Source organism: Bufo gargarizans, chromosome 8 (assembly GCF_014858855.1).
Source record: "Bufo gargarizans isolate SCDJY-AF-19 chromosome 8, ASM1485885v1, whole genome shotgun sequence".
Lineage (NCBI taxonomy): Eukaryota > Metazoa > Chordata > Amphibia > Anura > Bufonidae > Bufo > Bufo gargarizans.
In genome coordinates, this window is record NC_058087.1 from 39,725,516 (window position 1) to 39,797,604 (window position 72,089).

The following is a 72,089-nucleotide window of genomic DNA, read 5'->3' on the forward strand; positions in this document are numbered from 1 at the left end:
TTTTTACGGATCCATGGATACATGGATCGGATCCGCAAAACACATGCGGACGTCTGAATGGAGCCTTACCAGGGGGGTAGATCAATGACATTGTCATTGTCATTGATCACCCCCCCTGTAAGGCTCCGTTCAGACATTTTTTTGGCCCAAGTTAGCGGAAATATATATATTTTTTTGTTTGTTTTTTCTTACAAAGTCTCATATTCCACTAACTTGTGTCAAAAAATAAAATCTCACATGAACTCACCATACCCCTCACGGAATCCAAATGCGTAACATTTTTAGACATTTATATTCCAGACTTCTTCTCACGCTTTAGGGCCCCTAAAAAGCCAGGGCAGTATAAATACCCCACATGTGACCCCATTTCGGAAAGAAGACACCCCAAGGTATTCGCTGAGGGGCATATTGAGTCCATGAAAGATTGAAATTTTTGTCCTAAGTTAGCGGAAAGTGAGACTTTGTGAGAAAAAAACTAAAAAAAAAAATCAATTTCCGCTAACTTATGCAAAAAAAAAAAAAAAATTCTATGAACTTGCCAGGCCCCTCATTGAATACCTTGGGGTGTCTTCTTTCCAAAGTGGGGTCACATGTGGGGTATTTATACTGCCCTGGCTTTTTAGGGGCCCGAAAGTGTGAGAAGAAGTCTGGGATCCAAATGTCTAAAAATGCCCTCCTAAAAGGAATTTGGGCACCTTTGCGCATCTAGGCTGCAAAAAAGTGTCACACATCTGGTATCGCCGTACTCAGGAGAAGTTGGGGAATGTGTTTTGGGGTGTCATTTTACATATACCCATGCTGGGTGAGAAAAATATCTTGGTCAAATGCCAACTTTGTATAAAAAAATGGGAAAAGTTGTCTTTTGCCAAGATATTTCTCTCACCCAGCATGGGTATATGTAAAATGACCCCCCAAAACACATTGCCCAACTTCTCCTGAGTACGGCGATACCAGATGTGTCACACTTTTTTGCTGCCAAGGTGGGCAAAGGGGCACACATTCCAAAGTGCACCTTTCGGATTTCGCAGGCCATTTTTTACACATTTTGATTGCAAGGTACTTCTCACACATTTGGGCCCCTAAATTGCCAGGGCAGTATAACTACGCCACAAGTGACCCCATTTTGGAAAGAAGACACCCCAAGGTATGCCTTGAGGGGCATGGCGAGTTCCTAGAATTTTTTATTTTTTGTCGCAAGTTAGTGGAATATGAGACTTTGTAAGAAAAAAAAAAAATTTAAATAAAAATCATCATTTTCCGCTAACTTGTGACAAAAAATAAAAAGTTCTATGAACTCACTATGCCCATCAGCAAATACCTTAGGATGTCTACTTTCCGAAATGGGGTCATTTGTGGGGTTTTTCTACTGTTTGGGCATTGTAGAACCTCAGGAAACATGACAGGTGCTCAGAAAGTCAGAGCTGCTTTAAAAAGCGGAAATTCACATTTTTGTACCTTAGTTTGTAAACGCTATAACTTTTACCCAAACCATTTTTTTTTTTTTGCCCAAACATTTTTTTTTAACAAAGACATGTAGAACAATAAATTTAGCGAAAAATGTATATATGGATGTCGTTTTTTTTGCTAAATTTTACAGCTGAAAGTGAAAAATGTCATTTTTTTGCAAAAAAATCGTTACATTTTGATTAATAACAAAAAAAGTAAAAATGTCAGCAGCAATAAAATACCACCAAATGAAAGCTCTATTAGTGAGAAGAAAAGGAGGTAAAATTCATTTGGGTGGTAAGTTGTATGACCGAGCAATAAACGGTGAAAGTAGTGTAGTGCCGAAGTGTAAAAAGTGGCCTGGTCATGAAGGGGGTTTTAGCTAGCGGGGTTGAAGTGGTTAAAGACCCGCCCATTTTTTGCAAATCTGACCAGTGTCACTTTAAGTGGTGATAACTTTAAAACGCTTTGACTTATCCAGGCCATTCTGAGATCGTTTTTTTGTCACATATTGTACTTCATGACACTGGTAAAATGAAGTAAAAAATTAATAAATATTAATATTATAAATATTTATAAAAAAAAATGCCAAATTTCCAAGTTTGAATTTCTCTACTTCTATAATACATAGTAATGCCTCCAAAAATAGTTATTGCTTTACATTCCCCATATGTCTACTTCATGTTTGGATCATTTTGGGAATATTTAATTTTTTGGGGATGTTACAAGGCTTAGAAGTTTAGAAGCAAATCTTTCAGAAATATTCAAAAACCCAATTTTTAGGGACCAGTTCAGGTCTGAAGTCACTTTGCGAGGCTTACATAATAGAAACCACCCAAAAATGACCCCATTCTATAAACTACACCCCTCAAGGTATTCAAAACTGATTTTACAAACTTTGTTAACCCTTTAGGTGTTCCACAAGAATTCATGGAAAATAGAGATACAATTTCAAAATTTCACTTTTTTGGCAGATTTTCCATTTTAATATTTTTTTTCCAGTTATAAAGCAAGGGTTAACAGCAAAACCAAACTCAATATTTATGGCCCTGATTCTGTAGTTTACAGAAACACACCATATGTGGTCGTAAACCGCTGTACGGGCACACGGCAGGGCGCAGAAGGAAAGGAATGCCATATGGTTTTTGGAAGGCAGATTTTGCTGGACATTTTTTTTTTTACACCATGTCCCATTTGAAGCCCCCCTGATGCACCCCTAGAGTAAAAACTCCAAAAAGTGACCCCATTTTTGAAACTACGGGATAGGCTGGCAGTATTGTTGGTACTAGTTCATGGTACATATGATTTTTGGTTGCTCTATTTCAGTGTTTCCCAACCAGTGTGCCTCCAGCTGTTGCAAAACTACAATCCCAGCATGCCTGGACAGCCTTTGGCTGTGCGGGCATGCTGGGAGTTGTAGTTTTGCAACAGCTGGAGGCACACTGGTTGGGAAACACTGCTCTATATTACACTTTTTGTGAGGCAAGGTAACAAGAAATAGCTGTTTTGGCACCGTTTTTATTTTTTGTTATTTACAACATTCATCTGACAGGTTAGATCAGGTGATATTTTTATAGACCAAGTTGTCACGGATGCGGCGATACCTAATATGCTTTTTATTTATTCAAGTACATGACGTACCGGTACGTCATGGGTCCTTAAGGACTCGGGAAACATGCTGTAACGGTACGTCCTAAGTTCTTAAGGGGTTAAAGGAAAAATACCAACTCTATGGTAAATATGAAATGCAGGACACAAGCTTTTTTTTTTTTTTTTTTTTTTACACTGATGTTTTTGTTAATTAGGTGCTGGTTTGGGGGTCTCTAGGATATGCTTATAGTTTATGCCAGGGATGCTCAACGTGTAGCTCTCCAGCTGTTGTAAAACTACAACTCCCACCATGCCCTGCTGATGGCTGTAGACTGTCTGGGAATCTTGGGAGTTGTAGTTTTGCAACAGCTGGAGGGCCGCTGGTTGAGCATGCCTGGTTTATGCAGTTTATATGGCATTCTGTTGAGTTAATGCAGGAGTGAAGCATTCACTACAAGGCCTCCATACTCAACCACGACTGTTGTGAGATCTCAAACAGAGCCTGGGTTCATCACTAAAGATGATACGGTTCCAGTCTGTAGCAGTCCAGGTTTTCTTGTTTACGACACCAGTGCACCAGGAGACAGTTGGCCGGCTGTCAATGGCAGGACATCAAATTTCTATCTGCAAAGTACCTACATATGGTCCTGCAGAGACAGGTGTGTAATTAAAGTTTCTGGATGGTGGACAGTGAAATTGTTAGAGCGCCTCTGTCTGGAGCCTGTTCATTGTGTGTTCGTGCCCTCATATAGAGGTGAAACTCGAAAAATTTTAATATTTTGCAAAAGTTCATTTATTTCAGTAATGCAACTTAAAAGGTGAAACTAACATACGAGACTCATTACATGCAAAGCGAGATATTTCAAGCCTTTATTTGTTATAAATTGGATGATTATGGCTTATAGCTTATGAAACCCCAAAGTCACAATCTCAGAAAATTTTTATATTGTGAAAAGGTTCAATATTCTAGGCTCAAAGTGTCACACTCTAGTCAGCTAATTAATCCATATCCCCTGAGCAAAGGGGACCTGAGCCTTTAAATTGTCTCTGTCTGTGATTCCTACTGAACCAATCATGGGAAAGACTGCTGACCTGACAGTTGTGCAGAAAACCATCACTGACACCCTCCATAAGGAGGGAAAGCCTCAAAAGTAGTGGGATGTTCCCAAAGTGCTGAATCAAAGCACATTAATAGAAAGTTATGTGGAAGGGACAAGTGTGGAAGAAAAAGGTGCACAAGCAGCAGGGATGACCGCAGCCTGGAGAGGATTGTCAGGAAAAGGCCATTCCATTGTGGTGCACCTTTCGCAGTGAATTATGTATTTTTATATTTTCATCCACACGCTACTCCATCTTGTGTAGGATGCCATTGTGGTGCATGTGCTCCGCTGCCGACATCCTCCATTGTATGCATTTTTGCTGGGGATTGCCGTTAGCAACTGATCAAATGCGGAGGAATTGCTGCCCCGGTTATAAACACGCTACAGTGTTTGTTTGTTTTTTAGCATTTCCTCCCATGGCCACTTTATTTCAGTTAAAATTAGAATATTACATGAAATCAATAAAAAAGGATGTTAAATAGAAATAGAGGTTTGGGCCCCTTTTGCATCAATTACTGCCTCACTGCGGTGTGGCATGGATGCTATCAGCCTATGGCACTGCTGAGGTGTTATGGAAGATCAGGATGCTTCAGCCTTCAGCTCTTCTGCATTGTTCGGTCTCATATCTTTCTCTTGGCAATGCCCCGTAGCGTCTCTTTGGGTCAGGTCAGGTGAGTTTGCTGACCAATCAAGCCCAGTAATCCCATGGTCATTGAACCAGGTACTTTTGGCAGTGTGGGCAGGTGCCAAGTCCTGCTGGAAAATGAAGTCACCATCTCCATAAAGCTAGTCTGCGGAAGGAAGCATGAAGTGCTCCAAAATCTCCTGGTAAACGGCTGCATTGACTCTGGACTTAATGAAGCACAGTAGACCAACACCAGCAGATGACATGGCTCCACAACTCAACACAGACTGGAAACTTCCTACTGGACTTCAAGCATCTTGCATTGTGTGCCTCTCTGGGTCCTTGGTTTCCAAATGAGATGCAAAAGTTGCTCTCCTTAGAAAATAGGACTTTGGACCACTGAGCAACAAACCAGTTCTTTTTTTCTTTAGCCCAGGTAAGACGCTTCTGACGTTTGTTATTCAGCAGAGGCTATATGACATTTGAAGCCCATGTCCAGATCCGTCTGTGTGTGGTGGCTCTTGATGCGCTAACTCCAGCCTCAGTCCACTCCTTGTGAAAGTCCCAAACACTTTTGAATGGCCTTTTCCTGACCATCCTCTCCAGGCTGCGGTCATCCCTGCTGCTTGTCCACCTTTTTCTTCCACACTTGTCCCTTCCACATAAATTTCTATTAATGTGCTATAAACAGCAAACTAAGCTGCAAAAACCAGTGTCAGGCAGCTGCTGCCAAGGCCAATAAGATAATGGGTTGCATCAGAAGGGGCATAGATGCCCGTGATAAGAACATAGTCCTACCACTTTACAAATCGCTAGTCAGACCACACATGGTGTACGGTGTACAGTTCTGGGCTCCTGTGAACAAGGCAGACATAGCAGAGCTGGAGAGGGTCCAGAGGAGGGCAACTAAAGTAATAACTGGAATGGGGCAACTACAGTAACCTGAAAGATGATCAAAATTAGGGCTATTGACTTTAGAAAAAAGACGACTGAGGGGAGATCTAATTAATATGTATAAATATATCAGGGGTCAGTACAGAGATCACTCCCATCATCTATTTATCCCCAGGACTGTGACGAGGGGACATCCTCTGCGTCTGGAGGAAAGAAGGTTTGTACACAAACATAGAAGAGGATTCTTTACAGTAAGAGCAGTGAGACTATGGAACTCTCTGCCTGAGGAGGTGGTGATGGTGAGTACACTAAAAGAGGGGCCTGGATGTATTTCTGGGGTGTAATAATATTACAGGCTATAGCTACTAGAGAGGGGTCGTTGATCCAGGGAGTTATTCTGATTGCCTGATTGGAGTCGGGAAGGAATTTTTAATTCCCCTAAAGTGGGGAAAATTGGCTTCTACCTCACAGGCTTTTTTTTTTGCCTTCCTCTGGATCAACTTGCAGGATGACAGGCCGAACTGGATGGACAAATGTCTTTTTTTGGCCTTATGTACTATGTTACTATGTTACAGCACTTTGAGATTGGGAACATCCAACTTCTTTTGCAATTACCTTTTGAGGCTATCCCTCCTTATTGAGGGTGTCGGTGTTGGTTTTCTGCACAACTGTCAGGTCAGCAGTCTTTCCCATGATTGTGATTCCTACTGGACCAGACAGAGACAATGTAAAGGCTCAGGTCCCCTTTGCTCAGGGGGTATGGATTAATTAGCTGACTAGAGTGTGACACTTTGAGCCTAGAATATTGAACCTTTTCACAATATTCTAATTTTCTGAGATTGTGAATTTGGGATTTTCATAAGCTGTAAGCCATAATCATCCAATTTATAACAAATAAAGGCTTGAAATATCTTGCTTTACATGTACTGAGTCTATCTCATATATTAGTTTCGCCTTTTGCATTACTGAAATAAATGAACTTTTGCATGATATTCAAATTTTTCGAGTTTCGTCTGTAACCACTGCTTCCAGCACCTTCAAACTGCTGGGTCAGAATGGCCTAGATGGCGGGCAATTCATCAAAGCGACCATCCTTCTTTCAGTCCAATGATGCACCCCCTCTCAGCTGGGCAAAAATGTCTTCAAGTGTGCTGTAGAGGCATGTCTAGCAGTCACTGATCTCTAAGAGGTAAACTACTCAGAAGTAGCCTCTGAGAGCCTTTTTATAGGGTAGTGGGGGGGGGGGGGGGCACTTTTACTCCCTTTTGAGTCTAATCAGACCACACCAGTAATCATTTACATATGTATGCCTTGATGGAATTGGTTTTGTAAGCCTACCTGTGCAGACCTGTATTAAGTTCCCAGAAGAACAGGGCAGAAATATTTCTTGGGCTTATTCTCGTTAGTGAATCATGACAGATGTGTGCAGTCCTTGTTCTCTATGGGCAGCACACATATGCATTATTCGATACTGTCCCCCGAGTTTAGACTGCTGATATGAAGCCTTATCTCTGATCTCCTGACCTCATAAACACTTGTTTAAAGGGGTTGTCTCGCTTCAGCAAATTACATTTATCAAGTAGACAAATTGACTGTGTACAGACTCCGCTCATGAACTTCCAGTAATGAAGAAATCTGAAAAAGGTTGTATGTGGTGTCACTATATTCACAGTATTTATCGTGTTTAATGTGCAAGATATTTACATAAAATTAAGAGTTACGCACAATGTGATTCTTCTGCATTTTGTGTATATTGGATGCAGCCTGAGAGGATCTTGTTGCACAGGTATGAAGTGGAGCCATCACCTTTTGGAAATTGATTGTGTTTTGTATCAAAAGTCAAATCTAAAGTCCCTTTAGAGACCCTCGGGATATAATATACAATATGCTAAGCGGTCTGTTAGACCAAAAAATCCCTTTAGGGGTCTCTAACTAGTGATAAAAATATATCTTTATTTAATCCATTTAAAATCTACACTCAATATGGAAACTCTTAATATAAAAATTATCAGGGTCTAGTAAGATGTCAAGTTTTATAGACTCTTGTCTGCTGATAGTTGCTAGTAGCAACTCATGGAACTTGTCCAAAAACAGCCCTTATTTTGTATAAATGTACCTCACCTATGCATTAGCTATGAGCGTACTAGGATTAGGAGACTAATAGGTGTATGGTTTGCACCACTTTGCAAGACAATTTTGATCAACCAACATTGGATGTTTATAAAATATCGATTTTATTTTTCGTTTATTATTTTTTATATTTTTATTTATTTATTTTTGGTGTTTATATGTTGATCTCACCAGCTGATTTTACATAGCAGCTTTCACAAAATCCAAATGTATCAGCTTTTCAGGGCATTCAATAACTCTTGACATGCCTGTGTCTTGAGGATGTTTCAACTTGGGCAACAAAATATCAATCCTTTATCTCCTCGTGTACACACTCTGCAAGCTGCTTACAGGTCACTAGTAAGTGTGCTAGTTTCCTGCAGCCTTCTGATGACTATTCTCTGTAAAGAGTTACTATTTAACTCAATGTTGGATGAACTGACTGCTTGTCCACCACCATTCACACTGCCTTTAACCTGCTAGTAATCACTCCTAATGCTCGTGGGTATCTATCACTGGCCGCTGTCTAAAATAGTAAGCCCTGAACGAATGCACCCCTCTCGACATGTTTTGCCACTTACGTGGCTTCATCAGGGGAAGTGGGGTATTAGGCGTGCGCGCGCTCCTGGTGACCTCTCTTTCTATGAAAGTAAAACCGGAGCAGAACAGAGGGGATGGCGCTGGAGAAAGTATATCATGTTATTGCATTAATAAAGCATTCTGAAGTGTGTGGCAAATGCAGATTCTTGGGTAGTGGGAAATAAGATGCAAGTTGTTGCTTTAGGATCAGTGGGTGACGAAGCATCCAGAAGTGCTGGTGTAAAACAGATTTATGTAAGCGTTTTATTCCAACGCGCGCACAGCCATTTCACGCTTGTCTTCAGATTAGGAAACAAGAGGCCCTTCATAGGTGAGGAGTAGTCACAGCTCATGCCTTGAGGGGCCCCTTAGCCACACATGGTAGGCCCAAGATCTTTAAGTTGCCTCTTTGTAGATGTCATTATAAAAAATAGTACTGGCTGCCCCATGGTCGTGTCACATGGAAACTTAGATCATTATCAAGGAGGCAATGTATTGCGTTTAATATGTATGAAAGGAGGTGCCCATTGACCGATACTGGTATGTTTTTATAAAATAAAAAAAAATTGGAGGTGAGTTGTCCTTGATACCCTGACAGATTTCTGTGCGTTTCTCCCCCATATCCGCACAACCAGCTTTTTTTTTTTTTATGCAGTTTTGCCGCAGACCTCACCCTGTTTTAGGAGATGCTTCTTCTACAATTCTGGAACTTCCTTTCTTAGAACTCTGCATTGTGCCTCTACTTTTTTGAGCGTAGGGCGTTTTTCAGCGCGTTCAAACGCTCTGTAAAACGCTCAAGTGTGAACCAGGGCCATAGGGAAGCATTGGTTTTCATGTGTTGAGCGTTTTACAGCGCGTTTGAACGCGCTGTAAAACGCTCAGGTGTGAACCCAGCCTTAGTGTATGGACACAAATTGTGCCCACCATGAGACAGAGTACCACACAGTTGTGCAAGCTGCATGGGGATCGTATGAACTGATTTGAACCATATTTCTCACTAAGGCTGGGTTCACACCTGAGCGTTTTACAGCGTGTTCCTACGCGCTGTAAAACGCTCAACAAGGAGAAACCAATGCTTCCCTATGGGAATGGTTCTCACCTGGGCGTTTTACAGCGCGTACGATCGCGCTGTAAAACGCCCGACGCTCAAAAAAGTACATGAGCGACTTTGGGGGCGTTTGAGGCCATAGGACACTGTAGTCAATCACACAAACGCACGTCAAACGCGCGTTTACTATTACAAAAAACGCGCATAAAAATGCGCGACAAAAACGTGCGTTAAACGCGCGTTTGCGCAACGCTCAGGTGTGAACCCAGCCTTAGGTTTCACTGTTAAACAGTTCAGCTTTAGGGCTCATTCAGACAGCCATATGCTGTCCGCAAAAATGCGGATGTTTTTTTTTTTTTGCGGACAGTTTAGCATGTCCGCAAAAGAACTGATTGCATTCAGTTTTTTTTTGCGGATCCATAGACTTCAACAGGGCCATTTCCTGATTTTCACTGACAAGTATAGGACACGTTTCATTTTTTTTCTGAGCCGTGCAATGGAAGAAAAGGGCCCCATAGAAGTGAATGGGACAGCATCTAATCCGCAAAAAAACGGATCTGCATTTTTGCGGACAGCATACAGCCGTCTGAATGAGCCCTTAATTAGTGAAAATTATTTCATGGCAGGAGCATCCTGACCGTGGCACAGCCGCACTGTGCGGTCATACCCTTACTCCTGTTAGTTACTTTTGAAAAAAGGTATAGGAAGTATAAATGAAGGACTAGTACTTCTCCTTCCTGATGGATCGACTTTAGATCAAAGTGCATAAAAAAACTGCTGTGGCATTTTTCAGAAATTAGGGTACGGCTAAATGGCGACACTGGTCGTGGCCTGTTTCGCTGAGTAGCAGTGATCCCATAGAAATGAATGGGATCCACGTGGCAGTCTCAAGAAATCCCGCCGTGTTGGATTTCTTGCAACAGGCACAGCGATTCCATTAATTTTTATGGGCTCACCGCTACTACTGCAATCCTGGCCGCGACAGCACCCCCGCGTAGCCCTAGCCTGTGTGTGGAACTGTCAAGGTGAATGGTGGTTTGTTAATTTATTCATACAGCACAACACAGAGTATTAAGAAAAGATGCTTCAGGATTGTTTGATAGCAAATACAAATATTTCCTAAAGCAGATGTGTTATTAAAGGTGATCTGCCAGTCCTAATTGTATAAAAGGTAGAAATAGACTAATTAAATAAGTAAAGGGAACTCCAAACAAAAGTGATTCTATTGAGATGTCAGGCTCTTTTTTTTATTTTTTATTCTTGCTGAGTGAATAGGAGATTGACTGTGTTACTCCTATATGATGACACTGCCTGGACTATTGAACAATTGTTGGGCTAGAGCAGTGTTTCCCAGCCAAAGGCTGTCCAGGCATGCTGGGAGTTGTAGTTTTTCAACAGCTGGAGGCACACTGGTTGGGAAACACTGGGCTAGAGGGAGGAAATGATTGTAAATCTATCCAGCCAAAAAGACTGTAGAAGCTACCGAGCCTCCCAATAACAGGGGCTTATTAGTAGGAGGTTGGGTATTTTTGGGGCTCCATAGCCCTTTTGTTGGGTATATTGTAGAAATTCATGCACTTGATGCAGAAACAACCCCATTCAGATGACTGAAACTGGGTCGTCTACTATTCTGAAATCCACCTAAATTAGTTATTCCAAGCACCGTTGCGCCACGATCTGTGACTTCTCCCTTCTCGCGCCAGGTCTAAAATGATGGGAGTGGGCCAGAAGACCAGTCTCATTCATCATTTTCTACCCCCAGTTTTAGGCATAGAAAATAGTTTAAATGTAAAGAAAGCTGTCTTACATTCAGAACTGGCGCTGCCTGCCCCTCGTCATAACTTTGGCAAAACCACCGCCGGCTATGGGCCTTTATTAAGACCGACATCTAAAACGCCGATCTTAATAAATGTGCCCCATAGACTAGTAATATAGACCAGGGACACACATATGCTAAATATCTTATTAAATCACAGACAACAGTCATAAGTTGATACGCTTTATTCATGTTTGTTGGACTTGCGTAAAGGAAACATTATAAAAAAAAACCTTGCAAATAAAAATGGTTTAAAAAAAAGTTAAGGAAATTAAGCCTTTTTTTTTATAAAATAACACCCTGCGGCTACAAATGTGGCTGGAAACGAGTGATGCTGTGTGCAGTACGTTTATTTTTGGTATATCTGTTAACAAATAAAATATGACTTTTTTTTATATTTATATAAATAGAATGTATTGTAATATTTACAGTTATCTAGAAGACAAGAAAGAAAGACAAGGGTGCATTTGCTCCCGTGTGAACGAAACCTTAGAACAAAATGGTTTGTTGACACTAAGGCCTCATGCACACGACAGTTTTTTTTCACGGCCCGCAAAAACGGGGTCCGTGGGTCCGTGATCCGTGACCGTTTTTTCGTCCGTGGGTCTTCCTTGATTTTTGGAGGATCCACGGACATGAAAAAAAAGTCGTTTTGGTGTCCACCTGGCCGTGCGGAGCCAAACGGATCCGTCCTGAATTACAATGCAAGTCAATGGGGACGGATCCGTTTGATGTTGACACAATATGGTGCCATTTCAAACGGATCCGTCCCCATTGACTTTCAATGTAAAGTCTGGAGTTCTTTTATACCATCGGATTGGAGTTTTCTCCAATCCGATGGTATATTTTAACTTGAAGCGTCCCCATCACCATGGGAACGCCTCTATGTTAGAATATACTGTCGGATATGAGCTACTTCGTGAACCTCAAATCCGACAGTATATTCTAACACAGAGGCGTTCCCATGGTGATGGGGACGCTTCAGGTTAGAATACACTACAAACTTTGTACAAGACTGCCCCCTGCTGCCTGGCAGCACCCGATCTCTTACTGGGGGATATGATAGCACAATTAACCCCTTTAAGTGCGGCACCTAAAGGGGTTAATTGTACTATCATATTCCCCTGTAAGAGATAAGGGCTGCCAGGCAGCAGGGGGCAGCCCCCCCCCTCCCCAGTTTGAATATCGTTGGTGGCACAGTGTGCCCCCCCCCTCCCTCCCTCTATTGTATTAAATCGTTGGTGGCACAGTGTGCCAACCACCATCGGCCCCCCTCCCTCCCTCTATTGTATTAAATCGTTGGTGGCACAGTGTGCCAACCACCATCGCCCCCCCCCCCCTCCCTCCCTCTATAGCAGTAACATTGGTGGCAGTGCGCGGTCTCAACAGTAGAAGATTCATACTTACCTGCTTCTTGCTGCTGCGACGTCTGTGTCCGGCCGGGAGCTCCTCCTACTGGTAAGTGAAAGGTCTGTGCGGCGCATTGCTAAAGAACTGTCACTTACCAGTAGGAGGAGCTCCCGGCCGGACACAGACATCGCAGCAGCAAGAAGCAGGTAAGTATGAATCTTCTACTGTTGAGACCGCACACTGCCACCAACGATTTAATACAATAGAGGGAGGGAGGGGGGCCGATGGTGGTTGGCACACTATGCCACCAACGATATTCAAACTGGGGAGGGGGGGGGGGGGTCTGCCCCCTGCTGCCTGGCAGCCCTGATCTCTTACAGGGGGATATGATGCCGCACCTGAAGGGGTTAATTGTGCTATCATATCCCCCTGTAAGAGATCGGGTGCTGCCAGGCAGCAGGGGGCAGTCTTGTACCAAGTTTGCAGTGTATTCTAACTAGAAGCGTCCCCATCACCATGGGAACGCTTCTGTGTTAGAATATACTGTCGGAAATGAGTTTTCACGGAGTGAAAACTTAGATCAGAAAAAGCTTTTATGCAGACGGATCTTCGGATCCGTCTGTATGAAAGCAACCTACGGCCACGGATCACGGACACGGATGCCAATCTTGTGTGCATCCGTGTTCTTTCACGGACCCATTGACTTGAATGGGTCCGTGAACCGTTGTCCGTCAAAAAAATAGGACAGGTCATATTTTTTGGACGGACAGGATACACGGATCACGGCCTCGGCTGCAAAACGGTGCATTTTCCGATTTTTCCACGGACCCATTGAAAGTCAATGGGTCCGCGAAAAAAAACGGAAAACGGCACAACGGCCACGGATGCACACAACGGTCGTGTGCATGAGGCCTTAGGGTGACGCTCCATGGTGTCCACGATTTGCAGTACAAATCGCTGTAAAACTGCAATATGGGGGAAATCCCAGTTGCCTTGATGAGTGATGAAAGGCCCGCCTTTCTATAATAAAGCCCAGCCAAACTGTTTACCTTTAATCTAGAAGTAGAGACATCTCCACCTATCACTGACTTTTTATAAATGCTACCCATTATACAGTATACAATAGTAAAGCAAGCCTGCAGACCTAGAAATCTTCTAAAATCAGGTATTTCAGATTAAAAGGAACATAGCCACACATACAGTGGAGAGCGCACACACAATCAAATAGATAGAAAAGTTAAAACAAGGTTAGGGTAGGTTCACACCTCCTGTTTAACTGATTCGGCAGACGGCAGCCTGCCGAAGCTCACCCGCTCTGGCCTGATGGACACTGCCGTTCACAGCCGGACCCCATTGACTATAAAAGGGATCCAGACGCTTTACGGAAAAATGCCAGCTTTTGGCCAGACAAGTACCGTTGCAAGCAGCGGTTTTTGTCCAGCCGAAAACTGGCATGATCCCCGCCGGATCCCATTACAACGCGCAACAATGATTTTGCTACCGAGAGAAAAACGTGATTTATACTAAAATGAGCGCCATGCTGATTCCAAATATGAACTCGGAATTTTCCTGACACGTCTAGATTTTAACCCCTTAAGGACCCTGGGATTTTCCAATTTAGCGTTTTTTGTTTTTCACTCCCCGCCTTCCCATAGTCCTAACTTTTTTATTTTTCCATTCACATAGCCTTATGAGGGCTTATTTTTTGCGGTACAGGTTGTACTTTCCAATGGCACCATTTACGGTTGCATACCATGTAGTAGGAAGTGTGGGAGGGGGGGAATTCCAAATGGGGTACAATTGGGAAAAAACGCAATTCTGATAAAGGTTTTTATTTTTTTACACTGTACACTATATGGTAAAATTGACCTGTTATCTTCATTCTCCAGGTCAGTACGGTTACAACTATACCACACTTGTATAATTTTTCTTGCGTTTTAATACTGAAAAAAAATAATTGTAATTTATTTTTTTTATAACCACATTCTGACCCCTATAACTTTTTGGTAGTTGTGTACGAGGCTGTATGAGAGCTCATTTTTTTGAGGGATGATCTGTTCTTTTCAGTGATACCAATTTGAGGTGTGTGCAACTTTTCGATCACTTTTTATAAAAAAAATTATTGGGTAGTTGAAGTGACAAAAAATGGCAAATTGGCTGTTTTTATTCTTTTTTCCCCATTACGCCATTTGCCAAATGCCCTTGTTATATTTTAATAGTATGGGCATTTTCGCACGTGGCAATGCCCATGATGTTTATTTATTTTTATTGTTTAAGTATTTTTATTTTAAGGAAAGGGGGGTGATTTGAAATTTGAGGTTTTTTTTTAAAATATTTTCTAAAACTTTTTTTTTTTTACTTTGGGGACAATAACTGGCAATCAGTATTGCCTATTGTGTTCATTGATGTCTATATAGACACCATTGAACACTTCATTTTCACTATACCAATACAATGCTGCCACCTAGTGGCCTGTATTGGTATAGTCATCTAATAGGCGCCGAAGCCTGCTTGAGGTTCCCCAATCTCAGCCAAGGAACGCTGTTACCGGAGCTCAAGTGTACGACTTCTGCTTCCGGACTGCGCAAATGCCGTTTGACCACGGCATCTGAAAGGGAAAATGTATGCGATCAGCCTTATGGGGGGAGGGGGGGGGGACTACTGCTGGTTTTTGCAACAGGAAAATATGACCGTTCACAAAAGCACTTTTAACAGTACTGGGCCTTGTTCAAGTAATACTTTTAAATAGAAAAACTAGACTTTTTCAAATTTTGTTATTCAATCAAATTTTCATACACTGTTTACTACGCAAACTTTGATGTAGATCAGGTAATTGTTGGAGTAAAACTCTTTCTGTTCAAAATTATTCAATGCTTTCCAAGTGCTTAATTCATTTAGGCATACTTATGCATAGCAAAATTTTGTGACGTGTTACAACAATTCTGACTTCAGATTTGTAATCCGCACACTCTATTTAGTATAGGACAAATGGTTTTTGCCCAGTAGCAGACAAAAAAGTTTTTTGTTGTTGCGTGGTGATAGTCACTGGGGTCTGGCGGTGAACGGCAGTATCTGGCCAGGCCAGATCCTATGCGCTCCGGTAGGCCGTTCTCTGCCAAATCAGTTAAACGGAGGTGTTATCCTACCCTTACTGGTACTTAAAATGCCCATCTTCGTTTTACACGTAAGCAAGCAATTTGCTCGCTTGGTAAAACTTTACATTTTCACTCCTAATCCTTCTACCTAAAGCACAACTTGTCCACGTGCCAGCTGCCACATTTTATTCTATCCTGAAGCAGTTCATTTTAGAGCAGGTATTTTTTTTACAACAATATTTCATTGTTACTACATGTAAGTGCTACAGGCCAAAAATGTTTAGTTCTATAGTGCTGCCTATATTACAACCCGTTTCCCCGCTCTATAGAAGCATAGGATTAAAAAAAAATTAAAAAAAAATCTAGATTCTAGATCTCTTCCTTCTTAATCTCAATCTTATTGGCTTTTGGGACAAGGAAGACATTGCCATCTTTTGTTTGCTGAAGGGAGTACTCATGAAGAGAGTACGGATTGCCATCCTCGTCACGTAGTTTGCTGAAGACGTCCATGTACAAGGTTCCGAGTTGCTTTTTCAGTAGGCGAAGGCTGTCGTTATATTCACCATTCTCGGCAAGCAATTTCTCTTTCTCATACTTCAGCTTGTCTAGATCACTTTCCAACTCCACAATGTTCTCCATTTTCCTCTTCCGGCAGTTTTGAGCTGCTACTTTATTTTTGCCTCTTCTGCGTATGTCTCGAATGAGAGCGAGCTGAGCCTCGTTGAATTGATGCTTGGACATTAAGACATTGAAGTCATCCACAGGAAGATTCACAATTGTATCCACAGAGAATGGTACGTTCAGAGCTTTCGCTCTTTGCTCGTCTCTACTGAAACGAGCTTCCTGCTGGCTTACTAACTTATCTTTTGTAAAAGGAGTCTTACTTTGGCCAGGTTTTACGGGGAGATCTTTTTCTGGTGGATTCTGAGCTTCTATGTCAAAGCATGTGTCCAGTGGTACAAAGGGCGAGAGTGCATAGAATGCATCTTCTGTAAAGGGCATCGAGAATTTCTCCGACGGATTCTGTTGTACGTCTTCAGTTTTGCTATCCATATCTTCCATTTCAGAGTCACTGTAACCATAATGTGCATCTCCGTAAATGGAGGAACCCATGGACTGGCCAGGTGACGCCGAACAAGGGCTTGTGTTAATGGAGATCCCTGAATCGGAATCATTAAATTCTGCTGGACTGTTCCCTTTAAAGGCTTTACACAATGATAAGTCTGTGATATCAACAGGTTCGGTTTACAATTTGAGTGAATGGTTGGCCTGAATTGTCTGTCAAAGGCACGTTGGTCACTTTGGGATCAATAAGGGTAAATATATCATCACAAAATGATTCTACATTGAATGTTGAATTTGTGTTTACTGTCGGTACATTAGAGGCAAAAGGACCTACAAAGTCATTAGCGAAAACAGGAGCGGCGTCCTCTACTGGTTTTTCAATGTTCACCAATGGATTGTGGAACATGTAGTTTGAGGTTTCCAACATGGCATCCGAATTCGAATACAAGCTCAGGTCAACAAGGTTGTCAATCTGATTGCCGAGGCACTGCAAAAAGAAAGGCAAAAATATGTTAAATGGTAATATTTTCAGATCTTTTCAGCTATAACAACAAGCCACATGTGGACATGTGTTAAGTGTTGCATTCAGCTATAGTATACATTCCTTTAAACCAGGCATCCTCAAACCGCGGCCCTCCAGCTGTTGCAAAACTACAACTCCCAGCATGCCTAAACAGCCTACAGGTATCAGCCTACAGCAGGGCATTGTGGGAGTTGTAGTGTTACAACAGCTGGAGGGCCACAGTTTGAGGATGCCTGCTTTAAACCCCCCTTAAAAATAAAATGATGACGCCTACAAAAAATATGCAGCAAAGTCTGCATAATAAGGTAACCTTTTCTGGATGCTACATGATAAACAACCTCCATAGTGTGGCTTAATGTATTCTTACGTAAACCAATTGGCTACTTGAACACAAATGTCTGTCTAAGCACAGTGATGGCCACCTGGAGGACCTGAAGTTTGGTCCTAAGAGAATGCAAACACAGAGTGCTGCTGCCAGGATAAGGACTAGGTGTAAAAGACTTTGTCCTGGCCCTGGGTGAATGTAATGTGTGACCTTTTGTTGGAGTCAAAGGAAGCATTTAAGACCCCCCCCCCCCCCCCCCCCAGTGTATTGGGTTGACCACTACTTGTCTAGCCCATGAGATTAGATCCAATAATAGATGTGCTGCTTTTCACCACAATGGACCTGGACACAGGATATGTAACATACATCCTTAAGGACATATGTGGCATCCATTAAAGAACAGCACGTATACTAATACTGCGATTACCGTGATAAGTTTCCCAAAGTCAAATGGTGCTTCCCTTCATAGACACAAAATAACAGAAAAAGTTACCTGTAGCTCTGGGATGGACAGCAGTTCTTCCCATGCTTGCTCCATTTCTTGCACGTTTTCTGGATTGGCTGTAGAGTTTTGCAAACTGTCTGGAACAGGGTGTTCTGTGGTGAGAAAGCTCTGGCTGGTATCGATCTGAGCATCTGGTGCCATTGCTATTTGGAAGGTGGTTTCAGGGTTCTGGAAATGAATAAGAAATCATATGTTTAGTCTAGGAGCATGATTGCATACATTCTCAGAGAGAGCCCTAACGTTGTGGGCACTGGCCTAGGATACCCTAAACCCTGTCATGTTTTATCTGAGCACCCCAGTTCCGTGTCCTCTGCTGATCAAGGAAACAGTCTGAAAAGAGCAACCAGAGCATTCATTGCAATCAAGAAGGCAGCAGTCACATGATTAAACTATGTGACCACTGACCGCCGCCCTGGAAGCATCCTCTTATGCGCTTGTGCTAAAAGCATTAAAGCGCAGATATATTTAGCGGCTTGCTTTCTGCCCTGGGCAGCGGTCACGTGGGTAGGATATATGACTGCTGCCATCTTGATTGCCATTGATGCAGCAACAGCCATCATACACTGTTTACAGACCAGATCCACTTATTTTCCCTTTAAAGAGATTCTGCCAGCTGTTTTGACTCCTCAGAACTGCTGACTGCACTATATGGGCAACGTGCATACCTGGTGTTATGGTCATAGAGGTTGCATAACTGAGAAATTTCTTGGTCAATTTCATTAAATTTCTGTTTCCATCACCCCAAGGTATTTTTACACTGCTGTCTATGTCACCTGTATAGTGCTGTCAGCAGCTTTGACGGGTCAAAACTGCTGACAGACTCCCTTTAAAGGGAAAGTCTGTCCAGAGGCTAAAAATATGATAGGTCTAAAGCCAAGGGTGGCTTGTCATGCTTGTTCTTAAAGAAGATTTCAGAAAATTGAGATAAGTGATCAATTTAAAACTTAACTTTTAATAATCTATTCATAGAAAATTTGCCCCAAGATAAATTGATAACAAACATGGAAGATACAACAAAAAAAGAGGCACGGAAGGTCACCCCACAAATGATTGTGGCACTCGGTGACAAGAACACACTTAGATTACAATAGGTGCTCGGCGGCACCAAAAAAGGTAGCCAGGTGGTCCTACCGCTCTGATGAGATGATCCCTGGTACAGCGATTGCCTCACCAGTGTTAGATGATGAACGTACACCGTAGCTGGAGGCAGTTGCCAAAAACAGGGTTCGGGACGCTAGGCTATCTAGCCCTAGTGATACCCTAGGGCAGTGTTTCCCAACCAGTGGGCCTCCAGCTGTTGCAAAAATACAACTCCCAGCATGCCCACACAGCCAAAGGCTGTCCGGGCATGCTGGGAGTTGTAGTTTTGCAACAGCTGGAGGCACACTGGTTGGGAAACACTGCCCTAGGGGACCTACACTGGCCTAGGTGACCTGATCACGGACCCCCGTGACCGGGCACAGTCAGGAACCTAACCCTGGAATTAATGCGCCCTATAAAGCTCTCTCCTGCCTAGTCCCTACATGCATGTTTCGCTAAAAAGATGAGTCTAAAGCTCATCAGGGGAAACTAGGGAGTTTGGGCTATTTAGATGAGCGGGGTACACAGGCAACGATGCCAGCTGTGTCCCCTAAACAGCAAAGTAGTTTGTCCACGAACCTAATATGGACTCAAGTGGACAAGCTGGCAGTAAAAAAAGGAAGAGGACCCCCTGATACTCTACCCCCCTCCGCCTACCAAAATACTGGCGCATGGACTGATGTAGTCTGAGGCAGCGGTAAATACCGCCACCTTTTGAAACGCCGGCCTCAGAGTGAGGTATGGCTAAGACACTCCTACTTCACATGATGGTACGGGTCACGCCCACGCATGCGCAGGAAAGTATATCGCATTGCTAGAAGGAGAAGTCGCTGGACGGACGCTCGCGAGTATGGTGACGTCACTGCGTCCGATCTCGTCCATTCTCGCGAGATGAAGACTTAACCACAAAATGTAAAACATTGTTATAGTTTATACTGTGATAGCGCTTTATTGGAAAATAGAACATTCTGGACATTGAACACTTAACTATGTAAGAAATATTTGAGGGAAAACATTATTTAGATCTATAATATCTGTCTAACCTATATTAAAAATAAATGTAATATGACTGAATATCTACTATCCAAAAACGTAATATTTACCACAAGGAATGTATCGGCTAAAATCTTCATGCATTCATCAAAGGAGAGTTGTTGCCCGAGATCAGATTTACTCTAGAAAGACAAACCATTTCACTACAGTTAGATTGTCACTCATGAAAGGAGTCTTGTGACATGCTGCTTTATTATCTGGTTAATTACCTGCAGGGAACTTGTGACTGTATGTGTGACTACTGCCGCCTCCATGGGTGCCGGCGGCTGAACAGGAATATATTCCCCAGTCTCCTCATCTAATTGCACATGGGCATATAATGCTTTTTCCTGTTCCTTTAGGAGCTGTTCTTGATGCTCCTTTTCAAGCTTCTTCTGCTTTTCCAGTTCATATTCCTTCTGTCTTTGGCTGTAGTCAAAAACTTCACGGCCAACACCTAGATCAATGTCTTGTTTCCACAGGATGTCAATGAGATCCATATCCTAATGAGAACAATACAAAAATCATGAAATATATTGAACAAGGTCTAACATGATCTATCAAATATATTTGCTGGTCATGCATTGTATCAATCTTATGGTTATAATAGATCTTTATGTGGAAAGCTCCTAAAATCTATCATAATAATGTATCACACCATATATCAAACCACATGGAGACGTATAGTAGTCCTCACATGGTACATACATGTTCTGCTGTGGAGGCCACTGGTCATTACAGCTGAGTTTTGGTGGCCAAGAGCTACGATGAATAGTGACGTAGCTATAGGACAACACTCCATCCTATTGTGTAACCCAAAAGGTCCCCAACTTATCGTATCGAGCCAAGTTCAACATTAAGTGGTGATCAGTAGCCACATTCAATCAAAATTTGTATTTTTTTGGTAAAACAGATTAAAAAAATATACATTTGTGACTATGCCATCCAGATTGGTGCTGTTAGGAGTTAGAATATGTCTGCAATATTTGTAATTGTGCACTTTGTATTGTAACCACTGCAAATCACCATAATTGAGCGTGCCTATATGAGGCACACGACTATAGTTGGAGACTAATAGTGTAACGTCACCAAGTAGTTCTAGGAAATCCTCAGACACCATCCCAATTCTGAGCTGTGTGCGAGAATCTTAATGGCGGCACACCGTGTCCCCTGTGTCACTACTTAATGGGAAATATGCCACAAAAATGTAGAAAAAACAGTTTTGGTTCTTTTTAAGCAATACTTAAAAATAGGCTCTGCCACACCGCCAGCACTGCCCATAACAACACCTAGCTAGTTTATAGCTTCTCCCACCCAGCTAGTTACATTCCCCTATCACTGAGAATCCCATGGACATAACATCACAGAGCTGCACGGACATGGTCATGTGACCACAGCCCAGAACGGGAGATAGGAGCGATAAAGGTAAAATTAATAACTTATATACAAGACGTAGACACAACCAGCTGGCCGCCATGAGGTGGTAAATCCATTTCACGAACCACCCTCCAGCAAGATTGTGCAAACTTCCAACGAAAAGTGGTCCAGCACACGGATTAAAACTAATTCCATCTTTATTATGTTAAAAGTTCCAGTGGCCTATGCCGCATTACGGCCAACGCGCTTCGATTGCGACACCGATCCTAGTCATGCCATCCTGATTGAAACATGTTGGCCGTATAATACGGCATAGGCCACTGGAAATGTTAACATAATTAATAAAGATGGAATAGTTTTCAGCCGTGTGCTGAACCAGTGTCAGACTCAAGTCCCTTGGGCCCACCCTATGTGTATATAGGATCTTAAGGGCCTTGTTTTACTAGGGGTCCATTATTGTCACTGGAGGATCCTCTAGTGGGCCAGTCTGACCCTGCACTGGACAAATTTTCATTGAAAAGAAATAACGTTACAGAATTACAGCCACCTACATAAAAAAATATTTTAAAAGGATGTTGATGCAAACTGGAAAACCCCTTTAAGATTTTTTGAGCTTCCCATTATTTACTGCACATTTGTTTTGCCCTTAGGAGGTCAGAAAAAAATAAAAAAAAAATAAAAGGTCTTAGCCGTCTTTATCTTTTGCAATCACATAAAATGTGTCATGTGAAACCGCCAACAATAAGGAACCATCAGAGGAACTGCTCATTTCATTTCCTGTCAAAATAATATTCCATGGCAAACAATGGGCCGCAAAAAAAAAAAAAAAAAAAAAAAAAGCCGTCTATTAACAAATAGCTCACACATCAAGTTCCAAGTCGAACGGGCAAGAAAAAAAATAATATCTTGGCATATTCCATCCTGTAAATTATTAACTGTACGTTAGACAAGGATTTTATCTGAGCCTCTGGAAACACAGTGGCATCTTATGGTCAAAAGTTTTGTCCAGAATAAAAAATGGTATTTTTCTCTTTTTTTTTTTTTATCCAGGAAGAGCACCCCACTCTTTTATATGGGCTGTCTCTGGTATTGCAGTTCCGTTGCATTAGTATTAATGAGAGTGAGCTGCCATACCGGATTTTACTGTTCAAACACTACAGTAAGCACAGTCTCAATGGGCTGGGCTCCATTCAGTAGAACAAGACCATGCACATTCCCTTCCAGATTCCACAGGGTGCAGGAGACTTCTACTCCACATAGAAGACAATGCTAGTAATGCTCAAGATGATTGTGTTTTTCTAAGAAAAAAAAAAAAAGCTGCGGTATAAAGTTTTATACAATCAAACTAACTAAAACGCCATAAAAAAAAAAGAAAAAGGTAAGGATACGTAATAGAACCTAAAGAGGAGCGAGAGGGAAAGACCCGTTTGAATTTCCCGACTTCAAAAAAAGTCTCTGGTCTCTGATGAATTACATTCACGGAAAACAGGAAGAGGAATTGTGAAGACAGATGGCAGCCAATAAGTTCGGACATTTTACCATCACCCTTATGAGCTTGAAAATTCTACTTCCAAAATACAACAGTAGGTAACATGCACATGTCAAGGATGAGATCTTTGTTCCATCTTCTGGTCGGAGAAGGACAAGGACCACATTGGAATCAATATCACTAAATTTTACTGGGAGCAGACATCTGGCATTGAGAATGTGTGTTCCTGACATTCACCGTGTACTCTCTCCATCTAGGAATGTAGTTTACTATGCAGCTGTTCAGACATCTGTTCCCTCTAGGGAATCAATGACCCCCTGGACAGACTTTCTGTCCCAAATGTTTCTCCACCATCTTCCAATAAACTGGACAGAGCAAGGACTCCAACCCATTTAATGACAGTATTCAGGCTTATGCACATGGTTGTATTACGGTGTTGTGCAAGACACATATTATATGTCAAAGGAGTTTCTTGGGCAATATTTTTTTAAAGGGTCAGAATGGCTTCAAAATTCATACTCCGCTTCCGTTCCAGAGTGCCCTGCCAGTCTTTAATACCCGGTCCCTCTCAACCTGAAAATGTGACCGCTCGGCCAGTCAGTTGCAGAACCTTTTATATATAAAAAAAAAAAAAAAAGTTACCAGACAACCTCTTTAAAGGGGTTGTCCATCTTTTTTAAAGTGATGGTCTTTCCTCAGGATTGGTCATCAATGTCTAATCGGCAGGGGTCCAATACCCTTCCAATTAGTTGTTCTGTGTCGGGGCCGGAACAACACGGCACTGTCAGCACTGTGGTGAATGCGCTTGTGACTGCAGTACTATTCCCATTGACTTCAATGGGAGCTGTGTCGCTGTGATGAGCATTGTCCACTACAATGTTGATGATGCAGTCTAGTCGGCACCAACCTCCAACTGAGCTACACCCAAACAGCTGATCAGTGAGGTGTTGGACCCACACTGATTGAGTAGTGATGGCCTGTACTGAGGATAGGGCATTATGTTAAAAACCGCTCAACAACCTCTTTAAGGATAGGATAGGATTGGATTCCATCTTGGTAGATCAGGAAAGAATTTCTCCCCCAAAAAGTCTTTGAGATCAGGTTCCATCCAAGCATGGAGCAGAACTATGGTCGTGCGCTTTAGCTATTAGGCAGCCTTGATCCTGATTCATGGAGTTTTGAGACATTTCACGCAGCATAAAAATGGAGATCTAAGATAAAGCATGCATGTTGCACTGTTTTTCCAGAATAAGATTAAAAAAAAAAAAAAAAAACGACATGAAAGAAGCTTCTAAAAAGATCTGATTTTCAACGCAACCAAGATTTGAATGAATTTTCACCTACAACCTGAAGCTATCACTTACATAAGTAAACCTTTGGAGACAAGTGTTATGACAACCCCGTAATTTGGTAACGAGTTCTTTGCACGCTGTGAACTCTATTGTTTTCACAAGCTGTGCTCATTATTAAAGCTTAGAAAGACATCAACACGCCATAACCAGTTGAGAAATCCTGAGTATAGTCTATTAAAATGGTAAATCCACCAGCCTCACCTTTAACAGAGTGTGTAAAATGAAGCTTTATAGAAAAGTGCAATTCAAGCAGTAGTGAACTCTAGTTAAACAAACAATAAAAGTACAACATGGGGGCGAAGTCCTTTACTCTAGATATGCCAGAAAAAACACACATATCCTAGTACGGTCCTGATATTTAACCAGCAAGGCTTGCATATCTCTGATATGAAGACAGTATGACCAACCATATGTGACCAATTAAGGGTAAAAGTGGACATACACAGATTAAGGTCTGCCGGTTTTGGTAGGACTGGCCAACCATCTAATTTGAATGGGGGTAACCTGACTTTCCCCTGATGGCAAATTTCAGAGAAAAAGAAAGACCGGCTGCTGAACATGACCAATACTTTTGTTCTCAGGTTGCCATCCAGAACAAAAAAAGGTGCATGTCACCTTGAAAAATATTCTACATTTTTCAAAGTAGCACCTGTATTTCAACAGTTTTGTAACTGCATGTAATTAAAAATGTAGTACAGTCACTGAGTTATTCAATGAAATCTAGCTGTATAGCGCCACCTGCTGTTTTTCTTATTTGTCTGTCCAGCTCACCAAGCTGGACGCACATGCTCAGTTCCATCCTTCAACTGTAGTTAAAAACCTGTTCGTGCAGGTCACGTTTCAATGAAAATGAATTGTTAACATTGTAAATGCTTGCTGTACATTTCCAGATCCTGTAACGTGAGTAGACGGTGAAAAGACAAAGCTCAAGTACCGCTAGAGATATTAGTCAAATCAGGCAAAGTGCAGCCCCACGCCCTCTTCAGCTGATCAGATTGCATTTATAATTAGATTTACATTTCTGCAGGTAGAAGAAAATAATATACACCCAAGCACATTAGTATATCGTCAGCTGAATATGCCGTTTTTAGTAGGACCAGCCGACAGTCTACGGCCAGACACACGAGCGAGTTCAATGTGAGAAACTTGCAGCGTGTGGCAATGTGAGGTCCCGTTCTGCCCTCTGCTCCTCCGACAGGCTCTCACAGTATTAGGCCTCATGCACACGACCGTTGTGTGCATCCGCGTCCGTTCTGTCATTTTTCACAGTTTAGCGGAGGTCCCATTCATTTCTATGGAGTTGTGAAAAAAAAATTATAGTCCTCTGTTTTTTCTCTGCGTCTGTGATTCCAGTCCGTCAAAAAAATATAACCTGTCCTATTCTTGTCAGTGGGAAACGGAGGACGGACCCATTCAAGTCAATGGGTCCGTCAAAAAAAAAAAAAACGGATGCACAACTGGTATGTCATCCGTGTCCGTTTATTTTCTACAAGACCTTGGTGCAATAAAATTACACTTTTCATTAACCTTCCTTTTTTTCCCCTGTCAGACAAAAAAAAAAAAAGGAAGACACAAGGAAACACAACTGAAGCAAAATCGGACACGGACCACTGAAGCCAAATCACTGACAGTGTGCATGAGGCCTTATACTGACTTATAATGCTGTGTGACCCTGAGAGACCTGGAATCTATTGTATTACACTGACAGGATTATGTCAGTGTAATTCAGTAGATTCCAAGACTCATAGGGACACACAGCATTATAAATCATTACAACGCTGTGCGATCCTGGAGCAGAGGTCAGAACGGGTCAGAACCGCAATGTTAACCTATTCTAACCATTTGGACAGTACAGCACGCTGCACTGTTTTTTCCAGTAAAATGATGGAACCCAACGGACGCCATTATGTTAGCGGGGTCCCTTAGGCTCCATTGGTGTCTATCGTGTGACGGATCACTCAGAGCTAAAATTCTGTTTTCCTACGCCTACCACAAAACTGAAAAAAATTAAAAAAATAAAAATTACGGTAATTTATAATGCAGATGTGAACAGAGCCATACAGATGTTTTCCATCTGCATGTAAATCAACACAAGGACAGGCATTGTAAGCAGATCCTACCATGTGGACATAAATGCCTGGCAACCTCTATATACAGTGTCAGCTTGTCAAGGGATAAACCCTCATACATTAGCACTTAGGGGCCATATGCTGCACTAAATATCTGCCATATGCATGTATTCAAGTAGAGCTGTAGAAAAAAATACTACAAAGCTAACAGCAGAGATCAAACAGATAACCAGAGCTCTGAACACAGAGCGAGCAGCTCTGCCCTTTGTACTGGTCACATAGTTTAATACCTAATCTTCGGGTTGCACAAGACACCATCAGCATAAAATCATTTCTAGGACCATAAACAGAAAAAACAACTGGAAAGAAGATTTAATGCTCTGTAAAAAAAAAAAAAAAAACACAAAAAAACAATGCGCTAATCACACACACATGTAGCCATAAAATGCATGTAACAATAAAAATAAAACTGCTGTTTTTTAGACTAAAAGTAAAAAAAAAAAAAACTAAACAAAAAAGATGTGTAAAGGCGCCCTACATTGAAGGGAACAGGGACTAGGATCCACCTCCTGGGGCTGGTTCACAAAAACACTCTTCCCGTTACAGGACAATCAGTTCTCCCATCTTCCCAATCTAGGTTGGCATGGACCATGATTCAATTAAGGCCTCATGCACATGGTCCTAGGTAAAGATTCAGAATACTATTACCTATGACAGGCATCCTCAAACTGCGGCCCTCCAGCTGTTGTACAACTCCCACAATGCCCTGCTGTAGGCTACCTGTCGGCTGTTCGGGTATGCTGGGAGTTGTAGTTTTGCAACAGCTGGAGGGCCGCAGTTTGAGGATGCCTGACCTATGAGGATGTAGTGGCTGTTATTAAAAGGGTTGTGCCATAAAGGGTTGTGCTACAAACAGCGGGTCTGCAATATGCCAGCAGTGTTCTCTCCGCATCAGGGATCCGGACCCATCCACTTGAATGGGTCTGCAATCCGGAGCTGCAGGTGTAACAGAACCACTACGGAGTGCTTTTGTGGGATTTCTGTCCGTGCCTCCGCATCGCAAAAAAAAATAAAAAATAGCACGTGTTCCATTTTTGTTCATTTCCAGCTTTTGATGTATGAAGACAGCTTTCCTTCTTTAGGGAGACAGTTAATTTTGAGGTTTGTGAAAGCGTGTGACCGGAAAGCTTAGCTATGTGCTATGATATCAACATATTCCTTTATCCACAGTACCACACTCCAGCAGTCCCATAAAGAATGAATGGTGCAGCAACATGCATTCTCAACCTGCTGCTCTATTAATGAAGATGCACAGGACCCACGTTTTCATGATTGAGGTGAGTCTCAGTGGTTGATATCATGTCACAACCACTACATCCTCATAGGTCAGGCATCCTCAAACTGCGGCCCTCCAGCTGTTGCAAGACTACAACTCCCAGCATGCCCGAACAGGTAGCCTACAGCAGGGCATTGTGGGAGTTGTACAACAGCTGGAGGGTGCCTGTCATAGGTAATAGTATTCTGAATCTTTACCTTGGGAGATGGGTTAGTTAACAGCTGGTGACTCTCCTCTATGCACATTTGGCTCAGCAGAATGGGTGCGTTATTTTTTTAGTGCATATATATCTATCAGACACCACTTATCTCAGGATACTAAGGGCAACATAAACCTGGTTTCCTTTGGCAAGAAACCTCAAGGACTGGTTGAGAATTCCTTAAAAAGAGATTATTCGCAGATCCAGTCTGCTGTCTATGGTTAGCTTCAGATATCAACAGGTACCTACAAAGAAGAAGCTTTACCAGACACACAGGTGTATTCCAACTCCATACATCCTCAGAGTTTTATGGATAAAATAAGGACCTGTAGACTTCAATGGGTTTTACTATACCAACATGAACTCAATTTGGAAGAAAAAAAACTCTGCGGTCTGCAGCTCTGCAGGCTCTTCCATTTGCTTCATGCTAAACCCTTATCAGAGCCAAATCATCTGTTTACTTTGTATACAAGATAGCAGTCATTACCTAGCGAGTGGTCTGGTGACCCATTTCCAAGAAACATTCACATTTTAATCACTTATCTTGGACTTCGTAGTCAGTGTTACAGGACTAGCAGTCCTGAAGGCTTATAAAGTCCCAGAGAACTGAGCTTCGGCCTTACGGTAGCTCAAGTTGGATGATGCAACTAGTATCCCCATGGAAGTCTAATACAATTCTACCCAACAGAAACACAAGTGTGTCCATTTTACTTTGCTTCACTTCTCCATCACGGGCATTAAGAATCACCCAGCAGACTTCACATCATAGATGGTCATGTATGGAAGGTTTAAATAAGGAACTGAGAAGATGACTCCATGGGTTGCCCAGTTACAAGCAAGGGGATTTTCATGACGCCATGAAACCTAAAACTTTTTATTCCCATTTATGAATTTCACAATAGTACCAAAAAATAACTACAACCGCAATACCCTGAGATACTTCACTGGCACGTTGATTGTTTGGTGCAGAATTTAGCTGTGGCTTTCACTGTTGCAAGGAGTGGAATAAATGGTGAAAGTCTGAGGCTTTTCCGCATTTGATGAGACATTTAGGATTTGAAAAGTCACAGTATGGTCCATTTTACACAGCGTCTTTTGCTGCTGATATTTTGCCCAAAAATTGGTGGCGGCCACGTGGTGTCTGCCTCAACATTGTTTTCAAGGGGAGGCTACACTGCCTTTTGTGGTTTATAGCCATGACTGTGCCAAGAAAGGAGATGTCCCCTTCGTGGCGAAGCATCTGGACAGATGCCACTGCAGATGTCCACTTGCGAGTAAGCTCCAATGTGAAATTCGGTGTGTATTAAAAATGAAAAGCTGCAGCAGAAACTGCAGATGCAAAATCCGCCGTGTGAATACGCTCGGGGCAGATTTTTTTAAATTAAAACACTGTATGGTAATTTTCTGCAGAATTTCAGATTCCGCAAAAGTACCAATTGCACAACCGAGATTCTCCGTCAAGTTCTTGAAATGTATACATCGAGGGTTTTTTTTAGGAGGAGGTTTTCAGGCAGATTTTCCTGCCAGTTTTTCAGCCAAAGCCAGAAGTGGATTCAGCAGGAAGGAGAAGTTGAAGTCTTTCCTTTATATTTCTCATTCTTTGGCCTCATGCGCACAAGTCGAGCGTTGTGGGTTTGCGGTCCGCAAATGGCGGATCCGCAAAACACGGATGGCATCCGTGTGCGTTCCGGATTTTGTGGAACAGCGCGGACAGACATTAATATAACTGCCTATTCTTGTCCGCAAAACGGACAAGAATAGAACAAGTTATATTTTTTTTGCGGACCACGGAACGGAGCAACCGATGCGGACATCACACGGAGTGCTGTCCGCATCTTTTGCGGCCCCATTGAAGTGAATGGGTCCGCATCTGAGCCGCCAAAACTGCAGATCGGATGCGGACCAAAACAACGGTCGTGTGCATGAGGCCTTCGGATGAAAACCTGAGGGAAACCCTTGTCCAAAAAAGTCAGCGTCAACCTACCCTAACAGTATATGGGACTGAACCCATCAGTCTGAAGGGCAGCAAAATAGCATCTGGTTCACTCAATCAATAGGTGTACAACCAGCTCCGAGTGGTGACATATGTCGTAGTCATTACTCTAAGTAATCCATTATCTTTATGACACAAAGTGATCTCACAGAAATAACTCACATGTACAGAGCTCTAGCTCCATCTCCCAAGGGTTTCTTAAAGAAGCACTCCCACAAAAATCTTTATTCTCTGACCTGAGTGAAAGTAATCTTACCAGTGACTGTATTTGTGAGTTATAACCTCCCTTCTGATCCTCAGCTGTGTCATGTGACCAACACTCTAATTTCCAAATAACACAGCATCTTATGTGTGGACAGGAAGTCAGTTTCTCTATGTGTTCCTATGGAAGCCCCATGTCAGTCTCATAGGAATGAATAGAGAATTAACGGACTGAATAGAGAAGTCCTGTCAGAGAGTTGGTCACATGACACAGCTGAGGATAAGAAGGGAGGTTATAACTCACAAATACAGTCACTGGTGAGATTACATTCAGTACAGTTTACATTGTGCACCTTTTTAACAGGTCAGAGAATAACATTTTTGTAGGAGTGCTACTTGAATTTTTTGTGGTGCAATTACAAGTACCAATATGGCCCGACGCAGAAAAATCTCCCAGTAGAACTAGTTTCTTTTGTATGTATTTAAGGGATTGTATGAATTTCAAAAAATGCTGTTTTATTCTAGAATGCGCCACTCTTGTTCGTTGTCTGTGTGTGGTATTGCAGCTCAGCCACAGTCCAGCATCCAGGAAAGACTCTTCAGACATGTTTGGTACAAGTGCCGTTCCTTTAATTTTACATATAAATAATTTACAAGGATGGGATAAATTTATGGTCTTTCGTGTATGTACTGGGAGCTTCCCATAGTGTGCCAACAGACTAGGGAAAAGTTTCCATATCCATTACTGTAAGAGCTGCAGGACAGCAGTGTGCCTCCGCTCCGTCTGCTCAAGTATGCAGGATTATGCAATCTGACGGTAAAGTTACATTATGCGGTTGGCTGCAAAATCCAGATGTAGTCGGTAAAGAAAATAAAAGGCTGCCCTTGGCAGAGGGAGCGGAGGGGAAGTGCACAGGGCTGGTTGTGCAAGAGCCTCAGCCCTCCCAACAACTCCCTGCTGTGAAGGTTGTAGAGGAGCTCACACGCACAGGAACAGGGATCCTGCAAGGGGACTGCGGACATCCAACGCGCATCGACAAGACGTCCTCACACACTTCAGCTTCTCCAGATACATAGGCTGGGAGGAAAGCCGCGTGATCTCAAGTGGTCACCGACAGCTAGAGCCGTTCTACAGACACAGGGCTGTACAGCCCGGATCCTATATAACGTTATATAGCGCTTTAATATTCTGAAACATACATGATATTACGTGTCCATCACAATGATTCATTGAGGGAGATTTCTCAAGATTGGTGCTCCCAGTGAGATGCCTCTTAATAAATTAGGCACATCTCTGCCCCTCTGTGCGCCAGAAACTCAAGTCTGTGCCAGATGGCGGCAGAGCCATAGGACAGAGCTATGATTTATGCCAGTTTCTGGCACATAAGTATGGCGTGTGCTATAATTTGTGGCTTTTTAGCCCCACATTTGTGGCATTACCATGGTATTTAAAGGGGTTTTCCTGGATTACTACGGTTTTTCACAAATATGTTCAGGTAGTTGATTACCCATCTTCCCCATGATTTTTTTTTTTCAGTTTGGACTCTCCTGACCCATTTTCACAATGTAAACCAATCACTCTGATTTGTTTCTATCTTGTATGTACCACTTCCTGTTCCTGTATCCAACCAAACCCATGATGCAATTCTCCTTCCTCTGCCACACCTCCAGCCCCGCCCCTAACACCCAGCTACTTTACAGCTCCTCCTACCCTATAGACACTCCCCTATCACTGACCCTAACACCCAGCTAGTTAATAGCTCCTCCCACCCAGTTAGTTACATAGACACTTCTCTATCACTGCCCCCTGTCGCCCATGGACATACAATCACAGGAAGTAAGAAGGACCTGCATGGACATGGTCATGTGACCACAGAATAGGCATAGGTTATAATAGATTGACGGGGCTTGTGCCAAATGTTGTGACTTACTGGCATACAGGAGACGATATATATCCCCCTATGTGTATGTATGGACAACAGTATAAAGGAGACTGTACATATTGCATCTGCTTAGGTCTATGGAGGGAGGGGAGCGGCCCCCTGAGGCACTGGAAACAAAAAAACAAGATTCTCAAGATTCTAAAACGGAAATTGTCCAGAACGTGGCCATACGTTTTTTTTTCCGTTTATGTTCCGTTCTTTGCGTTCCATATACGGTCCATATGTGGAACCATTCATTTCAATGGATCCGCAACAAAAAAAAAAACGGAAGGTACTCCGTATGCCTTCTGTTTTTCCGTTCAAAGATAGAACATGTCCTATTATTGTCCGCATAATGGACAAGGACAGTACTGTTCTATTAGGGGCCAGCTGTTCCGTAAAAAACGGAATGCACATGGATGTCATACGTATTTTTTGCGGACCGAAAAATACTGAACAAGCCATACGGTCGAGTGCATGAGGCCTTAGACTGTATGCAGTGCCCCCCTGCTGACAACACGAGCATGTCTTATAAAGGACACACCTGTCTTCTCATAAAGGAAGCAGATTCCCAAGAAAAATCCCCTTGATATAAAATTATGAAATTGAAGCAGCAAGAGATAATGGTTTAATTACTGGCCCCACCCATCACCATTTGCTTCTGAGGTACAATCACATGTGCATCCTGTGGCTGCGGAGAAACTCCAACTCCTAGCATGCCCAAACACCATCAGGCTAGGAGTTGTAGTCTCACAGGAGCAGATTGCAGACTATATGAAGTTGTAGATCAGGGCAGCTCAGTGGGTGGCGCGCCTTATTCAGATGTTGCGCGAGAGGAGTAACATCAGGCGTGACAGCGGAGGTTTTAGGCCTAGGGCCTATTATATGAAGATCTGGATAGATTTCATATTTTTTTTCCCCCTCGCATATAAAAGGGGCAGATTTATCAAAACTGGTGTAAAGTAAAACTGGCTTAGTTGCCCATAGCAACCAATCAGATTCCACCTTTCATTTTTCAGAGCTCTTTTGGAAAATGAAAGATTAAATCTGATTGGTTGTTATGGGCAACTAAGACAGTTTTCCTTTATACCAGTTTTGATAAATCTCCCCCACTATGAAAAGTGGTTCATAACAGGTCAAAATAATACAAGATGGCTGCTAAAAGCACAAAATGGCTTCCTCGTCCCGCAACTGTGCTTTCTCAGTCTGTATTGACTATGGGTTGTGCTGTGTACTAGGTAAACATGGAGTCTTTCCATTTTCATGATTTTTTCCATGTAACGTGTTAGAAGAGGAGGCCATGCAGCAGCTATGGAACCCGCTAGGTAGAGGATGAGGCCAGAGGACCAGCAACCCCATATGTGCGGTTCTGCTAATATCTGAGGTAAAAAGGTAAAAAAAGTGTGTTCTTCAATGACCACCATATATTGCATTTTCGGAACCCCTTTAAAAGGCGGTTGTCAGATACAGAGGATCCACCTGCAATAAAGTTATCATTACTTACCTGCCAGATCCCGTCGTGTAGCCCAGGTTCTCCCGGCCAGGATCTGTTCACCTGGCTGCAGCACTGACATCATATCGACAACACATTACCACTGCATCCAATCACCGGCCTCAGCAGTGCACTGAAGAAGCCAGTGATTGGTGCAATGATCATATTTTGTCAACCTGATGTCACCGCATCAGCCAGGTAAACAAATCCCGGACAGTAGAAACGACCGGTGCTGCACTGCGGGATCTGCCAGGTAACTAATGATCACTTCTTGCAGGTGGATTTCGTGTTTCCATGTCCGGTTTCCTCCTGAAAGTGGAAACCCCTTTAGGGACTGGTCCATAGCATAAAATGGCTGCCTGCACTACATATCATCTCTAGCAATTAATAAAAATTTACAAAAAAAACAAGAATAAAAGGTATGTTCACACCTCGGAGAAAATATGTGCCAGAAATCCACGGCTGACCCTCAGATTTCTACCATGGAGTTGTGCCCCAGATTCCGGCAGAATACAGAAGCTTTTCCTGCAGATTTTGAAGCAGAATATGCTGAACATCTGCTGTGTGAACATCCCCTTACAGGTCTTCCATGGATGAGGTCATTCAGGGTTCTTTCAGATTTTCAGCCCATTAATGATGGATGATAACGGCATGTCAACCGGTTAGTCTGGGGAGAACCAGCATAATACCTGTTTCTCATCCCCATACAGTTTTCATTAGTTGGTATCCAGGAGCAGACTGGGAACTTAAAGTGGCCCTGGAAAAAAAAAACTAGAAGTTGGGTCCAAATTGATGGAAGGCAGGGCCAACACAAGTAGGCGGTGTCAGCAATACCATATTGTGGCACATTATACCACCCCAACAGAGCCAAATACCACAGTCCATCACAAAATACTGCCACCAGCAGCACAAAATACATACCCAAAAACTTCCACTGGTTGGCCATGAGGAGGGCTCAGACGGACCCCGGGGCATCGGCCCACCGGGAAACTTCCCTGTAAGGTCTATGGCCAATCTGCCCCTGTTAGTAGCATATTTTCTGATCACCCAGGTTCAAGATGCCACCAACTAATGATCTTTAAGATCAGATCATTCAAGTGTTTGCTCATCTGTTGGGTGATATCCTTCAAATAACCTTCAGACTGTGACTGGTACTAATATCAACCTGTACCACATTAGTGTCAAGACCCGTGTTATCCTTCAGGAAAGATATGGAGCACACCCACATATGTACATACACGGGCACAGCTGAACACAACAGGCAAGGAGGAGAATAGCTAAGGAGGCGCTCTCAAGATTCTCCTAGGGCATATTCACACGTGCAGGCTTGGATCAGGATTTTGGTGCAGTTTCTGAAGTCAAAACCAAGTGTGGATCACAAAAGAAGAGGAAGTCTAAAAGGACAGATTTGACTTCTCCTTTTTTTAATCTATTGCTTAAAAAAACTGGATAAAAATCCTGAACAGAACCTGATCACGTGAGAATTTATCTTTATAGGAATACAATCCCCCTTTAAAAAAAAAAAAAAAAAGACATTAAAAAACACAAGTCTGTTATTTTTAACTGCTTCATAATTATAACAGTTCAGGGAAAGCACAACATCAACCAACAGCTCCTGAAGGGTTGTCACGCGGCGGTCCTAGACTCTAGAAGGGCATCACCACCCAATTGTTCCTCTACGGTTCCTTATCAAGTTTACCCATCAGAATGACCCTTCATTGTAAGTTATTCTTGACTGGTTCCTCTCAGAACCCCCTAAGGGGCCCCTTGGTGACTGTGCACATTCAGTTGTCTAGGAGAGAACAAGCACACCCCCAACTACAGAGCACTAGTATGGAGATGGGATGTGAGGCTCAGGAGGATCACTATGAGCGTTCCTCTGCTGAGAAAAACATTAACCACGGTCGTTGATATTTATCATGTAACTGCCCGGTTGCGCTTCGATAGCCTACTAAGAACTTCCAAAAAATTCAACCAACTAAAACAAAACATTATAAACTTCAACAAATGTCTCCAGGCTGGTAGACTCTTTTATTCAACCCATAATTTTTCCGGTCAAGTTTGTGTTTCTGATGACAAAACAGTGTCTTCTAAAATACAGAAAAAGTTTTTTCTGCCGCTGACCCATAGGGTTGTGGATTACGCATGGTTTTTCCACATGGATTTTCACCTCCCGTTCCTTTCAATGGAAGGCCGCAGCACCGTTCATGGAGATGAGGAATTTTCCGGACTGCGTCCGCATCCTCTTTTCACATGGACACCCCTGGAAGCAGCACTCATGGATTTGTTCCATTCAATGGAGCTAAACTAAGATTGGAAACGCACCATTCAAAATGAAAACCAACCGTTGGGACACGGGGCGGATTTTGACGCGGTTATAACCCATCATGTGAACATACCCTTACGGTTCCTCAAGGAACAGCTGAAAAGTTCTCGATGTGAACCTCTAATCATCACCACGAGACCTTCTAAGCAGGGGCGTAACGATCAACGTCGCAGAGAGTGTAACCGCGACCGGGCCCAGCGGGATGAGGCGGCCCGCAGCCCCACATGTGCTTTTAATAGCCAGTCGAGCTTGGGGCCTCTCGGTACAATTTATTTTTACATTAAATAACCCGTACCCACCTACCCACACCCTCTCCGGTGCTGCGCCACCAGCTGTGACACCCGGCGCTAAGGTCTCGCGGGATGAGGGTATGACAGGATTGTACTGACAGACAGCCGGAGCGGAGCAGAGTAGGTAAGTATTTTTTTTATTTATGTATGCACACACCGGCTTCACACGTGGGGAGGAAGCAGGGCACCTGGCAGTGGCGGCAGTGTGGCACACCGCACTTGAATTCAGAATGGGGAGCCCACACCGGCCATATGAGGGCAGGTCCACTGGCAGCAAATCCTTCATTATCATGAAATATATACAGAGAGGGGCAAAAAACACCTACCTCTTCTATATAATACTACAACGAATCCAAACCTATAGTGTGGGGGGGGGGGGGGGGGGGGCAATTGAAAGTTTGCCCCGAGGTCCATAGAACTCTAGTTACGTCACTGCTTCTGGACGGTTACAAACATCTAAAGACCAGTACAACCTTTACCCTCAAAGTACAACTCCATGCGTGAGGTCACAGCCCAGCGGCATGAGGTTCTGCAGCATCTGAGGCCACCGGAAGTGGATCCACAAGTTCCAGCTGGCAGGGCACAACTCTCAGCTCATTCTCCTCCCCGACGCCTAATTATTTCAAGTATGTTTTTCTCATTCCTCCAGAGAAAGAAGAGGAAACTGAGATGCCAGTCTCAGGCTGATGAAAGTAAGTGACCCCCCCCCAGTGTAAGTGATCAGTAGATCCTCCGATCACATGACCTGCCTGCGGTCGGCGGATCTATGGAAGGGTGTCGGGCCGGTTGTAGACATCATCATTTTCAGGAACTTTGGACTGGTTGTCCGTAAACTAAGGAAGTAATGGAGACAAGCAGAACTTTACAGTCGTTCACTGACTCACATCATTAAGATATAAACTTCTTCCAACACTTTCCAGCGCTTTCACATATACAATCAATATCGCATGGCATGCTACTGACCGATAATTGTCGGCCAGCTTTATGTAAGCGCACCCCCTCCCTCCCAGGCTGTGACACCAAGGTGACATCTCGGCGCCGCCCCCAGGTGTCTTCTCACCTGCTGTAACTGCTTAGCGGGGGGTAGCTCTACTTCCATCATGACGGCCCCTGGCCCCGGCCCGGTATATCCTCCTTGAAGTTGTCGCAGTTTGTCCTGGTGTGCCGTGGCCCCCCCCTTCGGTGTTACTCTTCCCGGACCGGTGACTCTCCGCTCCGTTCTCAGGACCGTCCAATGCAATATGACGGGAAAGTCCTGAGCAACACGGCCAAAGTCGCCTGTCAAACCCTTCCAACCAATGAGCTCAGGCTTTCTCAAAGTCACGCCCACTGCCGATGACGCAAAGCATCACGATGGAACAGGCGGATTCGCTCGTCGCCCACCACCCTTCGACCACGCCCTCTTTACTAACCCTTCGACTGCCGGCAGATTTCTAACTATTAGGGGTGCGCGAACCTAAGTCCTGCTCCATAGGTACAATAAAAGAAAAAGTAAAGTAAAAGTGTAAAAAAATAAATAAAAGGTGTAAGTGTCCTCCAGAGGTCTTATAATCATCTCTTGGGGGATATGTTATGTGGAAGAAAAAAATAAATAATAATTATATATATATATATTTATTTAAATAATAAAAAAAAAGTGCAAACAAAAGAAAATAAATAAGAAAAAAGGGAAAAAGTGTAAAATAAAAAAGGGAAAAAGGTGTCATCTCTTGGGGGACATGTTAAGCCTCATTCGCACGTCAGTGTTTCACGGACGTGTGCTGTACGTGTTCTCCACGCACAGCACACGTCCCCATTCATTTTAATTAATATGTGTATTCGGACATCAGTGTTTTAGCGCGGTCCGTGGGTCTGTGTTTTCAGTAATGATGCATGCTCTATTTTGTCCGTATTCATGGATCCATCACGTCCATTATAATCTATGGGTCCGTGAAAACCACGGATGGCATCCGTGTTTCACGGACCATTAAGAAGAGATACTTTGAAAATAATTTTTCAGCTGTTCAGTGTCAGTGAAACACGGATGCAACACGGACAGCAAAAAAAACGGACACACGGACCCAACACGGATCCTTCACGGACGCATTACTGGCCACCTGCTCACGGATTTGAGCACGGACACGGAGGTGCGTATTAGACTTTATGTGGGAATTTCTTATTTATTTTTTTATATAAAAAAGGTGTCAGTGTCCCCCAGAGGTGCCAAAAACATAAGTAAAAAAAACTATAATGGAATATAAAAAAAACCCTACACCAAACTAAACCATCTGCATTATTTCCCAGGTCACACAAAACTACAAATATATCAAAATGACCAACACAATATAGGGAACTTACTATAACATTTTATTATCAGCTGTATGAGCCGGTGAGTGCTGCTGCCTCTTCCTAGGCCAGTGATGTCACGTTTATCGGTCACATGGCCTAGGCGCAGCTCAATCCCATTCAAGTGAATAAGGCTGAGCTGCAATACCATGAACAGCCACCATACAATGGATGGCGCTGTGCTTGGTGAGCTGCAAGGAGGCCACAGGGCTTACAGGGGCTCCAGTGAGCACTGTGGCTTTCTCAAATATCTGAAAAGTGGCGTGCCAGGGGTTGGACCTCTGCCAATCTCATATTGATGACCATTCCCGAGGACATAACACCAATATGAAAATCTCGGAAAATCCCTTTATGTTGTTCTTTTCAGGCCTTGTCATTAGAGAGTTAACCGATGAGCACTTTCCCCCCTTAGTCAGGGAAAGTGCTTATTGGTTTTTCACGACACCTGTCACACCGATATAACCTGTAACTGAGGAACAAGAGGCGGCCAAAAAAAAACGGTTGTGCACCCGTGTACTAGATCTTTCTCAGTCCGCTGGGGAGTTCACAGTCTCGTATAAGGCTGCATTCACACGACCGTATTTTTGGTTCCGCAATTTTGAGGAACGGGTGCGGACCCTTTCATTTCAATGGGGCCGCAAAAAATGCGGATAGCACACAATGTGCTGTCTCCGCATCCATAGATCCGTTCCGCAGGCCTGCAAAAAAGATAGAGCATGTCCTATCCTTGTCCGCAAGCATTTCTATCATAGGGCCGGCTACATTCGTGTGAATGTAGCCTAAGGTTCATATTTCCGAGCAGTGTGAATGTGGCCTTATACAGAGATTTCTGTCATTCACCTGTAAAACGTGAATAGTAAATGCCCCAACCTTGTAAGACTATGTTCACATCTCCGTTAAGGAGATCCAGCTGCCTGATACACCCCAATCGCTGGCCTTCGGCCAGACAAAAAGTCTGTTACATGCAGCCGGACCTCATTGCAGTCAATGGGCATTCGGTGGTGAAGTAGAGAATCTGACAACGACGGATCCTACCTCAGGTGTGAAAGTAGCCTTAGGCCGGGTTCACATCACTGATTAGATTTCCTTTCTCCATTCCGTGTATTGTACTGCTGTTTGGATCCCTGATATTCCGATTTTTGGATTATCTCTGACCCTGATCCTGACTACCAATTATTCCTCTGACATTATCTCCTGGCTCTGAACCCGTCTGGTATATGTGTTTGTATCTCGTGTTGGTTCCATTGTATCTCTGGGGCTTGGACTGATCTTGATTTAGCTTTGGATTCTGATCCGATCCTGGTTTCTCCTGTCTGATTCTGACTTCTTTCTTTCTGGCTACCCTTCTACCCCACTAGGTTTAGGCACCTTTACTTAGTCAAGTTAGGGACCGTCGCCAAGTTGAGAGGCCGCCATTAGGGTGGATCATCCAAGTAAGTAGTGAGAGGGCTGCACTGTTCCCTAGCATACGTGAATCATAGGCCGTACCAAAACTCTCTGTGGTGTTTTTCTTTTTGGCATGAATCTTATGCACGCCTTGTTAGACCAAATGCATGGTCTCACCCAGCTGATACAGGATCTGGCAGAAAGGATCCAACACCAGGAGACTACTAAGTCTCCACCCATTGCAACTGTTTCCTCACAGTTCCTAGAACCCCAAGTTAAGTTGCCTGATCGCTTTATGGGTGATAGGAAGCAGTTTATGTCTTTCAGGGAGAGTTTTCATCTCAGACCTCACTCCTCGGGGGTCAGAGCAACAGAAATTGGGGATTATTATTTCTCTCCTACAAGGGTATCCCCAGAAATAGGCCTTCTCTCTTCATCAGACTCTCTCGAATTGTCATCTGTAGATCATTTATTTTCTGCCCTTGGTTTACATTATGACGAACCCGACAGAGTTGAGCTTGCTGAGTCTAATCTGGTCTTGCTCCATAAGGGACACAGACCTGTCAAGGACTGTTATGAGGATTTCCATAAGTGGTGTGGTGCATCTACATGGAATGACATATACTCGCCTTGCTTTTTTTCTCTGAAAATTCTCTCCCATTGAAAGGAACTATGATATTGGTAATAGAGAGCTACTTGGTATTATGTGGGCCTCCACTTTCTGGAGGGGGCTCAACACCAAGTAACAGTCCTTACGGACTACAAGAATTTGACGTTTTTAGAGTCAGCAAAATGTCTGAAACCCAGACAAGTTTGGTGGGTATTATTTATCACCACTTTTAATTCTGTAATTACATTTAGCCTTCAAAGAATATTAAGGCTGATGCTCTAGAAGTTTCTGTGCCAGTCATTCCATGGAGCAGTGGCGTAGCATGGGTTGCCAGCACCCAGGGCAAGCCAAGTATTGCGCCTCCTCCTCCCAACCTGTGGACACGATGCTTTTTACAGATAATGCAGTAGATGTCACCTGCAGTCCTATGTAACACTACAGATAACACAGCGATAGCTCTCTGAGTACAGATAATGTAGTAGATGGGTGTGAGCCCCCAGAATTTAGAACACGCACAGTGTTACCTGAGTTCTGGGGCCAGGATGCAGCAGGGTGGGCCAAATTCTCAATCCATCCTCCCCCCAACCCTAATGTGAAAAAGATATTTGGATGGACATTACATACATCGCTACAAAATATATAGGAGAATACAGCACCACTTTCCTCTTACATCCAGTGACATCTCCTCTGATGCCCTCTGTATGGATAGTATATATAATGCCCCCTTTGTATTATTAGTATTTATAATGGTCCCCTCTGTATTATTAGACTACTGGCCTGAGGCCTATGTGGCCCTCATTGAATTGCCTTCTGCACCCTGCAATTTGGCACCCGGGGCAACCGCACCCCCATTTTCCCCTTTCTTCAATGCTACGCCCCTGCTCTGGAGTCCAAACCAGAATCCATTATTCCCACCAGTATTGTCATTTTCGCTATCTCCGCTGAACTGGTGTCCAAGCCAAAAATAATCTGGGCCCTGAGAACCTTCCTGAAGGTAAATTATTTGTTCCCACCCAGTTCCGTCTAAGTTTTCCAAGTGAGCTTCACGACTCTGTGTTAAGTGGACACTTGGGGCACTCGGGGATTGCTGGCACTCTAGATATCTGTGCCTGTTCCAAGACTCCAGGAAACATCTTGCTGGTGAACTTTTTCCTAAGAAGCCTTGGTCTCATCTTTCCAAGAATCTCATCACAGATTTGCCATATTCTAGGAGAAAGTGGTGGTCTGGGTGGTCATGGATAGATATACAAAAAATTGTCACTTTGGTCCTCTTGACAAATTGCCCAATGCTAAAGAGTTGTCATCTCTTTTCATAGATCACATTCTATGGCTGCCTGGCATTCCGAGGACATTGTATCTGATGGTTTGTTCCAATTTGTTTCTAAGTTCTGGAAGACCTTTTGTTCTAAAATAGGCATTACTCTTTATTTTTCGTCAGCTTTTCACCTTGAGCCCAACGGTCGGACAGAATGTTTGAATGAGACCTATTTGAGGTCTTATATTTCTGACCGCCAGTCCGTCTGGCCATCCTGTTTAGCCTTGGCAGAATTGGCTTTAAACAACCATGTGAACAGTTCCATTGATACTTTTCCATTTTTCTATAATTATAGTTTTAATCCACATTGTTGTTGCTTCTTGTTGTGTCCTTCTTGTTTCCGATTATCCAGAGATTGATGTCGCCACAAACAAACAGTGTAGTCTGAACCTGAGAAAATCCCAGTGTATACTAAAAAAAAGGTGGCTCTCAGGGATCTGTTTTGGTTGTTGGGGACAAGGTGTGGCTCTCTACAAAAAATCTGTGATTAAAAGTGCCTTGGGGTAAACTCACTACTCAATGTATTGGTCCTAATGTTGAAGTCATATCGCCCTTAGGGTACCTGAATTATTTGAAATTCATGATGTCTTTCATGGGTCTCTTCTCTCATTCCTCTTTGGAGACCTCCTGCTGCAGTTAAAGGGGTTGTCCAGGATTGAGGACTTTGCTCCATTAGTACAAGACAGACATACATATAACATACATCCATCTCCTACCGTTTCCACATGTTTCTGAAGCCCCGTTTTCTTATAGGAAATTGTTTGTCGGAAGTGAAGTTTTCTTAGACTCAGTGACGTACCGGGTCCCTTGCAGGAGCGCTGAAGCCTCCCCGGCTGCTCAGGGAGCTCGGTGACGTCACCGGCACTAATGGGCGGGCTTTAGCACTGCTCTAGCCTGTAAAACGGCTAGGGCAGCACTAAAGCCCGCCCATCAGAGCTGGTGACGTCACCGAACACACTGCTCGGCGGAAGCCTCTGCCCGGCAGTGTGTTATTGTAAACAAAAGAGCCTTTACCCTGCGCAATTTAGCGCAGCACAAAGGAGAGCATCAGAGCATGAACTGCTCCGATGCTCAAGTCAGGGGGGCTGCCTGGGTGACAATGGAGGTTTGTCCGGGTTCAGCTCTGAACCCGGACAGCCCCTTTAAGGTGCAAGGAGAAGTGGAGTATGAGTATACAAAATCTTAGATTTCAGGAGAGTACAAGCTGCAGTACAATATTTGGTCCATTGGAAAGGTTATGTACTGGAGGAGAAATCATGAGTTTCTGCTAAAGCTGTGCATGCTGAGAAGATGATGAAGAAATTTTATGAATCTCATCCACGTCGGTTGGTCCAGTGGCCCCTCATAAAAGAGGAGGTGCTGTCATGTAATTACCTGCCTTTCTCTGGCACCGGCGGTGTCGGCCCTGCTGACAGAGCCACTCATCAGCCTATCAGGGAATCGGGGCCAATCAAGCTTAGCACTGGCATCATGTGCGTCCTGTCTGAGATCTATTTAAACAGGCAGTTGCTGGCCACAGTTGCCTGTGATTGGTCTTCTTAGCCTCACTGACATGTGCTGTACTATTGTTTGGATCCCTGGTATTCTGACTTTTGGATTGTACATGATCTTGTTCCTGACTGCGTGCTCAAGTCAGACAGTAAGGTATTTGCTGATCAAAGCTGATAGATGTTACTGTTGTGACACCCTTCACACTGGCAAATGACCTGGCCAGTTGTATCTTTAACCTTGTATCCTTCAGTTGGAATTGCAACTGCAATTGTTATGCAGTATGTAATGTATTGTTATTATGGTAGTGCATGAGTATGGTTGACAGGAACAGGGTTAACTACCCTGTTCCTCCCCTCTTGGTAGAAGTAGTCTGGTCCTGCTTCCTGCCAGGTGCCAGGAGGTAGAGTTCTAGTCTAGACAGTGTGGAGGAAGGAAGCACATGCTAGAGCTCCTTCTCTAATGATCCTTAGCCTATTCTTCTGTGAGACCACTACTCCAGAGAGATTAACAGAACCAAGACTACTTCTGTCTTAAAAGCTACAGCCTGCTCAGTGACCAGCAACCCCAGCTTTACAAACTTTCCTGCAGGTGAGGGAATACAGTTTGGACACCCATCACCTAAACCAGTGGTCCTCAAATCCAATCCTCAGGGCCCACCTGCCAGTCATGTTTTCAGAACTTCCATAGTATTGAGCAGGTGATATAATTAGTGTCCATGCATCAGGGCTTACCAAAGGTAATTATTCTGTGGGATATTCTGAAATCATGACTAGAAGATGGGCCCAATGATGACCGAACCACATCCAGGCCAGACTAACTCCAATCCTTCATTACACAGTGGTCATCTATATCCACAAGTGCCAGCACACTGCTTTTAGCTAGAAGAGAGAGAGACATCAGCAAGATAGCATATCTGAGGTGCAATTAAATTGCCACTTATTCAGCCACCACATCTCATCATGTGACAGAAAATACACTTTGTATCTACTACTGTTGGATGTACCACAAGTTATGCTTTGCACTAGGTAAAGAGAGACTTTTATACTTTTACTACCTGCCTGATTCTTCAAATCACCTTTCCACTGCACAATCCCCAGGGAGCAACATCCTGAGGGAGTACACCATGACACACCATATGATCAGGGCCACTACTATTCCCATTTTCTGCACAGGCTCCTCAGGGGCTCACTTCAGTTGTTGGAACTGTGTTTTGATACGGTTGGATATACTACAACACCCATTCTGCACTTTAGTAAAGAGAGATGTTTATTTTCTACATCTGGCTCGATTACTGACTCCTGCACCATACGCCGACCACTGCACCCTACACCTCCTGCTTTGCACCTGCACCAAACCTACAACATCAAGGGCACCCCAACTATCATCAGACAGGAGCCCCAACATCAGGGTGCGCCCCGAGGGAAGAAAGGGTGCACCTTCCTCTCACTGCCCTGGCCCTAGAGAGTAACGGTGTTAGGATTGCTACTGTGATTGACTGTTACAGCTAAAGCCACTACCACTGCCATCCTCCGCTCTGCTCCTCCTGTGCCGCTCAGTCCCATTCAAGTGATGGTCCTGGGACTGGAAAACCAAGCAAAACTGCTATCCATTGTATGACGCTGTGCTTCGTATATTGTGAGGAGGGAGCAGCACCATGACTGAAGCACCATGGACTCTTCAAACAGCTGATCGGTGGCAGTGCTGGGAGTTGGGCCCCCACCAGATATTGTTGACCTGTTCTGAGGATAGGTCATCAATATTTTACTCCAGGAAAACCCCTTTAAGGGTTGACCAATATGGCTGATTCTAAGAGACGCCTAAGAAAGTCTGTCTCAACACACAAAAGATCATTCAGTTGAGATTCTTTACCAAAATGCAGCTGAAGGACTAGAATTAACAACTAGTGAAAGGTACTGAATGAGAAAAAATCTCTGTACATAAGGAAATCATCAGGGTAATGGTAATGTAAGCAATGACGCATCCAGCATAACCACAAGAACTACTCATGTCTCCAATCCACTACATCTTCTTGGCAAGTTTTCATGAAAACAGGATCTTTTTTGTGTCAAACAATACTATACTAATGCAGCTTTACTTGTAAGACATTTGTAAGGACCCTCCACCCCCATACACACCTACACATATCAGAAGAAGCTATTAAGCATGCAGAAACACATTATTACTTTCAGGGGTGATAAGAATTGCAATTGTGCCCCAAGGGATCAGGATGTCTGGGCTTGAATAGCTTGTTTCTTCATCAACCCACCTGGAACAAGTCACGTCAACTACTTGGAAGTTCTTCTCTCTATTAGACCTGGGTCATTTTTAGGGTATCAGACAGGGTCAAACTGGTTATAGACCCTAAAGGGAAAGCTCCCAGTGGGCTGATGCCCAAGGGGCCATTAAAGCCCTCCTCTATGCCACTGGCTGGATACATAATGAGCTCTCGGCAGTACTTAACGCTGTGAGAATCAGGTACTTATGTACCCCGCCAGCGACCACACAGGCCCTCCTGAATTCAACTGCAGGGGGACAGAAAATGGCAGCTATTGATGGCTTCCACAGAAGAACAGCTTTGTTTGGCAGTATATTGTGCTGCACTGTGGTATTTGGTTCTGCTGGGGCGGTATATTGCTGACCCTGCCTACTTGTGTTGCCCCACCTTCTGTTAATTTAGACCCGCCTACAACATGGGGCCAGTGGCGACTCTAGGAACAATATATAGGGAGGGCACATAATATACCACTGTAAAAAATGCGGGGGCACTAATAATTTTCACCACTTATACATACTACTGAAAAAAACGAAATAAGTATATATAAATAAGATTACGAAATACGAGAGTATTACGGTATGCAGGGATACCTGATGTTTCCTGATGTTAAATCCCCAAGCCGCATTCTTCTCTGCCTCTGCAGGCCCTGCTAGGCTAAAATACACAGGCAGCCAATGGCAGTGCCGCCCTCTCCCTCCCAGCCAATAGCAGCTGAGGTGGGCGGGGAAAATTCACTTGGCTGCCGACTGCCGAGGAGTCCGTAGGGAAGCGGGTGGACAGCATGGGCTGTACTTTCAGTTTGGCAAAACTGACAGATGGCTGCTGTACTAGCAGCGGCCAGCGTTTTAAATGGGGAATCAGCGGGCAGTGGCGTAGCGTGGGTTGCCAGCACCCGGGGCAAGCCAAGTTTTGCGCCCCCCCCACCTGTGGCCAAGCCCCTTTTTACAGATAATGCAGTAGCTATCACCTGCAGTCCTATGTGGTGTGAGGCCCCAGAATTCAGAACACACACAGTGTGACCTGAAGTCTGGGGCTGGGCTGAGGCAGTGTGGGCCAAATTCTCCATACCCTCTCCCCCCCTACCCTACCGTGAAACAGATATTTGGATGGACATTACATACATTGCTATGAAATATACAGGAGAATACAGCAGCACATACCTCTTACATCCAGTGACATCTCCTGTCATGTAGACTTTCCTCAATGTCTTCATTCGGAGATTAGACCGCCATGACACCTTCTTTCAGTTGTGTCTCATCTCTGCAGAGTTTCACAGAATTTTTTTTTTAGATTCCACACTTTACTATCATCCTCCCTTCCTGGTGTCTAAACACTGTCATCCTGCTGCTACCTCCAATACTGAGCTAGTTCCATTCAAATAATCCCCCATAATAATATGCTCCCAAACTGTCCTTAATGGTAATAGTGTTCCCTACAGCAGGGTTCCTCAACTCCAGTCCTCAGGGACCACCTGTTAGTCATGTGCTCAGGATTTCCTTAGTATTGAGCAGATGATACAATTAGTGTCAGTGCTTTAGGACTTACCACAGGTATTCATTCAATGGGATACTCTCAAATCATGACTGGCAGGTGGGCCCTGAGGACTGCAGGTGAGGAACACTGCCCCACAGTAAGTCCAATAGTATCCCCATTAATATGTGCTCAATAATAATGCCCCCAGCAGTAACAAGACCCCTCTATAAGATACCCCTATAAGAGCATGCAGTAGTAATAAATTCCCCTATACTGTCTGCAGTAGTTCTAATACCTCCTATAGTGGCTGCAGTGCCCCATGTAGTTACAATGACCCTCTGTAGTGCCACTAGATAAAATACCTAACCTCCCCCCGTAGTGCCCATATGTATAATGCCCTTTGTATTATTTTAATATACAATGGCCCCTCTGTATTATTGTAATAATTATGGCCCCCTCTGTATTATTATTGTAATAATGGCCCCCCATCCTTTCCATAAATTATTGCCTCCTTTGTATAATGTCCCCCACCCCCATAGTACCCCCAGTCCATGGCCCCCATCCTTTTCATATATGATTGCCCCCTTTTTTTTCCCATGGCCACTTTAAGTTCCCAGTCCACCCCTGGTATCAGGCCCAACTATATCTGTATCAGTTCCTGACCATTTTGAAGATCTCTGCTTCGAGTCATTGAATAAGAGCTGCTCTGATAGATTTAGCATAAAGCGGAGAGCCTACTTGTCTGCAAATGCACTGGCACTAAAAGCTGTAAAAGAAAAAGTGTTGCATTTTTTTGAATAAAGACCAAATGAAAAAAAAAGTTTTTTTTTGCCCAAAATGAGTATAGTGCAATAATAAGAATAATAATTTGTACCCAAAGTTGTCCATAGATTTTAATGATGGGCGTCAGTATAGCCATAGCACTTGCCAGGGGGCCCAGCGATTGGGAGGGGCCCATATCAGCTATAAGAACATTGTACCCTTTTGTTGGGAATAACAATATGATTTGATTATGATTGAATTGCTAGCAGTCTGCAGCAAGGGTACAGAGGGGAGGTAACCAGCTGGAGGTGTGTACCTGCACAGACTCACTCTATCCAATCAGTGCCATTGTCAGACTGTTCAGGGACACACCTCCAACTGGTTACCTCCCCTCTGTACCCTTACTGCAGACTGCTAGTAATTCATTCATAACTTCTAGTAGAAATAATAAAGGCATGGCACAACATACAGCCATAAGAATAGATGCTCCAGAATTGTTATTATATGTCAGGAGAGGTGACAGGTCCTCTTTAATTTTGTTACACTAGGTGGGGGCCATGAGAATTATAGTTGCACCCCTGATTTTAATGTTTACTTCCAAAAGATAAAAATCTGCACTCATCATGTGATGAACTAACATGTGCTTGACACGTTTCAAGACAGACCTCTGTACTGTAAGGTTGGCCATACACATTGGATAGCTGTCAGATGAATGCTTATTCTGCAGACATATATCTATCCTGACCCCTTCCGACCCTAAAATCCAACTGCCCAACCTTTAACTCCAAACATCTGCAGTCGAGAGTCAGGAGGCTCCTATACACATTAGATGGTCGTCAGGTCCCGCTTATTAGACCAGCCTTTATCTCATGTGTAAGGCCAGGCTCGTTCTGGCCCACAGGGTTACAGGGGAATCCCCCGGTGGGCCCCTGAGCAAGGTGGGCCCCTAGTTTCCCACCCCCTGCACAAGTGGCACTACATACATATATTCAATGTACAGCACCTCAACCAGCCTATGTTCATATAAAAAACTTGTTAAAGGATAACTGTCATATTTTCAGGAAAAAAATCAATTTTAGCATATGTTACTGCTGCAGCAGCATTATGAATAAAGCAATATTTAGTTTCTTCACTTACCACTGTTTTTCTTGAGTTTTTCCCTTAGTTACAGCTGTTCTGAATCCTACATTATAAGGATCTTCTCAAGATGGCTCCTCTGCCAGTTCTCTGAGGCCAAAACTGCATTCCCTCAGGTCACATACAAACTTGCTGTAGCCAGCAGCTTCCTGCCAGCCAATCAGACTGGATTACTGAGAGACACGCCTCCTCACTCTGAAGCCTAATGCAGACATTCACTGTGAAGGACCGCCCCTCTGTCTTCCTAGCTGGAAACAGATGAGCCATAGCAACAGTCTTTTAAGGGAGCAGTGGAAAGGGACAGGGGACATTAATGAAAGCTGATATTATAAGGTAATTACATCTTTTGGCAATCATTGACAGACTAACTCAGGTATACATGCCTAGCTAGCAAATAAAAAAAAAATGACAGTTATCCTTTAAATTATTTAATATATTTGAATGTATCGGTATGGTGGGCCCCAAAATAAATGTTACTGTTGGGCCCTAGGTACCCCAGTCCGACTCTGTGTAAGGCTAACAAGTCATGTATCCAGGGGCGTAGCTATAGGGGGTGCAGAGGTTGCAGTCGCTCCCGAGCCCAGGAGCCTGAAGAGGCCCAAAGACCCTTGTTATAGAAAGTGCATGCTGGTCAAGTTACACCTCTGGCTAAAGTGAAGGGGTTAGGTCAAATATTTGGCATGGTGGGGGTGCTGTTTCAATTTTTGCCTCGGGTAGCATGAAGGCTATGGGCTTCCCTGCTCCTGGCCACGAAGCACTGAGGGAAAGGTGCCCAAGCTGAACCCTTGCACCACGGCCCATGAGCCTTTAGCTACGCCCCTGACTGTATCTGTGTATCCAGTACATGACCATCCTCTGAATGTAAACAATAAAGGTTCCTATTTTCTGGCAGCAAGCAGAGAGCTAGATATGCAAAGAAAGCAATACAAAAATTGCGGGATGCAGATGCCCAGTATGCAGACCACAAAATTCATACGGTCGTGTGCATGAGGCCTAAAGCAGTGAATAAGCTTTATTTGCTGGAACCAGAATACCCTTTTAGGATATAGTCACACCCCAAAGTTTTGTTGCGTTGTTGGTTTCTGCTGCAGTTGCATATTATTTTTTTCAGAATGCAGAAATCCATGCGTCTCCTGCAGAAACAACCTCATTCGGAAGGTACGGAACTGGTTTACATAAGAGCTATAAAGTGCCATGAAATGTTATACCAGGAGTTCAGGGGGTGCTGTGTGCTGCTTCCACAATGTTACAGGAAAGGACACGTGGGCAGTTTTTATATTTGTTTTTAAAGGGAAAAGCTGAAGTGAAAATCAGCAGTGAGACATATATTATGTTGTAACTTGCAATTCTGGGTTTATTCTGAGAAACTGTTTAATCATCAGTAAATTTTTTAATTCAAAGAGGGGCTGGCAATCGTTGTTATTAGTTTCGGCTCCTGATATGCCATTTAAGCCATGGACTCTCGAGGAGGCGGTCAACAGCGCAGATTTTTATTGGGAGGTGAACTAGAGCACTCAAGCACTGTCCAGTCACAGAGCCAGTGACCACCCCATGACAGTACATGGCCCTAATAGCATATAAGGAGCTCCTTTAACGTGTATATTCTGCATTGTATTGTATTCGAACAATGAGAAGTGGTGTGAGTTGCAACATCAGAGATTTAACAACGTGCAGTCCATTTATTCTGCTTTACCCCTGTCCCTATGCAAAGCACAGAACAATCAAAAACTCCTAGAAGCCCCTTCAAAATCTAAAAAAGGAGCCGTGACTGCAGTGAACCCCGGTGTTCCACAGTTGGAAAACTACAATTTCAATCATGCCTGTGTTGCTCTGCTGGGCTTCCTTGCTGTAAACATCCAGTTTGTGTCTAGTATGTACTGAATGTGCCTTATTTTATTTATTTAATATTCAACTTTTAATTATATCTATTTAAAAAGATATTTGAGACTTACTGGAATAGAATAAATTCCTGCGCTTTGTAGAGAGGTTAACATAGGTGCTGAATAAATAGAGTGTATTCCTATAGCAGTGCCTGAAGGGAATATAATACATAGAGGGAATGGGTCTAAATAGACCAATAACTTTCCCTATACATTAACCCTACTTGGCCTGGTCTAATGAGTGGAGGGGCCTCACTGGCTGTAGTCGGGGCACTCGTCCTTGAAAGGACGACCCCCAGCCTCCGGAACCTCGGACCTACACTTAGTATCCCTACACTCTTACCTCTCTGATGATAGGCATGCTCTGTGTCCTCCTCCGACGCGTTTCACCAGGTAAGGGCCTGGCTCTTCAGGGAGAATTGAGGATGGGCGCCTGGAGCAGTGGCTGTGCGCCTGTTAGGATCAAGCGGCAGCCACTGATCCTAACAGGCGCACAGCCACTGCTCCAGGCGCCCATCCTCAATTCTCCCTGAAGAGCCAGGCCCTTACCTGGTGAAACGCGTCGGAGGAGGACACAGAGCATGCCTATCATCAGAGAGGTAAGAGTGTAGGGATACTAAGTGTAGGTCCGAGGTTCCGGAGGCTGGGGGTCGTCCTTTCAAGGACGAGTGCCCCGACTACAGCCAGTGAGGCCCCTCCACTCATTAGACCAGGCCAAGTAGGGTTAATGTATAGGGAAAGTTATTGGTCTATTTAGACCCATTCCCTCTATGTATTATATTCCCTTCAGGCACTGCTATAGGAATACACTCTATTTATTCAGCACCTATGTTAACCTCTCTACAAAGCGCAGGAATTTATTCTATTCCAGTAAGTCTCAAATATCTTTTTAAATAGATATAATTAAAAGTTGAGTATTAAATAAATAAAATAAGGCACATTCAGTACATACTAGACACATATTGAGACCACTGAGTTACTCTATGAGCAGGTCTAACTGATTCAGACAACTGTTCATAAACGGTACAAAAAACATCCAGTTTGACATCGCTGCAGCCAATCACTGGCCATGGTGGAGACTGGATCCTCTTGCGTCATGTGACCATTTGTCATGACATAAAGAGATCTAGTCAATGGCAAACCAGATGTTTACAGCGAAAGAGCCCAGCAGGCTCAGCTGGGGGATGGGGGGGTTCAGGTTCAGCTAAGTGTGTGTGTGTTGCCAACCTCTCCCCCTATTCTTGCACGACCCCTCTAATGAAGGCTTGGACGTTCCTAACATTCAGACCTTCAATATTCACTGCACAACCCATTTCATTAGCAAACTTCTTCTTCCGCTTTGCTCTTATAAACTTCCTACATCTCAAATATCCTATTATCCCTAACATGTGCAGAAATAACATACTATAGCAAACAGTTTTTTGACCAATACTCTAAAGTGCAAGTGTGCAGAAATAACTCACTTTTGATGACTATATGATGAGTCTAGCAGAAAAATAGATGTATCAAAGCTCCTTACTTCTTTCCCTGATAGATAATCCGGAATTCCAGTTTGGTCATTGTCATACACCCTTGCACCAATGGTATAAAGGCAGGGGTGGACTGCCCGTAGACTCTACTGGGAACTTCCTGATGGGCCGATGTCCAAGGAGCCACCAACCTCTCCTCACAGCTACAAGCTGGATACATAACAATCTGGCCCTCCCAATGTTAATTAAGACTGGGAGTGTCATGCACTTATGTACCCAGATTGTGGCCACAGGTGCCCTTGTGAATTAAAATGTTGAATACATTGGTAGGACATAGGGGCAATGGTTTCCTGCCTCACCGTCCAACCTCATAGGCCACAGACCACTAAGCCTGGAGCCTATGAGGTAGTAGAACAGCAAAGATGGTTGCAAAGCAATTAGATTGTCATGACCATCGTGGCACAATTACATAAATTACGACTGCTTGCACCAGGATATAGTCATCTTAGGCCCCAGGCAAAGGGGAGCATAGTGGGTACAGAATTGGGGATGACAGCAGGATTACACCAAGAAGGGGAGGATGATGGAAAAGTGAGAAATCTAAGATGTGTGGCAAACTCTGCAGAGACAATATGTAGCTGAAAGAAGTCATGGTGGTCTGGTCTCAATGGAGAACATGAGTAAATAGAATATCTATAGGAGAAGACACCATTGGATTATAGGTTATAGGTATACAGTTCTGTATTCTGATTGTTTGATAGTGCTGAAAGACCAGACAGCATGCTGATGGTGCCATGAGCTTCCTTCTCAACATCTTAATTAGAAACAACTGGAGGAGGATGATAACAGAATATGAGAGCTACCATTTGCCACCAGAGAGGAGACGCTTCTGGGGAGGTACTTTATGCTGCTGGGTCAGTATTTTGTGCTGCACTTTGGTTTTTGGTTCTGCTGAAGCAGTATTTTGTGCTGCACTATACTTGTGTTGGCCTTGCTTCTTATGTTGGCCCCATCTTCTCCTCCATACCATCCCCCCCCCCCCCCCACACACACACACAATCTTACAGAATTCAAATTCAATGTGTTAATATTGAAGATAAATGCATAGAGTAATTTTTTTTCTGTTGTATTGGAAAACTATGATTCTGCTTTTCCACCAATATATTTTTATGTCCCCCTCAAACAACTATCTGGATCCATATGGTCACAAAGGCTGAAGGAACAATTGTATGTCCTTCTGTCTACTATTTGAAAGTAAAAAATAACCCCCTTTTTTTAAAGACCTTGTTATGTTTGATGCAGTAGGATCTCTTCTATTTTTGGTTATAAAATTAAAAGAAATACAGTTGGCACCAGTTCCAGTCATACTGAGTTGGGGGGAGTGCAGGTCTCACTTGATTAGGGAAGCCCATGACAATTTAGGAAAACTTACTCTACACATACACCTGAAGCCAGCCCTGGAGAAGAGATGGACCGATTTACCTTTGATCTTATCAGTGTCGGACTGGGGTACCTAGGCCCACCAGTAAAATTTATTTTGGGGGCCCACTGTACCGTACAGTCGAATATAATAAATAATTTAACACGTTTTTTATATGAACATAGGCTGGTTGAGGTGCTGTACATTGAATATATGTATGTAGTACAGTAAATCTAATGTGTTATGTGCCACTTGTGCAGGGGGTGGGAGACTAGGGGCCCACCGGGGGATTCCCCTGTACCCCTGTGGGCCAGTCCGAGCCTGGATCTTATAATAAGGAGCAGCAGCACTGTTTTTTTTATTTTTAGAAAAAAGGTTTTGTTAGGTTTCCTGAGGAACATTCTCCTAAACAAAACACACAAAAAACACTTCACTGACCCCGCTTGACTAACCTGCTCGCTTAGTCTGATCAGCAGATACACTAACATTAACCTTACCCTACAAAAAAAATAAAAGCATGCCAACGTGTGCTGCAATCCCAGGTCACTGAAGGTTTCCGTCAGTATAGACCCCATGTTCCAGTGAAGTGTGAAAAATTCTTTGGCTCAGTGGACGATTTTTAATGACTCTGTGCCATAAACCCAGTAGCGGATTAGATAGACCATAAGCCGTGGGTTGTTCCTCAAACTTTAACACCACCCTTTTACCTGCTACCTATAGTCAATGCTGTCTTTCTGTGCAAACAGGTTTAGTTCTAGTAAGCCCTTATAACTGGGTGTCACCATTCCTCTTGTCAAAGGGCTTTGTTTCTATGAACTGATGTCCAATCATCACTGACAGTATCAGACTGTGTATGGACATCTCGACAAGGAGACTCTTACCACCCAGTTGTCAATTAGATTACAGCTCAGGGCAATTTCTAGAAAATGTTGCTGACAGGTCGAACATCAAAAAAAGCACCCACCCCACTGAAGAATGGCTGTATGTACATGTGAAGGTCCCGGCATGCAATGATCCCTAAACCAAAATTATTCTGTTTGGGCATGCCCCTCGGAAATCCCTTTAAATATGTAAGCCACACCATCAGCACATAAAGTCAGGGACCAGTGCATATATCGAAATACATACTGCCATATAGTGGTCAAATACTTGCTGTACACATGCGGTCTGCAGAGTATTATCACATTGAAGACTACACAAGAGCATGAAGCACTGATCAGACACAGTCACAGGCAGAATACACAATACAGCAGCTCACAGGCGTTGTTCGCAATCCTTTTCTTTTCCTTCCGGGCCTGACTGCCATGATGACTTTTCCCAAATATCACCTGCTGCAATATCATCTTAATAAAGAAGTCCTTTTCGATATCTACTGGCTTATCTTCACCAAGACGAGTAGCGAGCGGATCATTTTTCATACTGCCCTTTTGCACTGATCTACATGGTCAGCCCGGCCTTGGACCAATCAGAATGCGCAGCAAGACCGTGGTGTATCCTTTTTGCTGGCACAACTATACTAGGTAAGCCTCTGATTTATCAGCCCCGGTACCCCTCCAGATGGTCCTAACTATGTGGGTGTGCATTTTCCCACTGGCTACTAGGCACCACTTCTTGGTCTGTACAGATCACTTTACTGCAGTTACCTGCTTATTTACACATATAGGTGCTATAATTACAGGCAGTATTAGGGCTCATTCACACGGCCGTTGTTCACTTGAATGGGTCCACAATCTGGAAGGTGAGTGCGGAAAGGAAAGCACTACAGATTGCTTCCGTGGGGTTCCTCTCCGTGCCTCCGCACAGCAAAAAAATAGAACATGTTGAATGGGTCTGGATCCGTTGCGTCATCTGCACGGATGGTGCCTGTGCATTGGGGACCGCAAATTGCGGCTCCCGAACGCATGGAACGGCCGTGTTAATGAGGCCTTAGAATGACTAATTAGAATGAATGTTTAGAGAACAGGGAGGTGCCTAAATGTAAGGCAGACAGAAGCAAGTGGGGAAAGCCCATTTAATTAAAACATAGCTTCATAATTCTGTGTGTTTAGGATGATGAAATGAATGCAAACCACCACTACTAGGTCATCTAGATCTGTGCAAAGTGCAGCTCAAGTTGTATTGCAGAACAAAGGCAAATGTCATTACTGTTGATAAGACAAAGGGTATCGCTGAAATGCTGCCTTAATGATATCAAGAAATGACATCAAATATTGTTTTATAGCTCTATATTGTGTCAGTACAAACATAAGGAAACAAATACTAACAATAATGTGTGATAATAGTAATGTTACACAGTTAAACTAGTAATCTAGTAATCTAGCAATATTCGCTCTATATTTTACCACTGCTCCATATTTACTAGTATTTTGGATCATTAGCTTTCGAACTGTCGAGATCTTAAAGCATAAATGTAAAAACTAAAAACATGAAAAATGTTAAGATCTCCTTGCCAACCCAAACGGAATCAAATCATTTCCGGCATGATAGATGGTAAGCCCTCAGAGGCAGTAACTTTGTCGTTATCAGTATTTCAGCTATTTTGTCAAGTTTATTTGACTTGTTTTTTATCTTATGTGATGTACTATTATGAAACCTTTTTTTCATACATTCATCACCTTGAAATTAATGGTGCTATATAAATAATAATTGTGTGTGGATATCAGGACTTCCAAATGAAGTGGATCCACCATGAGATGAGTGCTATTTACTCCCCTGTGGGTGATATAGTAGGGGTAAGGGCATGTACTCTGTGCTACAGGGAACTACATGAGAGAAACTGGGTCCTGGGGAAGGAATTTATGAAGCACAGGAAGTGGGTGGAGTCTGCTGTACAGCATGATCCTGTGTGCTGTGTGTATGAAGCAGACAGTTGAGCATGGTGCACATCACCAAAGTTAGGCTACTTTCACACCAGCGTTTTTGCTGGATCTGTCACGGATCAGCAAAAACGCTTCCGTCATGATAATACAATCGTCTGCAACTGGTATAAATGGATCCGGTTGTATTATCTTTAACATAGCAATGACAGATTTGTCTCTAAAATCATTGTAAGTCAATGGAGCGATAGATCCGTTTTCTTTTGTGTCAGAGAAAACGGATCTGTCACTGTTTACTTACACTGTGACACACCCCAGGACGCCCCTTAAAAAATGCTGCTTGCATCGCTTCTGTGTGCCAAATGGGAACGCAATAAAAACGGAACGGAAAGCATTCTGGTGCACTCCGTTCCCTTCATTTCTGTTTTGTTCCCATTGACAATGAATGGGGACAAAACTGAAGCGTTTCCCTCTGCTATTGAGACCCTATGATGGATCTCAATAGTAGAAGAGGAAAACGCTGGTGTGAGATGTAGCCTTAACTGGAGATGTAGCCAAATAGGGAAAGTTTGCAGAAATGTTGCAGTGAGAGGACAGCAGTAGCCTTCTAGTCCCTGTGTAATGCAACTCCATGTGGGTTGCATCACTCCAGTTCCGTTTAGTAGCTAAAGTGAATCAGAGAGCCAGTGCCTGCAGAATCAGCCAGTCAGTGTAAGGCCTCATGCACACGACTGTCAGTGATTTGGCTTCAGTGGTCCGTGTCCGATTTTGCTTCAGTTGTGTTTCCTTGTGTCTTCCTTTTTTTTTTGTCTGACAAGGGAAAGGAAGGTTAATGAAAAGTGTAATTTTATTGCACCAAGGTCTTGTAGAAAAAAGCGGACACGGATGACATACCAGTTGTGCATTAGTTTTTTTTTTGACGGACCCATTGACTTGAATGGGTCCGTCCTCAGTTTTCCACTGACAAGAATAGGACAGGTTATATTTTTTTGACGGACTGGAATCACGGATTACGGACGCGTAGAAAAAACGGAGGACTATCAGTTTTTTTGCACAGCTCCATAGAAATGAATGGGACCTCCGCTAAACTGTGAGAAATGACGGAACGGACGTGGATGCACACAACGGTCGTGTGCATGAGGCCTAAGAATAGTAAAACTATCAGTGGAGTTCAGAAAAAGCAGGAGGCACCTGGTGTAAAAAGGGTTTAATTGTGAAATTGTGTACAGAGAATGTGTTGTGTAGAAAACCTTAGAAACTGTTAAAGGAGTCGGGCACCTCAGCACCCTGGTGCAGACCTTATATAAACTTTAACAGTGTTTTAAGCCTGCACCATATCAGTTATTTAACTGTTGATCACTGTGTAAGGGTACTTTCACACTAGCGTCAGGACGGATCCGACAGGCTGTTCACCCTGTCGGATCCATCCTGACGCTATTTCGCCGTGCCGCCGGACCGCCGCTCCATCCCCATTGACTATAATAGGGATGTGGCGGAGCTCCGACGCAGCACAGCAGTGCTAAAACTACGACATGTCCGACTTTTTAGTCCAACGGCCTATCGCCGTGCACTGCCGTGCTGTGCTGGAGCTCTGCCCCCGTCCCCATTACAGTCAATGAGGACGGAGCGGCGGTCCGGCGGCACGGCGAAATAGCGGCAGGATGGATCCGACAGGGTGAACAGCCTGTCGGATCCGTCCTGACGCTAGTGTGAAAGTAGCCTTAAAGTGTTCAATTGTAACCTGTTAAAGAGTTCTGCAGCAATAAATAAAGAATCATTGTTTTACAAGTCTGCAACATTTCCTACGACCTCCTTAGTCAGTACCACATGACACATACATGGCACAAAACATCTCCATTTTTATACGATGCTTAAAACTATATCCATTTCTACATTCCATTAAGTCTATGGGGAAAGCTACTGGTAGGATGAGGCTTTTATAGGGTATCTGGTGGGTGGGAATTCCCCTGTGTTGAATTTGCCGACATGGGCTGCAGGATTGGCTGTAGACCAATCACACATCTGTAAAGTTGCAAGGCTACATAGAAGATGTAAAGTTTTCACCAGGCTTCTGAATTTGAATATGTTCAATGTTGTACTTATTTTGGGTGTGACTAACATGTAAGGCTAGAATTACAGCGGCAGATAAGGCTGACGATTGTCAGGAAGGAAGCATTCCTTCCCGGCAATCATCTGCTCATCAGTGAAAGAGACTGCAGCCAGAGGTGTGCCGAGGGTGTTTGGTACCCGGGGCGGGTCCTTTCTCTGGCACCCCCCAATACTTTTGTACAACCTTCACAGTAGTTTTGTACAGATGTATGCCCCCTCACAGTAGTTATGCCGACATTGTGCCCCCCTCACAGTAGTTATGCTCTCTCTGTGCCTCCTTCACAGTAACAATACCCATTGTGCCCCCTTCACAGTAATAATCCCCACTGTGTGTTATGGAAGCGGGTGTGGACTTACTGGGGAGCAGAAGGATGTCCAGGCAGAGGAATGAAATGTGCCATTTTAGAGAAGAGGTCAACCAGTACCAAAATTACAGAATACCCAGAGGAAATGGGTAGATCCGTGATAAAATCCATGGCTATTTGTTGCCAGGGACCCTCAGGAACAGAAAGAGGAAGCAGAAGGCTGGCTGGACGTTGTTTGGGAGACTTTCTTATTTTGCGCACAGGATAAACAAGCAGCTACAAATTCTTGAATGTCTTGTCGCATGGATGGCCACCAGTACCGTTGAGCAATGAATTTGAAAGTCTTTTGTTGTCGGGCATGACCTTCAATTTTTGAGGAATGACCCCAGACTAGAACTTGCTTCCTGAGGTTCTGCACAACAAAAGTCTTTCCGGGAGGAATCTCAGACAACTTGACAGGACAAACAGCAATTTTTGCGGTTTCAATGATGTGTTGAGGCTCCTCCTCCCAATCAGTAGTATCAAAGGACCTCGAGAGAGCATCTGCTTTGATATTCTTCTCTGCAGCATAGGAAATGAAGAACAAAATCAAAATGGGCAAAGAATAAGGACCACCTGGCTTGACATTATCAGGTGTTCATAGTGACCATCACGGGTGTTGAAAGTGGTCTTCCACTCATTTCCCTTGCGAATCCTCATCAGATTGTAGGCCCCACGTAAGTCTAATATGGAGAAAACTTTAGCTCCCCTGAGGCGATCAAACAATTCAGGAATTAGGGGAAGAGGGTACTTATTTTTTACAGTTATTTTGTTGAGACCCCTGTAGTCGATGTATGGATGTAGTGAGCCATATTTCTTCTTCACAAAGAAGAAACCTGCACCAGCCCAATTCAGAGGCCAGTGTCCGGAATTGGACTGCATAATGGCCCACGGACTGACTTCCTTGGCGCAACCGCAGTATAGAAGACGCAGCAGAGGTGGTGCGTCCAGGCTTGTCAAACACCCTACGGAAAGCCTCTAGGAAGGCCTGTAGATTCATAATGACTGGGTCACTTCTCTCCCAGAGTGGGTTGATCCAGGACAGGGCTTCTCCTTTAAGGTGCGACATTAAAAAGGTGATCTTGGCTCGGTCAGAAATAAACTGATTTGGCATCAGCTCAAAGTGCAGAGTGCACTGATTAATGAATCCCCTACACTGTTTAGGGTCTCCATCAAAATGTGGCGGAGCTGACAAACAAGGACTAGAACATGGCACATAGGGTGTCGACGGAGCTGGTGCCAGGTAAGCCGCTGCAGCGAGAGCTGGAGGTGCAGGGTTGGTGGGCGACAGATCATTAAGGCGCATGTTCACATTGCGCAGATAGGACAGAATCTGAACCTGACATTCTCTCTCCTGAGCCAACTCCTGGCTTGGTGGGTTCTGATTAGCAGGATCCATGGCCTGAGCAAACTGTTATGCAAGCGGGCGTGGACCCACTGCACCACTGACTGGCTGTACTCTGGAGGGGTGTAACTAAGCAACTACCTGGTCTTCATTAGAGCCTCTGATGGTGAGGATAGTCTTGAGCCGTTAGGGTAGTTGCCAGGTGCCACTCCAGAGCAGTCCCCGAGTCAGTGGCAGCTGACCAGGGGGTCAGAGTACTCGGTACAAGCACCGAGGGGACGTGCATGGCCAGGAGGATCCGGGTCTGGACAGGCAGTGATCGATCAAGAAAGGTCAGTAAGTGAAGTCCGAGGTCAGAGGCAGGCGGCAAACAAACAAAGTTCATAAATAAGACCCGAGGTTAGGGGCAGGTGGCAAACAGGCAAAGTCCATAAACGAAGTCTGAGGTCAGAGGCAGACGGCAAACAGGCAAAGTCCAGGAGTTCAATAAGCAAGATCCTGTACACAGCGAAGCAGACAAGAGAGACACCTTAGTACTTGGAGATAGACAAGCTAAAACCATGAGGTTGCTCAGTCATCTTCCTGTAGTAGGAAGCGCCTTTAAATACCTGCTGCAATCCAGCCATAGGCATGTATGGGTTGCCTCATAGGTGAAGAGAGACACACCCACGCGAGCTCAAACACCAGTGCAAGTCTCCAGCAGGAAGGAAACTCTGGCATGGAACACAGATGGCATAGTTAAGCTACCTGCTGCCCACATTTGTCAGCATGGCGACAGGGGTAATAAGAGGGAGTCCGGTACCCGTGCCCACGGTCAGGGGCAGCAGCGCAGACACAGACCGCTGGGCTAACACCGTGTTCCCTTCATAGTAATAATCCCCATTGTGCCCCTCTTTATAGTAATAATGCCCACTGTACCCCCTTTATAGTAATAATCCATTGTGCCCCCTTAATAGTAGTAATGCCCACTGTGCTAGTAATGCCCTCTGTGCCCCCTCCATAGTAGAAATCCCCATTGTGCCCCCTTCACAGTAATAATGCCCACTGTGCTCCTTTTACAGTAATAATGCCCATTGTGCCCCTTCACATTATTAATGCCCTCTGTGCCCCTTCCATAGTAGTAATGCCCTCTTTGCCCCCTCCATAGTAATAAAGTTCCCTGTGCCCCGTCCATAGTAATAAAGTCCTCTGTGCCCCATCCATAGTAATAAAGTCCTCTGTGCCCCCTCCATAGTAATAAAGTCCTCTGTGCCCCCTCCATAGTAATAACGTTTTCTGTGCTCCCTCTGTTTTAGATAACAAACAAAACAACACAGTAACTACTCTCCTTGTCCCGTTCCTGAGGCTCACAGTCCTCTCTTTCCTGCAGGCACAGATCTCACTGCAGCACTGTGTGGGTGGAGCTTAGGCAGATTTCTAGGCTGCAGGCTCCGCCCACACAGGCAGGCAGAGCGATCTGTGTCTGCAGGCTGAATGGTGGAGCGGGGAGAAATCTGCCTGCTTCACCATTCTGTGTGCCGCCGGCCTGAAGGAAGGGAGGAGCGCTGGGATCTGAGCGGTGAGTGACAGGACTGCAGCTCCTAGCGCTCCAGCAATGAGCGCTTCCATCTGTATTGAGAGACGGCACCCGGGGCGGACCGCCCCCCACTTAGTACACCACTGACTGCAGCTATTACATGCAGCGATCTCCTCCACAGTATGAGGAGAAGTGGTCACTAATGCCATCACTGATCCTCATACAGAATCATTTTTATTTAAATATTATTTATTTATTCACTTTGTAATTCACCATACATCAGCATCCCAACCGGGATGAGAGAAAACAAGGAAGAACATTGGACATTATTGGAGACATCAAGTCCAAGTATCTCAGTAATCAACAAAGAGGGGATCCAAACAAAATTGCATGCGTGTGTCTTTTCACGGCAGTATCCCCCCAGACATATTGAGCGGTCTCTGGACGTCATTCACACCACACACACATACACACCTGAGCACCCCGTTTCCCCACCCAAGTCAATACTTAAACCGTGTTTTGCGCATGCAGCCAAAACGCCCCAAATCAAAGCGGTCTGGAGTTCCTCTAACAGTGTAAGTTAGCTTAGACATGTGGAGATCAGCATTTATGAGTTGTATCCACTGTTCAAGAGTAGGGCTTTAGGTGGTTTCCAGTTTAGGAGAATAGTTTTTCTCCCATAAAACATTAATTAATAAGCGGAGCAATCTTCTGCCATATTTAGTGGGGATTACGTCTACCACAAGTCCCAAAAGGCATACCATAGGGCAGTGATGTCAAACCTTTTACAGACCGAGTGCCCAAACTGCAACCCAAAACCCACTTATTTATTGCAAAGTGCCAACACGGCAATTTAACCAGAATACTACAGTCCAATAGTATATCTTCCATGTAGTTTATCATTTAGCTATAATAGCCTGCCTACATTCAGTGCCTGGCCTGTGCTGTTCATAGTACGCCCTGCGCTGATGAATGCCAAGAAAAGTCTAAGGCATATTGGTACACCATAGACTTTTTCCAGGGGCAGGTGCCCACAGAGAGGGCTCGGAGTGCCACCTCTGGCACCCGTGCCATAGGTTCGCCACCACTGCCATAGGGGAACAAATCCCTGGGAGCCCCAGCTCCGTATTAAGGAAAGTGCATATCCGACCCCATGATTTCCTCATAGAGAGAGGAAACTGGTTTATAGGGCTGCGTTCTCCTAGCAATAGATTCGAGGGGTCCACATTTCAACTGTAGGGGCGAAGTTTTAAACTGCGTCCCGCAGGCATGTCTCGACTGCAGGTATCGATAAAAACCCGTATGGGGAAGGTTGTATTCATGCAGAATCATTATTTGCTGGCAGCAGATCGTGATTACACAGCACGATCTGCTGTCGGCAAGCAATGTTTTTTAACCTTTTGCTCATCTATCAGGTAATAACTGGCACTATTAGGCCTCTTTCACACGGGCGTCTTATTTTTGGCCCGGATAAGAGGCGGGTGCATTGCGGGAAAATGCGCGATTTTCCACGCGAGTGCAAAACATTGTAGTGCGTTTTGCACTCGCGTGAGAAAAATCAAGCATGTTTGGTACACAAACCCGAACTTCTTCACAGAAGTTCGGGCTTGGGATCGGTGTTCTGTAGATTGTATTATTTTCCCTTATAACATGGTTATAAGGGAAAATAATAGCATTCTGAATACAGAATGCATAGTAAAATAGTGCTGGAGGGGTTAAAAAATAAATAAAAAAAGTTTACTCACCTTCTCCTCTTGATCGCGTAGTTCCCGGTCTCTTCACTTCTTTAATGATGAGCTGTGGGCTAAAGGACCTGTGGTGACGTCAGATCACATGCTCCAATCACATGGTCCATCACCGTGGTGATGGAGCATGTGATCTAACGTCACCACAGGTCCTTTAGCCCACAGCTCATCATTAAAGAAGTAAAGAAGAGACCGGGAACTACGCGATCAAGAGGAGAAGGTGAGTTAACTTTTTTTATTTACTTTTTAACCCCTCCAGCCCTATTGTACTAAGCATTCTGTATTCAGAATGCTATTATTTTCCCTTATAACCATGTTATAAGGGAAAATAATACAGTGAATAGACTGTCACCTAGCAACCATGCGTGAAAATCGCACTTGCTTGCGGATGCTATGCGATTTTTACGCACCCCATTCACTTCTATGGGGCCTGCGTCGCGTGAAAATCGCACAATATAGAGCATGCTGCGATTTTCACTCAACGCACAAGTGATGCGTGAAAATCACCGCTCATGTGCACAGCCCCATAGAATTGAATGGGTCAGGATTCAGTGCGGGTGCAATACGTTCACCGCGCGCATCGCACCCGCACGGAAAACTCGCCCGTGTGAAAGGGGCCTAAGGCCCCTTTCACGCGAGTGTGACGGATTAGGTCCGGATGCGTTCTGGGTGCGTTCAGTGAAACTCGCACTATTTTGCAAGCAAGTTCAGTGAGTTTTGTCTGCGATTGCGTTCAGTTGTTCTTTTTTTTTCTGTGCAGGTGCAATGCGTTTTGATGCGTTTTTCACGCATGTGATAAAAAAACTGAAGATTTACAAACATCTCTCAGCAACCATCAGTGAAAAACGCATCGCACCCGCACTTGCTTACGCACAATGCGTTTTTCACGCAGCCCCATTCACTTCTATGGGGCCAGGGCTGCGTGAAAAATGCAGTATATAGAACATGCTGCGATTTTTACGCAACGCAGAACTGATGCATGAAAAACAACGCTCATGTACACAGACCCATTGAAATGAATGGGTCCGGATTCAGTGCAGGTGCTATGCGTTCACGTCACGCATTGCACCCGTGCGGAAAAAATTGCTCGTGTGAAAGGGGCCTAACACAGGCAGATCATTGCGGATGATCTGCCCGACTATCGCTAGGTCTCATACAGGCTTAAGTGAGATACAATGTAATCCTATTGTTTGCTATGTTTCATATGCCACCTGTGACCTCACAAAAATGCACGTCTCTCTTATTACTGTGTTATTTTATACCTGTTTACTTCACAGCAGCTTTAATTTTTGATTAGGCCTTGATAGGCATGTTCTCCAAGTACTACAGTAACAGCTATTCCATTTTTTTAAATGGTAGCAAGCAGGGGCATCGCTAAACGCTCATGGGCCCTGGTGCAAGAGTTCAGCTTGGGCCTCTTTTCCCTCAGTGGTTTGTGGCTAGGGGCAGGGAAGCAATTTAAATGGCAACCCCCCCCAATGCAAAAATCTTGACCTTTCCCTTTCCCTCCAGCCAGAGGTGTAACTTAATGACCAGCATGCACTTTCCAGAAAACTGGTGTCTTCTTATGCGGCACAAGGGTCTATGGGCCTCCTCAGGCTCCTAGGCCTTGTAGCGAATGCTACCTCTGCACCCCCTATAGCTAAGCCCCTGGTAGCAAGCCATCTCAGTCTGCTTACATAACATAGACCAGTGGTCTCCAAACTGTAGCTCCAAGCATTTCACTGTGCAGATATGGTGAGTGTAATAGTTTAACAACAGCAGGTGTACAATAGATCAGAGATCACTGTTACAGACCACACAAAAAGGTCTTTACGAAAAAAAAGAGATAGCATCAGAGCAAAACCTAAAATAGGGCTCCTTATGCTGCTGGTTTATGCCATAATACCACAATACTGGGGCAATATGTGACCTTACTGACTTTTAGGGAGCTTATACTTAAAAGGTTCTAATGGGCATCAATAAAATACCTCTCAACGGCAAATATTTTTGGTTTAATGGTGCAAAGTTTTGAGAGAGAGAGAACATCATGGCTGGGAAGCTAGGTCAGACTGGGACTAAAAACCAGCCCTTGCATACAAACCCACCCTGCCCACATACAATATTGTCTAACCCTCGCATACTGCAAAAAAGGACCCACTTTGCGTACGAATTTTAGATTACATTTCTCACCTCTCTACTCCCTTAAATGTGTAAATCGCTATCAACCCAAGCAGGACAATAAAAGTGAAACATACAGTCCTGATTAAAAGTTTAAGACCACTTGAAAAATTGAAAAAAATACTATTTAGCATGGCTGGATCTTAACAAGGTTCCAAGTAGAGCTTCGACATGCAACAAGAAGAAATGGGAGCGAGACAAAACATTTTTTGAGCATTCAATTTAATGAAAACGAATAAACTGAAACAGGCTGTTTTTCAGCTGATCAAAAGTTTAGGACCACACCTCCAAAAAAAAACTAAACTCCCCCAAAACAGAAATCCAACTTCCAAACATGAACTCAGTAATGAGTAGCTCCGTCATTATTGTTTATCACTTCAAAAATTTGTTTCGGCATGCTTGATGCAAGCGTTTCCATGAGGTGAGTGGGAACATTTCTCCAAGTGGTGAAGACTGCCACACGAAGGCCATCTACTGTCTGGAACTGTTGTCCATTTTTGTAAACTTCCCTTGCCATCCATCCCCAAAGGTTCTCAATTGGATTTAGATCAGGGGAACACGCAGTATGGGCCAAAAGAGTGATGTTATTCTCCTGGAAGAAGTCCCTTGTCCTGCGGGCATTGTGTACTGTAGCGTTGTCCTGTTGAAAAACCCAGTTGTTACCACACAGACGAGGGCCCTCAGTCATGAGGAATGCTCTCTGCAACATCTGGACATAGCCAGCGGCCGTTTGACGCCCCTGCACTTCCTGAAGCTCCATTGTTCCACTGAAGGAAAAAGCACCCCAGACCATTATGGCGCCCCCTCCACTGTGGCGCGTAGAAAACATCTCAGGTGGGATCTGCTTGTCATGCCAGTAATGTTGGAAACCATCAGGACCATCAAGGTAAAAAAAAATCTCATTAGCGAATAAAACTTTCTTCCACATTTGAATGTGCCATGTTTGGTGCTCTCTTGCAAAGTCCAAATGAGCAGTTCTGTGGCGTTCAAGGAGACGAGGTCTTTGAAGATGTTTTTTTGTTTTTGAAGCCCTTCAGTCGCAGATGCCGTCTGATGGTTATGGGGCTGCAGTCAGCACCAGTAAGGGCCTTCATTTGGGTCAAGGATCGTCCAGTGTCTTGACGGACAGCCAATTGGATCCTCCGGCTCAGTGCTGATGACATTTTTTTGGGTCTTCCACTTGACTTTTTTGTTCCATAACCCTTACTGCGTCCCACCTCAGCAGCGATGGCGCGCTGTGAGAGACCCTGCTTATGCAGTTCAACAACCCGACCACGTTAAAAAAGGGAGAGTTTTTTTGCCTTTGCCATCACAACGTGTGACTACCTGACAGAAAATGACAATGAATCCACATCTTTGCACAGATTTTCCCTTTAAAGGCATGTGGTCCTAAAATTTGGATCAGCTGAAAAACAGCCTGTTTCAGTTTAATCGTTATTTTCAATTAATTGAATGCTCAAAAAATGTTTTGTCTCACTCTCATTTCTTCTTGTTGCATGTTGAAGCTCTACTTGGAACCTTGTTAAGATCCAGCAATGCTAAATATGATTTTTTGCCATTTTTCAAGTGGCCTTAAACTTTTGATCGGGACTGTAGAAATACCTAGTCGCGTGGTCAGGGACAGCCAAACAGTTGCTTTCCTAATCCAAGTGTATTCTACCATTGTCAGGGGCTGGCAGCAGCTTGGAGCAGGTGAGATGGGGAGAGGAGCCCCACTGTAGGCCATTTTCCAGGGGCCAAACACCCGGGGCAAGATCGATAGACAGGCTACAATGACCACATTGTCACATTATAAGCCATGTGGATGGAGAACACATGCAATTCTCAAGGCACCCATGTTCTTGCACAGGCGCTGGGACCACTGGGCGGCCCAGGATGAGTGTGGAACGGTTGGGCAGATGGGCAGTCCAGGCCTGGCTGGAGGTGATTCACTGCTGATGACATGGGCTATTTTGCTAATCAGGGAAAGAAAATGACTGGTGGTCACCAGCCCCAAGTGCTCGTGTGTTAAGAACCTATCAAAACAATCAGGCTGATGCACGCTATGTACACAGATACTATATGGCAGTACACAAAAGCTGTACGGATCTCCAGTACTAAACCATACGGCCTCCATGAACTGCAGCACAGAATCCAATCTGATGGATTTGTAAGAAAAAGGAACAACCTGTATTGTGGTTTTACATCAGCCTTAGTGTTGAACCATTGCAAAATATTAGGGGTTCTTTGGAGTTGTCCAGGAGTTGCTTGGTTTTTCAAGGAAATTAGGCTTTACTTGAAATTCCTCACAGTAATGGGAAAATTATGGCAGTCTCTACCCTCCAGATCTACTGCATTTCTTTATCTACATGTAATACAAGGGTCACGTTGGCCTTTGTGTTAAGTACCATACCTGTATGCAAGTCTGAGCTGGAAAACGTATCTGCAGCTTGTACTATACTGTAAGTCAAATATTGACCAAGTTCTTACAAGTGTCTGTTTTAGGGTGTGTGAAGATAAAGAAGGACTGGCAGCTAGCAATAGAGCATTATGTCAGCTTCAAAGGTTATGAGAGGTATGTATAAGAGAAATATTAATGGCGTAACAGCAGTTTATGGTGATGTATGCGAAAACGGTTTCTTCCCTCTCAGGAGTAATTGTAGATAAAAGCTGAAAACTGAAGGCATGTTAGACATATGAACTTTGTTTACAATATATATTGTGCAAAGCTGGCCATACACATTACTCTACAGTTTATCGAAATGGCTTATTTCAACCAAACAAATTGTCAGCTGGGTGAAATTTAACAATCAATGATCGTTTTAGCCGGCCGATGACAGACCATCGTCAGGAATTAAGTTGGCCATCTCACTTGAATATTTTTGTGCGAAGGTCTCTCGTTCAAAGAAAGATTGTTTGTGCACCAAAGAAGAACGTTCCCAGAAAGATCTTTTTTCCATTGCCTGATTTCATTTAACATGTATGGCCAGTTTGAACAGGGCAATATGGACTAAAATGTGTATGGCCATGTGTGAGAAATGATTGTTCACCAGATGATTTTGTTCAACTGATGTTCAACCATCAACCTTCTTCTAATGTGTATGGCCACGTTTATTCTTGCTATCAAGTTATTGGGCATAGTGGTGGGACACTCTCTTTAAGTGCTCATGACAGAGGATTTAGCAGGCACCCCCTACAAATGATCCCTGATGCACAAAATCTAACAGATGGAAAATCATTGAATTGCCCTTGGCCCTGCTTCCTATGCCAATCACTATCTTTCTTATCTATATATTCTTTATTAATCTCAATGTAGGGGCAGTTGACCACCTTACCATGTATCTATGCTTGGGTGAACTGATACCTGACGCACCTCTCCCAGCTCCATCACCTCTTTAATACTTTATATACTGTATAACCTTTGGTACATGGGGAGGACATGTCAAGCAATGAGGGGAAAAAATTGGACTTAGGGATGTGTTTAGGGATGAGCGGACCCGAACTGTATAGTTCGGGTTCGGTGCTTTCTTGGCGCTTTTTGAAAGGCTGCAAAGCAGCCAATCAACAAGCGTCATACTACTTGCCCCAAGAGGCCATCACAGCCATGCCTACTATTGGCACGGCTGTGATTGGGCAGTGCAGCATGTGACCCAGCCTCTATTTAAGCTGAAGTCACGTTAGCGCCGCACGTCACTCTACTCTGAACAGTGTAGGGAGAGGATGCAGCAGCTGCTGTTAGGGCGAGATTAGGCAGTGATTTAGTCTTCAAAAACATTTACTGAAGTGATCGATGTACAGCTGTGAATCATTCAACCTCTGCTATTTAATTGCTCACTGTTTTTAGGCTGCCCAGAGCGTTTTTCTGTCACTTTTTTCTGGGGTGATCGGCGACCATTTTGTGTCTTGTGGTGCGCCAGCACAAGCTGCCACCAAGTACATTTAACCATCAATAGTGTGTGTTTTTTGTGTTGCTATATCCTACATCAGGGGCTTGGCTGTGCTTGTTATTTTATTGAGGGGTGAAATACAATTGCCAAATTAGCAGTACCCTAAATCTGGTGTTTCAGCTGTGGCTAGCCAATTGTAATACTGTCTGCTGTCTGGCAAAGGATATATTTTTTTCTGGGTTGAAATACAATTCCCAAATTGGCAATTCCCTAAATCAGTGGTTTCTGCTGTATCAGGCCAAGTTTAAATCTATCCATAAAAGGCTATATTAGATTGAAGGTGCTGATAGGGTCATCCTCAATAACTTCACACACACGCTGCCGTGCATTTCCAAGTCTAATTCTGTCCGTAAAAGGGATACCTGTCATCCAGCGCCTAAATACTAGGCCTACAATTTATATTCAGCTAAATCTGTGGTTACTGCTGTGCCTGTATTAGTGTAATACGGTACTTAAATAGATAGCCAGATAGTGTTAGGTGCCTGTAAAAAAAGGCCTGAATTTGAATTCAATACATTCGGCCAAATATTTTTTTTCTTATTGTGGTGAACGGTAACAATGAGGAAAACATCTAGTAAGGGACCCGGACATGGTCGTGGTGGTGTTAGTGGACCCTCTGGTGCTGGGAGAGGACGTGGCCGTTCTGCCACAGCCACACGTCCTAGTGTACCAACTACCTCAGGTCCCAGTAGATGCCAGAATTTACAGCAATATTTGGTGGGGCCCAATGCCGTTCTAAGGATGGTAAGGCCTGAGCAGGTACAGGCATTAGTCAATTGGGTGGCTGACAGTGGATCCAGCACGTTCACATTATCTCCCACCCAGTCTTCTGCAGAAAGCGCACAGATGGCGCCTGAAAACCAAGCCCATCAGTCTGTCACATCACCCCCATGCATACCAGGGAAACTGTCTGAGCCTCAAGTTATGCAGCAGTCTCTTATTATCACGATCGGCGTAACTGTCACATACGTGACACGGAGGGAGGAAAAGAGGGAGGCCCTGCCCTAGTGAGAGGGAAGGTGGTGACCCCTGACTCACCTTGCGGCTGGCGCCTGGCTGCCCTGTCGTCCCTAGACGGGTTCCTCACCCGTACGCCGATCACGTGCCTAAAACCCTGGCTTTCCCTAGGATGAGCCCTAGATAGTGAACAGGGCGGTGGGAACACTAGTCCGCACCACTAGCTCTAAAGGAAAACACCAAGGGGAGGACAGACAATACAAACTAAACATATAATCCCAGGTGGGCAACAACAGGAGACAACAAAAGCCCAACAGGGATCCGGAGGGTAGCACTCTGGAACAACAACCAGATTCTCAGCTCCAGTGGGTCAGCATAGATGTCCAGGCAGGAAGCTCTATAACTGGCAACAAGAGAAGTGTGAGAGGAGAATATAAGGAGTTTGGGAGTGGCAGACAAGAAACAGCTGAGGAGGAGAAGCTACGGATCCCTGAGTGAGACAAAAAGGATAGCAAGGCAAACACAGAAAACAAACACTAAGAAACACCGTGATCTTTAGACATAGAGCGCGCAGCCACCCGCTGCGACTTCCTGACCCCGGGTATAACGGAGTCAGACGTGGCTCTTGACACCCTCGTGACAGTACCCCCCCTTTCACGAGGGGCCTCCGGACACTCAGGACCAGGTCTCTCCGGATGAGAGACATGGAAAGCCTGAATCAACCTGTTGGCGTTTACCTCTGACGCTGGAACCCACATTCTTTCCTCGGGACCGTAACCCCTCCAATGCACCAGATACTGAAGAGAGCGGCGGACCCGACGAGAATCAACAATTCTGGATATTTGAAACTCCAGATTACCATCCACAACAACAGGAGGAGGTGGCAGCGGTGATGGTTCTAGAGGTGGAACATACTTCTTGAGCAACGACTTATGGAAGACGTTATGGATCTTAAAAGTCTGAGGTAGCTCCAGGCGAAAAGCCACAGGGTTAATGACGGCTACAATTTTATAAGGACCAATGAACCTAGGACCCAGTTTCCAAGAGGGAACCTTCAACTTAATATTCCTAGTAGACAACCACACATAGTCATTCACTCCTAGGTCCGGACCTGGCGACCGTTTCTTATCGGCCATGCATTTGTATTTACCACTCATATTTTTCAAGTTAGCTTGCACCTTCTGCCATACCGATGAAAGAGATGAAGAAAACCGTTCCTCTTCGGGAACCCCAGAAGACCCCCCCTCTTTGAAAGTACAAAATTGGGGATGAAAACCGTATGCACCAAGAAATGGTGACTTGCCAGTGGATTCCTGACGGCGATTATTTATGGCAAACTCGGCTAACGGTAAATATGATGACCACACCTCTTGGTTTTCAGACGCAAAACACCTTAAATA

At 44.0% G+C, this 72,089-nt stretch overlaps 1 protein-coding gene across 1 annotated transcript; it reads right to left on the minus strand.

Moving 5' to 3' along the window:
• Window positions 1–15,219: 15,219 nt before the first annotated feature.
• NFE2L2 (NFE2 like bZIP transcription factor 2) lies at window positions 15,220–37,489 on the minus strand. Its single transcript, XM_044303811.1, is given in 6 exon segments — window positions 15,220–16,894; window positions 16,896–17,204; window positions 18,059–18,238; window positions 20,254–20,325; window positions 20,413–20,685; window positions 37,289–37,489. Coding segments are annotated over 6 exon segments (1,749 nt in total). The 5' UTR covers window positions 37,331–37,489; the 3' UTR covers window positions 15,220–16,021.
• Window positions 37,490–72,089: the final 34,600 nt, after the last annotated feature.